The 72,089-nt window shown below is 42.9% G+C and overlaps 2 protein-coding genes and 3 long non-coding RNA genes across 11 annotated transcripts; 1 reads left to right on the top strand and 4 right to left on the bottom strand.

The window, feature by feature from the left end:
- The first annotated feature begins 1,129 nt into the window (after nt 1-1,129).
- LOC127318513 (uncharacterized) lies at nt 1,130-2,615 on the top strand. Its single transcript, XR_007861912.1, has 3 exons — nt 1,130-1,352; nt 1,452-1,662; nt 2,336-2,615. It is a non-coding gene; the product is annotated as an uncharacterized lncRNA (long non-coding RNA).
- A 17,515-nt stretch (nt 2,616-20,130) lies between these two features.
- On the bottom strand, nt 20,131-23,711 carry LOC127318490 (uncharacterized). The gene is made up of 3 exons (XR_007861900.2): nt 22,936-23,711; nt 22,329-22,466; nt 20,131-21,646 (listed from the first exon to the last, which is right to left on the bottom strand). It is a non-coding gene; the product is annotated as an uncharacterized lncRNA (long non-coding RNA).
- Nucleotides 23,712-35,309: 11,598 nt separating this feature from the next.
- Nucleotides 35,310-52,216, bottom strand: LOC127318555 (uncharacterized). The gene is made up of 5 exons (XM_051349033.1): nt 52,033-52,216; nt 51,768-51,938; nt 45,707-45,760; nt 36,716-36,865; nt 35,310-35,725 (listed from the first exon to the last, which is right to left on the bottom strand). The coding sequence occupies exons 1-5, from the start codon at nt 52,204-52,206 to the stop codon at nt 35,372-35,374; spliced, it is 903 nt and encodes a 300-aa protein (XP_051204993.1). The 5' UTR covers nt 52,207-52,216; the 3' UTR covers nt 35,310-35,371.
- LOC127318558 (uncharacterized) lies at nt 38,350-39,140 on the bottom strand. Its single transcript, XR_007861930.2, has 3 exons — nt 39,001-39,140; nt 38,648-38,693; nt 38,350-38,566 (listed from the first exon to the last, which is right to left on the bottom strand). It is a non-coding gene; the product is annotated as an uncharacterized lncRNA (long non-coding RNA).
- LOC127318556 (uncharacterized) lies at nt 41,694-45,126 on the bottom strand. 7 transcript variants are annotated; one of them, XM_051349036.1, is made up of 10 exons: nt 44,492-45,125; nt 44,179-44,364; nt 44,092-44,106; nt 43,931-43,977; nt 43,783-43,834; nt 43,144-43,212; nt 42,837-42,937; nt 42,573-42,754; nt 41,809-41,946; nt 41,694-41,725 (listed from the first exon to the last, which is right to left on the bottom strand). In XM_051349036.1, the coding sequence occupies exons 2-8, from the start codon at nt 44,221-44,223 to the stop codon at nt 42,682-42,684; spliced, it is 402 nt and encodes a 133-aa protein (XP_051204996.1). In that variant the 5' UTR covers nt 44,224-44,364; nt 44,492-45,125; the 3' UTR covers nt 41,694-41,725; nt 41,809-41,946; nt 42,573-42,681. The 7 variants fall into 7 exon arrangements, with proteins under 7 accessions (XP_051204996.1, XP_051204994.1, XP_051204995.1 ...); XM_051349034.1 differs by having other exon boundaries at nt 44,092-44,157; nt 44,273-44,380; nt 44,492-45,124; XM_051349035.1 differs by having other exon boundaries at nt 43,144-43,197; nt 44,092-44,157; nt 44,273-44,380; nt 44,492-45,124.
- Nucleotides 52,217-72,089: the final 19,873 nt, after the last annotated feature.

The raw sequence follows: 72,089 nt of genomic DNA, 5'->3' as shown, positions 1-72,089 counted from the left end.
GTTCTACATGCTTAGATTTTTGGCTAAATCTTACACTAAGATGTTGTATCTATTGCTGATCTATGTCCTCTAGTATGTAGCACCATTAACCTCTACTATGTAGCATTTTTTACCTATAGTGTGTGGCCATTTTTTTTACCTTCATGCATGTGTATTTTGGGTCAAACTTTTGTTCAATAGAGATGAGCTTGTGCCCTTATCTCATATGTCCCTCGGCTCTGTTCGTCTATTTCACAGGTGCTAGTGGCTCTGGTTCGGCGAGACCACGGAAGAGGCGAGGGGTTCCGACTCTTGAGGATGAGATTGTTGAACAAGATGAAGTGTTACCCCGTGCCACTACTGCTTGTGGTTCTTCTTTGGCAAATAAAAAGAAAGGGAAACAGGCTATTGAGTCTTATGGCGGCGTCCGCCTTCATGCATACATGGCTATTCGCACCGCTAACCCCTATTTGGGACCTCGGTCTTCTCGCACCCGCAACCGCCACTTATACACCGAGGTTCAAGAGCGCATATGTCACATCCCAAAATCTTCCAAATTTTGGAATGTGAAATAAAAATAAAATGTAAGCTTGGTTGGTTGTCTTGATTTAAAATTTACAATGAAATAAAAAAAATTGGTGTTACTTAAAACTATTTTCCAAAAATGGAGTTTTCAAAAAAAGATGCATTGCATTCATAAGCATCATGGCACCTTTGCATTCCTTAGGAAAAATTTGAGCGAAATTCAAATTTATAAAGAAACCTTAAACCCGAAGAAACACGAATAAAACCATATAGACCTATGTACCAAATTCAAATTTTTCAAAATGATTTAAAAGTGATTCCAAAATATTCTTTATTGAATAAGGAATCCGCTGATATTTTATTTGTATTTTTTTAACTTGGTTTGAGTCACTTTTGATCAAATTGGGTTTTCAAATTAATTTCCAAGTACTAAAACAGGAAAAAGAAAAGAGAATTGGTAAAAAAAGGAAGCTTACGGGGCTTGACCAGGCAAACTCTAAACAACCCAGCCAAGACTCACGCGAAGCACGGCCGCATTGGCAATCGACGAACAGCAGCGTCTGCGTTTCTCTTTTCTTTCCTTTGCTAACGAGTGGGCCCCAGTGCCACATCAGTTCATCTTCAAGCCCAGGCACGAAGGGTCGGACAACGCACAGGCAGTTTCCATGTGTTTACTCCCAAATTGATTCCGGACGTTTTAAGCCACCATTTAATGCACCGTTTGTTGCTACTTAAGCTCCACACCCTCCTCTTCATTTCCCCTCAAACCACACAGACCGAGAGCCTCCAGGCTGCTCGAATTTGGCATCGCAACTCCGCGGTACTGCCGCAGTATATCGTCGAATTCGGTGAGCTCAGTCCACGGTTTGATCTCTAGTTTCTTCCAAACTTCATATTTCTTCCTTGCGCACGTTTCAGACTTTGTTTCGTGATTTTTGGTGCACCAGAGCAACGTCTCCGTTCTCTTCTGTGAGGACGTTCGCGGCGGCGAGCGATTTCGAGAGAACCAGTGCACACGACGTCCGCGAATTCACCATCGAGTTCGTCTTGTCGAGCCGACAGCGTTCGTCTGTTTCACCATCGTTAGAGATTAACGGAATCTCGACATCGTCAACCAGCCAGACTGTCAACCACTACGGCCACGAACGCCATTCCTGTGTGAGCTGCTGCTCTTTTGTTTATTTTTTTTTTTCCTTCTTCATTTCTTTGAAACCACAGGATCTAGATCCTAAGGCTGATGCTGGATGACTTAAACGAAGGGTATCGTCGAATAGAATCATGCCACATGTCATACATGTTCTAAATTTCGGATATTTTGGACAGAGAAACTTAGAAACTCGTAAAAATCATATCTTTAGTTTGGTTTATCCAAATTTAGCAAACTTTGTGTCCGTGGATTCATACAAATGTGAAGAATACAGTAGACACATAATATTGCACTTTTGCATCATATTTTTGCACAGTTTTTGTAGAAACTCAAATAGAGTATTTTGGCTATATAAATAGTTCTACAAATTATTTTGGAGTAATTCCTTTTGCTATTAACAGATAATTGAACCCCCTGTACAGTAGCATTGAAAATAAAAATGTGACCTGTACATTTCGCTTGTAGTATTTGGTTAGTTGGGTTGTAGGTCTTTTCTGATGATAGGAAATATTTTTAATTATTATTTCAACACTAAAATTTTGCCATGGCATCATGCATATAGTTGAAACCAGAGAACATATTAAGTGTGTCGTTCATGTTTAATCCACATATTGCATCCATATTTTTATCTGTGATTGTATATGTGTTGCTATGTGTTTATAGAGTGAAAATATTTGTTTGTAGATTGTGGTTGTGCTGATTGCAACGAGTGTTTTTGCGAAGAGTGTACCAACTCCTCATCTCACCAAGGCAAGTGACACACCCTCACAAATGTCCTAGATTTTATTCATGCACCGTAGTGATTTTTGTAGTAAGTCTAGGGATATGCTTTGCTTTTGTAATCCCAGTAGTCTAGCTACCCCTATTTGACTTACTTTGTCGCCATTAAATTTAGTTGTAGCTCAGCTATGCTATAAAAGAGATTTTGTTAGCGAGTTATGGAAAAACAACTAAGTTTAATGAACTACCTAGGTGGAATTGGTATTGCTTGGTTTATGTTGAGTGGTTGCAACGGGGTCATGTCTATGAACCGCCGTGTGCATCGCACTTGTGGACGGCCACCCAGGAACAAAGAGATAATAGACAACCTTCCTCATTAGCTTACCGTACAACCACATGATATATGGGCTCTGGCTTGACGGAGTATGTTGTGTGAACCTGGGCCCTACGCGACATGATGATGTAGGGGAATGTAGGTTGGAGCGGGTCCGTAGAGGATGGTCTGGGTGATCGCTTCGGAAAAGTCTCGTCCTAGTCGACATATGTCCATTTGAGCAAAATGTGCATCATGGAAGAAGAACAGACTAGGTCATGTGGGTAAATTTGTACAACCTATGCAGAGTGTTAAAACTAAGTACTTAGCCGTGTCCCCGGTTACGGAAAATTTGAGCGAACTGACAAGGATCCTGTTCGAAAGTCTCCCCATCCCAACTTCTTAAATTAAAATTTTGATGGGTGAACAAGGGTAGGAGGAATTCACTGGTTTCCATCAGTGGTATTCCAGGTTCATTGATTTCTATCAATGGAACCGCCTAATTAGAAGGGAAGAAAATGATTTGACAATTGATTGGAGAAAACTGGCTTTACGCAAATCATACCTGAGCTCTACCAGCCAAATGTACACTTAAGTGTTAGGTTGCCATTTGAGTCCACCATAGTGTCATCTTGCCAATACATTCAAAGTATTGACCATTAGTGGCTGTAACTTTTCATGTTGCAGATGTTTTGAAAGACGAGTGAGTTACGATGATTAGGGTTACGAGTCTATCCTCGACATGCTCGCCTGTGGCACATGAAGATGAAGGACTCCATGCTGTCTAAGTTTGTTCGTTGTGAAACTCTGATGATATGCTAGCCTTGTGCTATGCAATTTGTAATCCTTTATGTAATTTCTGGATCATTCGATGTAATAAAGACCTTTGTTTCTTGGTATTACATCTTGTACTGTGTGTGCTAGCGATTGATCCAGGGACTAGCACAGATATGCACAGAGGTCGGCACCTTTAAAGGTGAGGTCGCTACAGCATATTCAATGAAGTCTATCCTCCCAAGGTGAAGGTCGTTGATCAACGGTATATCAACATTGACCATTTGAAGAAGGATGCCTACTTTCATGAAGCTCTTGGGATTTGCGAGGACTTTGGTTTGCTTCCCATTATGACTTTCCATTGCAACTATGATCCTTACCTTGTGACTCAGTTCTTTGCCATAGTCTATTTTCATGAGGATAAAGCTCGCTCCATTACTTGGATGACTCGTGATGAGGTACTCACTACCACTTGGAGCACCTTTGGATAGATTCTTGGCTATCCTATTCCGGAAAATTGTGAAGACGACTGTACTAGTGGTTCGAGGTTTCACGAGGAGTCTAATGCAAGCACCAAAGATGTTCTTGAGCCGCTCTATATGCCCGGTCGATGCAAGCTTGGATTCACTTCTGGTCTCCAACCCGTATATGATATTATGCTTCGCATCTACCATGAGACCGTTGCCGTCAGAGTAGGTAACGTTGATGAGATCCATTCTTTTGTCATTGACTTGATGCTTCAAACTCATCTCCAGAAGGGCAAAGGTGTGAAGATGGATGTCATGGATTGCCTGTGGAACCAGATTTTCCTGCGTATGGTGGAGAAGAGGTCTCCTTCCTTTGCTCCCTTCATCATGAAGCTTATTTCTGAGGTGTGGCGTCAGAAATTTGAGGGAGCTATTCTGGAACCATTTTCACCCTCACTGAGCATCGTCGCAAGAACATTCTTATCAAAGATCATGGACTCCTAGCTTCTACCTCAGCCTCTGCAGCTCCTTCTGCCTCAGCAGCTCCTTCTGCCATAGCAGCTCCTACAGCAGGTCCTGCAGATCCTTCCACTGCTCCTGCTTGCCGGTTTGATGGCTTTATTGCTCATATGGCCCTTGGGGGGCCTCCTGCTCACTCCACATATGATCCCATGCTCGAGCCCTCTTGGTACACCAAGCTCAAGATCAAGGTAAAGAAGACCTTCTGCCTCCAGCTGGATATTCAGGAGTGTATGTATGACGCCTATGTGGCAGAGAAGAAAGCTCGACGCCATCAGAAGAGCATCATGAGAAAGCTTGGTGTGGAAGTGTCTCCTCCAGGATCTGAAGAGAATATCCTTCCGAAGCCTCAGTGGATTTCTGCTCATAGCCAGTGGTCTGATGGCGAGGATGGACCCTCATATGATGTCGACACCGATATTGCCGGGGACTTCCTTGATGCCTAGGGACGATAGCATCGCTCTTCGACCTTTTTGGCATCTTGATGTCAAAGGGGGAGAAGAGTTCTATTAGGTTCGGGATTTGCATGGGAAGTCACAAGCTTGCGTTTTTCTTTGACTCTTTATGCTTGTGACTTATGGTTATCTATTGTTGAGAACTACTTATTATGCTTTATGAACCTTATCTATGTGTGTGAGACATAGGGGCTATCTATTTATGTATGAGACATTACCTATCTATCTATGGTAAAGACTAAGTGAACTTCATGTGGTATGATCTCTAAACTCAACACTTGTCTTTACTCACATATGCTTGTCTATTCAAATGCAAGTGATGAATTTATTTGCTTACTATGTATCTTTGCACTTGTTGGTGAATCGTATTTACTTGAGTATTTTGATCCTAGATTATGTGCCTCTTATTCAAATGTTAATTCTATTGGATGCACATGTCTAGGGGGAGCTTATTATATCGTCTTATGATCCTAGATTATGTGCTTCTTATTCAAATGTTAATTCTATTGGATGCACATGTCTAGGGGGAGCTTCTTATATTGTCGTATATCTTCTTTGCTGAAATACTCTCATCTTATGCAAATCTTATGTTGTGATCAAGAAACCAAAAAGGGGGAGATTGAAAGAACATATATCTTTTATATGTAGTTTTGGTGTTGATGACAATGATGATATATGAACATTTCGGTATATAAGATTTGTAGGTTATTATATTCTCTAGATGCCCAAAGCGTGAAGAGCGTGCAAGATATCGGAAGAGAAAAGAAAGAAAAGAAGAAAGGAAGAAATGAGAAGAAGAAGAGAAAAAGAAAGAGAGGAGAAAGAAAAGGAGGGGTCGGAGGCTTGGGCGGTACCGCCGGCCTGGCCACGGCCGGAGGCTCCGGCCTTGGTACCGCCCAAGGTACCGGTTGGCGCGGGGCGCCTCAGTACACTTGCCAGGGGAGTTGGAGCCCCGGCGGGACCTTGGCCGGTACCCCGGCCAGAGGCTCTGGCATCCCCCTTCGGCCCGGCTTCCTCCTGGCCACGTGGCCATCTCTCCTTCGCTCGCGCTGCACGTCTATGGCCGGTAGTACCGTCCCAACCTGGCCGGTACTACCGCTCAGCCCTCCAACGGCTGTTTTTCTCCAGGATATAAATACCCTTCTTCTCCAAGTGGTTTGGCAGCTCACTTCTTCCCCAAAATACAAAACACCATTGTTGAGCCACCAAGAACACCAAATTCATCGGATCTCCTCCCTCAACCAACCAAATCCCTTGTGCTTTGGAGAATCGAAGGAGAAGACCCCGATCTACATCTTCACCGAAGCAATTTGCATTTCCCCCTCATTTTGTTGAGGGCCCCCTTGCTAGTGTTCCTCTTTGGATCCCTAGTTGATTTGTGTTGATGTATTGTTGTTGATTGTTGTGTTGTTACAGATTTGGGAGCCTCCAATTTGGTTGTGGATGTGTGCCCCAAGAACCTTGTAAAGGCCCGGTTTCCGCCTCGAGGAAATCCCTTAGTGGAAGTGGGCCAGGCCTTCGTGGTGTTGCTCACAGGAGATCTGAGTGAAGCCTTCGTGGCTGTTGGTTTGGCTTTCGTAGCAACCACACTCCTCCAAACGTAGACGTACCTTCTTGCAAAGGAAGGGAACTATGGGAATCATCTCCGTGTCATCGCGTGCTCCACTCTCGGTTACCTCTATCCTATTCTATCTCCTATATATTGCGTAGCTATATCGTGCTTAGTTGTTAGTCTTATCATATAGGTAAATTCACTTAGTTGCATATCTAGAGAATTTACCTTTGTGTCAAACCTAAATTGAAAAAGAACTAAAAATTTGTTAGCACCTATTCACCCCCCCCCCCCTCTAGGTGCGGCATACGATCCTTTCAATTCCTGCCGGAGGAAGCGAGAGAGGACAGAGAGACGGCATGGGACGGCGAGCTACTCACAGCCAGCGGCCGTAGCGGCGCTGGCAAGACTCCAGCGTGGCATGTTCATATGCTGGAAGAGAGGGTCAAGGAGAAGAAGTTGACTTTGCCAATTTACAAATAAACCCCAATGATTAGAACATCTCAAAGATTAGTCTGTTTTGGTGTTATCCCTGCCAAGGAAGGTCTAACACTGGCACACCAGTCGCTTAGAGCGGATCAAATGGAATTAAACGGAGTGTTACACATAATTGGTAGTTTTTTCTGAAAGTGGTAGTTTTTTTTTCCGCAAAAGACTGGAAAAGTGGTAGTTTTTTTAAGCCTAGCCGCAATTGTTGTAGCAAAATGTAATTTTCTGTACATGCGGCCATACCTCCCGGGTAATATAGTTGTTATCGTCTATGCGCATACTCTATCCACCGAGAAATAAGGAATCGTCCCGTGATAACGACATAGAGATTTGTTAACGTAGTTCCTTGATTGCCAACTCTGCGGGGCATGACAACAGGCTCTCCTCTCCACTGATACCGTTGTACCGGCCGTTTTGGTCGCCGACACAAGCCGTCAATGAAAGTGCATGTAGCCCCTATGTGTGGTTTTGATTTTGGTAATTAATGACAATCCCTATGGACTAATGGTTGCATTAAGTTATATTTGTAGCAGTTGTTCATAGACAATGCTTGAACCATAAGTTGGCTTCAAGGTTGCAATAAGAAAAAATGAAGTGCAGGTTCAAGATAAGTCAACTCGAAGAGATCATATGCTTGAAGCTTGCCATTCATATGGTGTTCATGGATATGTGAAGATGCGCGAAAGAAGGAGCTCTCCTATAGTGGAGTTTGGGGGAGCAATCTGCAAGACCTCATCAAGCAAGCACAATCAAGAAAGGAGTTTCATCTTGTTGTGGTTAAGATCGCCATCATTAATCTCAAGTGGAATGCTCAAGTTTAAGATTTTCTCTTGATAGTGTTTCTTTCTTACTGGTCTTGTTGTTTAGTTGGAAGACTGGTTTATAGGATAGTGGCCATTCTATCAATAGGACTCTCGAGTGAGTAATTCGATCGTATCATTCGGAGAGAGCTCAAACCGTTGCATCCTTGCATCATCTTTCTTGGTTGTTATTTGGATCTTATCCTCGTGGTGTTTTAGACCTTGTGTTTATTTCCATGACAAGCTCTAGTTCATGAAAAACGTATTTCTTATCACTTGCTGCGTTTTCGATATCGGTGATTTTCTCGGTTTCTAGTATTGTAGCTTTGTGGTGTTCTTCCCATTGCATTTGGTGCATTGGTTTGACTTCTCCGCAGTGATATGTGGAGGTGAAAGTTCGTGAGATATTACCTTCGGGGGATTGTTCCCAGAGCTTGTTCCTCTTGGATCTTTGGACCCTAGACGTTTTAGTGGTCTTTGTGGTTTCTTGGGGACTCTAATTATGTTGTGAAGATTTTTCAAGGGCAGGATCTTTGTGGCGATTTATTGGAAGCCTTCAATTAAGTTATGGAGATAGCTCCATGCTTTGTGTGGATTCAATGACCACCCTTAAGGTTCCATATTGGATCGTGGACATTCCTCTTGGTGGGAATTCTCGAGGAGAATACAGTGAAGTATTTGTGGCGTTTGGAGTGCTTTGTCCTCCACACCGCTCCAACGAAGAGTAGCACTCGTAAAAGTATGAATTTTGGGATATATCGTTATCTCCGCGCCACCTCGGTTATTCCTATACCCAATCTATTTATTTATGTGCTTTACTTTGTGATAATCTTCATGCTTGAAGTTATATATCTTGCCGAACCAAGTTTGCTGTGATGTGACTAGGGCCCCTTCCCTCAATCCATCTACCATTACAGAAATTCATTCTATTTCCTTTCCCCACCACACATTTGCATGCCGCCTGTAACAAACTTTCAGCTTCACGTATATTTTGCGAAAAACTTTCAGCTTCACTTGGTAGAGAGAAACTCCGACCATGCCATGCCCAAGTAGGGGCATTCTCTCTCAAGCAATCTCCATCTCATCCGCAATGCAGGTTAAAAAAAATCTTAAGATTGTGTATACTCAATCCTCCCATACTTAATGGTTTGCCCACCTGCCACCATGCAACTAAACAATGTCCTCCGTTTGCATCTTTGGATCCATGCCATAAGAATGCCCTGCAGATTTTGTTGATGTATTCAATTACCCAAGGAGGAAGACCCATTGACAGCATATGGTACACAACAATTGCAGATAGCATTGCTTTCACAAGGATGAGCAACTTGAGTAATAACCTAGACGCAAGCTTTGTCCCCTAGGTAAACATAGCAATTCTTTTGAAACGCACAGCTAGCAAGATGATCATTGTCATGGACAAATAATTCGTTTTTGGCACTTTGAAGAGAGCTACTTCTATAAATCATTATGTATGTTCGGGCACAAAGATGAATTGACAGGTATGCACAGCATAGTGTGCATCTTATCTATGCATAAAAGGCTAAATGTCATAACAGACTTAAGTTAATACCTCAATGTTAAATAAATAGTGCATATTCAGACATTGTTCAGTTTAGTCAAGTTTATAGAAAATATATCAACACCTATAATACCAAAAATTATAAAATATGAAGTGGGGTATTCAAAATAAAGATACAATTTAACATTTTATTTTTGGATGGGTCTAATATTAATGATCAGCCATTATAGATGTGTTTATTTATCGGAAATTTAGTCAAACTAGGCAACACAAAACAATATGCTTTCAGTGTTGTAGCCAAAAAAAAAAGAAAAAAAAAGAATGCTGATTGCATGGAGCTGCCAGCGATTGGGAAGCGTAAATTATCAACTGTATATATATGGGCCTAGTAGGCTGAAAATTCTTCACTAGGCGAACCTTTCTCTACCTGCTCGGCCTGTCTTAAGCCTTACAAACCGGAAGTTGCTCGAGCGGGTACCCTGAAATTTCCTCAGAAAAATGGAACGTTTTTTTTTTTTTGGCGGACTAGAACAATTGAATGTTTTTAAAGCTTCATGTCTAAGAAACGAACTTGGCTGGATAAATTACAAACTCCAACGTCTTAAGTCTTCATGGTGAAGCGCTCTTGCAGCACAACTTGTGCAGATTAACCCCGAGAGTTCTTATCCTTTTTCAAAATGAATTGACTCCAATCGAGAGACTAATTTCAAGAAGGAAAAACACCGATCGAAAGATTAACGCCGGCACCGTCATACAAGTAACATAACCCCATTTAGTAGATCAAATTAACTCCATCCAAGAAACTCCAATGGAATTACTCTTTCCGACTAATGCACTTCAATTCATGTCACTCGCATTACCTCCTTACAGGGCTTCCACCGTATGCCTTATATAACACTCCAGCATTTCCATGGACCACGACATCTCCACACGCCCATTGCTCGATCCACATAGCAACACAACCCCAAAGTGTAGCTGACTCTGAGGGAACACGGCAATGGCCACCAAGTTCACGCTCGTCTCCATCACCCTCCTCCTTACAGTTACCACTCGTGCCCTGCCGTCGGCGGCCGTGGACGTCCATGCGCTGCCATTCCCGCTCCTTGGCGAGGCCACCGATGCCGCGGCCGACTGCTGGCAGGCGGTGGTGCAGGCGGAGAGCTGCGCCCCCGACATCCTCCGGTGGCTCACTGCCCCCGACATCCAAGTCAGCGCGGCCTGCTGCAGCGTGCTCCGGACGGCCGGCGACCGGTGCATCCACGAGCTCTTCCCCGCTTCTACGTTCGGCCAGCTCTACGCTCCCCTCGTCAGCAAAGCGTGCGGGGTCCCCAAAAAGGAAACCCCCAGCGGCCGCCAGTAGAAGCTAGGTCATCGATCTGCATGTGGCATGTCCATGGCTCCATGCATCCGCGCATCCCGGACTTCTGATTGGAAATAATTCAGGCTCTAGTTCAGAATAATTAGGGCTCGGAGATTCATCTTTTTTTCCTTTCATTTATTATTATAATCCTTTCTCGATGAAAAGTCGCAAAACAATAGGGACGATGCAAATGTTTAATGTTCAATAAAGAATCATTTACATTTGTTCCTTTGAGATGTACTAACTTGGATCGTGCATCTACACTACGGAAAAAACAATTCAACTTTGGAGCTTGGCTCGCATTAAAAAGGAGCGAGCTTTGTTCAAAAAAAAAAGGAGCGAGCTCAACTCAGTTAAAACTGGGTGTCAATCTACTAGTAGGTTGACTTGTTCTCGGCTTTGTTATAATAAAAGCTAATTGCCCGTGCATTACCATGGAGATACACACATTGCAGTGATTATGCACTAAATATGTCAAATCGCATCTTTAAAATATACAGATTTGGTGGCGAAATGGTTCGTCTACATCTATGTCTTTCTGCAAATTACTAGGACTAGTAAATTTGCCCGCGCGTTGCACAGGAAAAAGAAAACATGTGCCAGAGAGATTCACAAAGATATTATTATTTGTACAAAACAGACTACAAATAAACATTATTTTCAATAATACAAACTTAATGTGCTCTCCAAACACAGAATATGTAGGCTGCACAAACCAATACCTGAAGCAATCCACTATTGCCAACACAGTCGTGACAGCCACTGGAATATAACAATGTTTTACTCTCGGTGATACACCGAGCGAATGTTGTATAAATTCAGTTGTGTATCTAAATATATGTAAATTTAGATAAAGTAAAGGCATCTTTAATGCGAAGGGGAGAGAGTAAAATAATTTAACATTAGAGGCTGTTTTTGCCAGTAGCCCTTGTTATGTGCGTAGTCCATTTCGAGGAGCTCTTGTTATGTGTGTAATCCATATGTAAATCTTTTGCATGAACAAAATATTTATATGACTGGTTTAAGCATAACAAAAGGTTTGCATGCTTGCATAGACCGATATACACAAATTGTATTTTGTAGGTCCTTTACAAAAGGAGATGCCCACCAGCTGAAAGACATCCTTCAGCTCAGCTTTGCCTCTGGACGCTCATCCATTCTAAGATGAATTAAATTTGTCTATATTAATTCGTCATTCCAGTGCAAGAATAAATAGAACTAACTTACAGCAACACATGCGTGCCTGTCTAGATAATCTAACTCCAAGTAGAGCTGTCACAAGATCAAAAGAACATAACTAATAAAAACCGATAAAACCCAAGTTGATTATACACTCATGCCTGTCCGGATGCTGCTGGTCGCCGCGCTCAGTAGTCCCCACCTGCGGTCCTCCCAAATCTCTATAATCTCTACAATCTCTACAGCCCAACACTCATCCAAAGCTGGATGCGGAAGAGGCAAATCTTACCTGAAAAAATTAACTGAACAACCAAATCGCCTCCTTCTTGAGTATCATCTTATAATAAAAGCTAATTGCCCGTGCATTACCATGGAGATACAAACATTGCAGTGATTATGCACTAAATATGTCAAATACACATCTTGAAAATATACAGATTTGGTGGAGAAAGCATTCACTTACATCTATGTCTTTCTGCAAATTATTGGGATTTGTGAAGAAACCGTACATCTTCTTCCTGAGCTGGAAGACAACTGGAGTTGGACTTGGGATACTAAGAGCATCTTCACCCGCGTCTCCTAAAGCGTCTTCCAAACGGATTTGGGACGCGTCGGACAAAAAGTTGTTCCCAGCCGCGTGCCTCAAAGGCCCTTTCCGTCCGGCGCGGCCCAATACGGTGTCTGGCGCTCCGAGCCCATCCCCGCTACACAGGAGACGCTTCGGGCACGCCGGACACAACGAGAAGCGAGGCGAGGAGACGCGGGCCTAACGCGTCAGCGGTACTTCAAGTTTAAACCTAACCGTCGCCTACCTCGCAACGGAAGTTATTGGCGCGCAGTGACACTTGAACGAAGCGTCGCAACTTTGCCTAAATGGCGACAGAGGTGCAGCCGAGACGTCTCGTCAGTGCTGCATAGCCTCCACGCGTTGCCGGTGTTCGCACGCCACCGCGCGTTCCCGCACTTTCTTCCCGCCGCTTCTAGCCTCTTCCGGCGATATCTTCCCGCTCTTCTGGCGACGCTGGCGTCTATAAAAGGCCCTCCTAGCTCAATGACAGTCACCACAACTGCCGGTACCCCTTTCTCCGCCGCAAGCACAACCCTCGTCAGATAAGGGCATCTCCAGCGGCGCGACGCAAACGGTCACTGAGCGACCATTTTCGTCCGCCGTTACCGGAAATGCGTCTGGCACCACCTCCAGCGGGGCGACGCAAAGTGACCGGGCCGTCCGCGGAGACGCAAACCTGGCCCAAATATGCGTCTGGGATGCGTCTTTGCGGACGTTGCGCGGACGTGGAAAGTGTCCGCTCGCGTCCGGCGGATGTTTTGTCTGGCCCACCTAGCAGTGACGCATCGTCGATGCGTCTTCTCCGCCAGTACTGGTGCCGAGGCCATCGCTTCGGCAGTCTGCGGCCGCGTAAATGGCGATGCCTCGCGTGGCGCGCGGCCGTCGCCTACCTCTGTGCACGAAGTAATGGCTTTGCCACGCGTGCCGCGGCCGTCGCCCTGCCTCTGATCTATATAAACAGGGGCGCCAGCATCTCATCTCCTCCCCACAAAAACCCTAGCCACCGCACAACCTCCGCTGCCGCTCAAACTCCGCCACAGCCATCATGAGCAACGCCGGCCGCGGCCAGGCTACCGCGCCTCCACCTCCACCTACACCTACACCTTCCACTCCACCTTCCCCGGCCTCGAGCTCCGATGACGAGTTCGACTCCGACGACAGCACGGGCGATCTCCTCGACCCGGTCAGGGACGCCAAGGCTTTGGCTTGCGGCGCATGAAGTAGAGGAGGAGTTGGCGGGCCACGCAGCGTTGGACGCCCAGCTGGAACAACACAGGCTGGCGGCAGCCGCAGCCGCAGAGGTCTCCGACTCCGAGATATCTTGGTCTTCCGATGACCCTGATGCGCCTACGCCGGAGGAGAGGGCGGCGGAGCAGAGGGCTATCGTCGAGTCTTTCGAGATGCTCAAGGACGACGTCGCGAATGCGAGGCTGGAGCAGTGCCTGCAAGAGGACGCGGCGGCGCACCGGGCCATAGCAGCCGTACGGGAGGCGGCGGAGAAGCAGGCGATGGAGCGACGCAACGACGGTGCCGGCCCGTCCGGAAGCAAGTAGTCTAGTCTTCTAGATCTACATTGTATAATTTTTATGCATTTAAATGTACTACTTTTTATATTTTTAAATGAGTTGCAAATATAAAAATGGGTCGCCCTCGTGGACGCACACCCAAACGCAAATGGACAGTCAGACAAAATATGTCCGCGGGGCGACGCAAACGGATGCTCGCGACCACTTTTGGGCGTCTAAAATGCGTCGCCCCGTTGGAGAAGCCCTAAACACCACTGCGCAATGATGAACCGCCCCAGCGCCGGCCAGTTCCCTCCACCACCGTCTCCACCACCACCTCCACCTGAAGCACCGCATTTCGACATCGACCCGGAAGCTGCGGAGAACGAGGCGTGGGAGGAGGCGGTGCTGGCAGACACCATAGCGGTATTCGACGCTGCCACGGCGGAAGAGACAGGGTGGCGCCGGATGGAGGAGATGGCCGAGCGGTAGCATGGAGAGCGACATTGCCTGCACATGGAGCGGCATCTCCAGCACCATGAACGGATGGAGGTGATTGAGCAGCGGCGCAAATGGAGGCGCAAATGGAGGAGGAGGAGGACGAGGTGGAGGAGGAGGACGAGGCGGAGGACGAGGCGAAGGAGGAGGAGGATGATGACGACGACTTCGAGTGGTCCGATGACGACTTGCCACACCCGGACGAGGCGGCGGATCAGCAATGAGCGCTCGTCGAGTCCTTCAAGTCGGAGAAAAAACTCCAGAACGATGCCCGTGCCCGCGAAGACGCGCAGATTCGCTGCGCCGTCGAGTTCTCCCTCCAGGCGGCGCAACATGGGAGGGCAGGCGATGACGCGCTGCTGGAGCAGCGGCGTCTGGCCTCCACCCTACGTATGGAGAGGCGGCGCGCACAACAGGAGCTGCAGCGGAGGGGAGGCGACGATATGGCGGGCCGTTGAACGCACCGCCGGGCGACTAGTAGGCTAGGGTTAGATAAATCTAGCCGTTTTCATTCAAAATTGTAATATATAATTAAATTTGAATGAAAATCTTTATTTTCGTGCATTTTTATTTATTTGGGGTGCGTTTTTAGGGACGCGGCTAGGGAGCGACGTCCCCCAACACAGCATGAACAAAACGCGTTCCCCATATGCTCGATTCGGCACCATTTGGAGACGCTTTGGGGACGCGCCTAGAGATGCTGTAAAGAAACCTTCACCACGATGTTGTGTTGGACACAAACTGCTCAGACTAATGTGTAAGTCTGTAGATGACTAGTTTCCACCTGTCCTGGTCATGGACATGCTAATCTTGCTTACACGGGCTATGTTGAAGAGATAGGCTAGTTGTACTGTCTGCATAAGTGATATTTCTTATGTTCCGGCTGAAGGATCACAATCTTTAGACCTGGGGCCTTTGCAAGATCTAGGCTGCAGTGTAGCTGTGTTTGAGCATGTCTACCAATGTTCATAACTGGTCATAAAGGCACAACTTAGGCCGTCTGTGAACCAAGCCGTGTGAGAGCATGTCTAACAGGTCCCGTATATTTTCGCTCCTTAAAACGCGAGTAGAGCCTTGTATTCAGATTTTACCGGCCGAAAACTCGGACGAGCTAGAAGACCCCGTATCTCCACCCCGTAAAAAAGATACGGGTTCTGCTAGCTCGTCCGAGTTTTCGACCCCTCAAAACAGGGTTTTAGACAATAATTTGCACAATAATTTCAGATCAAACATAGCACATCCAAAATATGTGATGCATAATTCATAACTTTTAATATCACAACGCGATCATAGCCAATGTTCAAGCCACGGAAGTTCCCAAATGTGATCAACCATCAACGAGTCCATCGCCAGCGGCGCCACCACCCGCCGGAGACTCACCTTGAGCACTTGCAGCACGAGCTTCACGCGCAGCCTTCTTCCTCACAATGATTTTCGCCTTGGTCTCCTTCCACCACGCCACCTGATCCTCGTCCATGCCGTCGGTGCGCATCATCATGATTTCCCTCTCCTCGACCAAGAGCTCCTTCATGGCCTTGACTTCTTTGAGTGCGATCATCTTCAAGTCAAACTCGGTCTTCAACTTGGCATCTTCCCGCCTTGCTTCCACCTTTGCAAGCTTCACCTCCTCCTTCTTCTCGGTGATGAGGAGCTTGGTCTCCAATGTCTTCATCGTCAATGCCTCCTTGGACTTCATGAGTTAATCCAACTTCTCCCGGAAGCTAGCTGCTTCGCCTTCTGCCTTGACCCTCTCCTTGGCTTTCTTCTTGCCCTCGGACTTGCCGGCGTTTCTCGCACTCAATTCCTCCGCTTCATCATCCATGGTGAGAAGTGCCTCCTTCTTGCACTTTGGTTCATTGTCCCTCAACTTCCACTTAGGAAGATGTTGAAAAATGGAAAAGCAATGTTGAAATTGAAATTCCTTGTTCTTGGAGCCGGCCATGTACTTGTACCGGGCTTGAGCATACTTGGGTTGCACAACAATATTATGTGATGTTTGCACATGATCAACACATATGGATAGCAACAAACAAGGAAAACTTACATAGTCCTCCGGCACGCATCCACTAGGGGGTTGTCGGCCACTTGATCCATGGCAGCACTCCAGCGAGAACAAGCTGGTTTGATGATGTTCCATCGACTTTCAAGGGAGCGGTAGGATCTGTCGGCCATGCTCTTGGTGCGAGGCTTTAGCTGGTGTTAGAGATCCTCAATGCGCTGCTAATAGCGCTTTCCCCCTTGGTCCACTCCAGTGCACGCATCCATCCCCACCTTGCTCCAAGCACGGACCAAGATGGCATCTTCGATATCGTTGTATTTCGACATGCGTGGCTTCAGCGTCGACGAAGAACCGGCGGCAGCCGGATCAACCTCAATCACCTCCTCCTCCTCCTCATCACCCTCCTCCTCCTCCTCATCATCAATCTCTTCGACGTTGCACTCCCCCATCGAATGCATCGATGCCTGTGTCCAAATTCACCGCGGATTCGTTGAGCATGTCCATGTGCGATGTTGTGGTCTCAACATCGAACACCTTGTATACGTCCATGGTGGGTGGCGGCGGCGAGGGCGGCACATCGGACGGAACGGAGGGAGGAGGGGTCGTGGCCTTGGAGGGATGTGGAGGCGCGAGGCCGATGCGGCTGATTGCCTATGTCCTCACCTTGGCCAGCGCGAGGCCCCTCGGCCCGGCCGTCTTGGTCTTCATCCTACCCCCCTTCTTGGCAGCCGGTGGGTGATGGGGATACGCCCTAGGGGGCCCATCACCCAGCTCACTTGCCAGATGAACAGATCCTAGGATAGCTCCAGTCGGCGGGCGACTGGGCCAAGCGCCCTGGCGATTGAAGCCAGAGCGACTCGATATGCAGAAGGCCCACGAAGAAAGCGTAGTGGCCCAAGAGGTCTGATACTGATGACCCACAAGTATAGGAGATCGCAACAGTTTTCGCGGGAAGTAAAACCCAATTTATTGATTCGACACAAGGGGAGCCAAAGAATATTTGTAAGCCTTAACAGCGGAGTTGTCAATTCAGCTGCACCTGGAAACAGACTTGCTCGCAAGAATTTATCAGTAGCAACAGTTTTATAGCAGTAGCAGTAGTGAAATATCAGCATCAGTGTAACAAAGACATCAGTAGTGATTATAGTAAACAGCAGGTGAGAGAAATCATGTAACAATCAAGGTAGGGCAATTGCAGATAGTAATAAAACAGTATCCAAGTACTAAACAACCATAAGCATGTGTTCCATATATAGTCGTACGTGCTCGCAATGAGAAACTTGCACAACATCTTTTGTCCTACCAGCCGGTGGCAGCCGGGCCTCTAGGGAATCTACTTGGTAATTAAGGTACTCCTTTTAATAGAGCACCGGAGCAAAGCATTAACACTCCATGAACACATGTGATCCTCACATCACCGTCTTCCCCTCCGGTTGTCCCAATTTTTCTGTCACTTTGGGGTCTCGGGTTCCGGACAGCAACATGTGTATACAACTTGCAGGTAAGATCATAAAACAATGAATATCATCATGAAACAATAACATGTTCAGATCTGAGATCATGGCACTCGGGCCCTAGTGACAAGCATTAAGCATAACAAGTTGCAACAATATCATAAAAGTACCATCTACGGATACTAGGCACTATGCCCTAACAATCTTATGCTATTACATGACCAATCTCATCCAATCCCTACCACCCCCTTGAGCCTACAGCGGGGGAATTACTCACACATGGATGGGGGAAACATGGCTGGTCGATGGAGAGGCGTCGGTGGTGATGATGGAGATGATCTCCTCCAATTCCCCGTCCCGGTGGAGTGCCAGAACGGAGTTTCTGGTCCCGAGACGGAGTTTGGCGATGGCGGCGGTGTTCTGGATGGCTTCTGGCGATTTCGTCTAACCCCCCGTGCGTTTTTAGGTCGAAGCCCTTAAGTAGTCCAGAGGGGGGCACCTGGGGCTGCCCGAGGCGCCGCCACCATAGGCCGGCGCGGCCCAGGGGCCTGACGTGCCGCCTGGTGGGGTGGCCGCCTCGTGGCCCCCCTCCTTCTGGTCTTCTGGCTCCGTCAATAATATGTGAAAATAGGCCCATTTGAATTAATCCCGGGGATTTTCCCGAAAGTTGATTTTCTACACAAAAAATGAGACACCAAGGCAATTCTGCTGAAAACAACATTAGTCCGTGTTAGTTGTATCCAAAATGCACAAATTAGAGGCAAAACAATAGCAAAAGTATTCGGGAAAGTAGATACGTTTTGGACGTATCAACTCCCCCCAAGCTTAGCTTATTGCTTGTCCTCAAGCAATTCAGTTAACAACTGAGTGCGATAAAAGAACTTTCACGAACACATTTGTTCATATGATGTAAATATTCTCATGATATGGACAAGTACTTAGGCAATTCATAATAAGGTACATGCAAATAAAGTCATCTAATGGCTATGTCAATCATGAAAAAGGTACCAACAAATTAATAATAAGCATCATAAATCATGTCTATCAGCAGGATTGCAATGTTCATAAAAGGATATGATAAAGTGGTATCTCGCTTGCCCGTGTTTGTACAGCAAAACATAAATGCCCGGGCACCTTTGAAGTTCATGGAAAGACTGGAAGTAGAGATTATCAAAGATAAAAGCATCAAAGTTATACCACAGTTAATCACATTTTGGGACAAGCATATTATACTAAGAATGACAGTTGTGCTCTCAAGAAGGTGCTCAAAGAAAGGATGGTGACTCAATGTGAAAGTAAAAGATTGACCCTTCGCAGAGGGAAGCATGGATTAACATGCGCTAGAGCTTTTCGATTTTAAAACAGGAGCAAAATTATTTTGAGAGGTGTTTGTTGTTGTTGTTACAAACGTATTTTAGTTTCATTATGGATGACACTCCCCCCAACCTTTGCTTACACAAGCCATGGCTAACCGAATCCTCGGGTGTCTTCCAACATTCACATACCCTGGAGGAGTGTCTATTTGCAAATTAAGTTGCTTACTGATAAATCAGGGCAAAACATGTGAAGAGAATTATTGATGAAAGTTAATTAATTGGGGCTGGGAACCCCGTTGCCAGCTCTTTTTGCAAAATTATTGGATAAGCGGATGTGCCACTAGTCCATTGATGAAAGTCTGTCAGGAGTAAATGACAAGGTTGAAAGATAAACACCACATACTTCCTCATGAGCTATAAAACATCGACACAAATTGAGAAGTATTTTGAAGGTTTAAAGGTAGCACATGAGAATTTACTTGGAATAGTTTGAAATGCCATGCATAGGTATTTATGGTGGACACTTTGGAATAACTTGGTTTCAGGGGTTTGGAAGCATGAGCAGCATTCCCGCTCAGTACAAGTGAAGGCTAGCAATAGACTGGAAAGCGACAATCAAGAGAACAGTAACCGTCATAATCATGCTTGCGACAAAATAAATTAACGGAGGCATAAAAGTGATACAAAAACTCTAAGGCAAAGTAAATCATCGAGGCTTAATTGACTTTTGTTCAGTCATATGCATGCGTGAGCATGTGCCAAATCGATTCAAGTGAATTATTCAGAGGAGGATACCACAATGTCATACCTATTTATGAATAAAACAATGCAAGCAAATATCTATGACATGCTACTCATATTAATAAACTGGAGCTAAACATGAGAGATCATGAACTACTAGACTTTCTTAAATGACATATACCTCAAATGAACCAACTAAGCATGCTCACATGGATGAGTATATGTACAAGAATGAAAACAAATAGATTTCATACCAGCCTCTCACCACAGTCGAATTGTCGTAGATCGTCATTATTGCCTTTCACTTGTGTAGCTTGAATAATATGGAATGAAACCAAGCTCCAGCCACCGAAGACCACTGAACTCCATAATAAACTTTACAAAACCAAAGAAGAACAGCAAATATTTTTGGTGTTTTCGAATTAGAAACGAGAACAAAAGGAAACAAGCAAACAAAACAAAATCTTTTTGGATTTTCTTAGCAAACCAACGATAGCAAACAAAGCAAAAATAGGAACAAGAAACCAAAATAAACAAATGGTAAAGAGAAACAACAGAAATATTTTTGATCTTTTTGTGTTTTAGGAAAGAAACAAAGAAAAAATAAGAAAATGAAAACTAGAAGAGTCACATAAACACAAAGCAGCAGAAATTCGTCAAACTTGACAGCAATACAGTAATCAATTTTAAAGAAAATCTTCCACTGCTTAACTCGAAAAGTGCTTAACTAATGAAAGTTAGATAATAACCTGGGGAACATGCACAAAAATTGGCTTCGAAAAATAACGTTCTGGCTGTTTTCGGGAATTTCTTTTGGTATCAGTCCAGAATCTGTTTTCAAACAGCACTTCCCCAAATATCATCTCCCTCTTATTAGAAACCACCTTAATAAGCTAAACAAGTATGTACAAGTATCCGGCAATTGTAATATGCAATGAATGAGTGATACCGGCATACCTCCCCCCAGGTTTAGGTTTTTGGCCTAAGTGGAGATCAATCCCATGGTGCCCATGAAGTGGCACCTCCGTACGTAGTATGACGTACAAGGGTCCTGTTCTGGGTGTTAAAATTACTAGATGATACCCCGCGCGTTGCCGCGGGATTTCTTTAGTGATGTATTGAAGAAAGGTTATATACATTTTTCAATGTTTATGAAACATTTAATTAAAAGGAGATTATTTCATTATTTGGAAGTTGATAAAAAAAGTTACATGTGACGACCCGATGATTGAATTGGTAACTACTAATTTCCTTTTTTTTAAACTACTCAGCAGAAATGATAGCTGTCACTTGTCTCTTTCCTTCTATGATGTACTCCGTTGTGAAGAACTTATCTTTTTCAAGTATGTTTTTGATTTCAGCACGTGAAGGCTCCCCTTGATCACCCTCATGTAAAGTTATATGCAGTGGTCGTTTGATGTGCTTGAGTTCTTCTATTGCTTTAGTGTACATCTTGTTAGCTTCTCTTTGACGCTTTGGTGCCGATGGAATTACGGACGTGCCACACCTCATTGGCGTGATGCATATAGAGATTTGTACATGAAGATAGGAATTAGAAATATATATGTGTTAATATGAATGTATGGATGACTGAGGATTACCTGTTTTTTCCTCCTTGTTGCTCCATGTGCGAGGTGATGTGTGAAGCCTCCAGGTTGAAAGTTGTTTATGTATTTTGATATGGACGGATGAATTGGTATTGTTGGTGTTCTGTTATATAGAGGGATGTTGCGGTGGTTTAAATTTGGCCAAGTGTAAATACGGTACCTGAAAATAGAAGATTGACTAAGAATAGAATCAGGCATTTATTAAAAATTTAATGGTATATATTATGTTTGACAAAGAATTAAATAAGCCATTTATTGAAAATTAGTGAAAGAAAATCAAACCTTGATCCGCCTATACAAAATTCATGAAATCAGTGGAGAAAATAGTCAACGAAAAAAAAGAAAAATACATCTACGATCTACCTCGCTTGATGTTGTGTTTATTGTGATAAATAACATCCATTTTTCGGCATATCTTCGCTCTAATTGATGGTAAACTCATCTCGCTCAGACAGCTCCATTTTCTAATGTCAGGTACATAATCTATAATGATGTTTGTGCTATATCAAAGAATATGAATCAAAAAATCTTTTTAATTAACCATTATACACTACATGTGATGCACTGTAAGCAATTTCTATGGCTCAACCCAAATCTAAGAATATTAAAAGTTAATTGTGTTTGATAAAGTTGAGTGGAAACAACTAAAATAGCTGGATGGCTATTGGCAATGAATATAAGTAGCTACCAGAAGTAAAGTTGCAATGTAATTTTCTTTCTTTCTGCAGTGAAGACTGTAGCTATTGTAAATCCAAATCAGGTACTATTTTCATGTCTAAATTGACAGCTATTTATTTATATGCGCACAAAATTCTTCAAGGAGAGCAAGTTAATTTGCGTACCAAATGTGCTTTTTAAATGACAGCAGGCTGATGCAAGCACACATCATGACACCAGTGTTTGACCGCACCATTTGACACCAGGCTAAATATCAGCAATAGATGGAATCGAAACTCACGGGGGAAGATGTGATAAGAAATCTGAACGTAGCAAAAAAAAAAAGATTGAATCAAACAAAAGGTTCTGCAGTGAAAAAAATATGCAGCTTAGCATCTCAATAGAACAGCAGATGTACTAACGAATACATGCAAACATCTAAGAGCCCAAGATTAGGAATCAGCTAATACTACTAAGAAGCCCAACTCTATGATATAAATATGAGCATGAGAGACTGCCATCCAATAGAAAATTGGTAGCATATCACTCGACTGTATCAATTATGTGTTGATCGCCTGCAAAATAAACGTCAACTAAAGAGGGATGTTGTACATGGATTCTCAGGCTGTAAAAGAAATGAGGAGATTAGGTAGAAATGAGAGCTGCAGCTTCCCTGGACTGCAGTGTGAGTGATGTAACTCTCCACAAATGTCAAATAAGCATAAACAGAGGTGTCATTGCAAACTGAAGAACCACCTACAATGTTTTAATAGATCGCTTGAGTTCCCGTACCTAAAGGATTGGCCTAACAATTGTTAATCTGCGCATACCATCTTCACGGATTCCATTGTATTATACTCGTCAGTAGCAATCAAAACAATTTGTTTTGAAGCGGCATCCTTTTCAAGCAAAAAATCTGCAACCTTTAAAGAAAATTCAGCAAAGTTCAGTAATCATTGAGAAGTGGAAGCAATAAGAATTCGAGGACAGAAAATAGAACTGACCTGCAAACGAAAACTAAGCAGATGAAAACTGAACAACTGAGTTGCTTCGCTTTTGCTATTGCGTACCGTACTGCTCATTTTCAGTCATAAGAATTAACCGCACATTAGCATATACTGTAATAACCAACTCCTCCTTGAGTGCTCATTCTGATGCTATATTGCGTAAGGTTTCGGATATGGCAATCACTCTCTCCTTGCTTAGTTTATGTCCCTGCTTGATTTCTTCAAGTGTGTACAATACTTCAACTATAGCCAGAAATAATTTTTTTTTTTTTGAGAAACACAGTACAAACGCAGGCGCTCACATACACACGCATACACTCACCCCTATGAACGCACACACGCACACCCTACCCCTATGAGCACCTCCGGAAGACTGAGCCGGCGGATTGGATCTTGAAATTGACGAAGTCACCACAGGCGCCTCGCTGTCGACGGGAACGTCGCCTCCCACTTAATGAATATTCCGCCTTTATGAGACACACAGATGTCAAACCTGGGGTTTGAACTCTGGTGGGCTGGGGGTACAACCACCTTCCTAACCACCCAACCTCAGGTTGGTTCTCGTAGCCAGAAATAATTAACTCTACATGAAATCAGACATGTAGGTACACGTGTATCAGCTGAATGCCTGTTTTGAAATTATTTTCAGTCAGTACTGTCCATCCCTCGGTGTATCTATTCATATTTTTTTCAATGGGCTTACTTGTGTATGTATCCACAGCATGTTTATCTTTCTACTGATTGGACAGTATAATCCAAGGCAGGATATGCAGATTTTGGTTTATTTTGGATTATCTTTGCACTGATTGGACAGTATAATTCAAGGCAATATATGCAGATTTTGGTGTATTTTGGATAAATCATCACACATATGAGAGTTGTCAACTCTGAGCATGCTCATGTACGTCGTGAGGAGAGAGGCAGATAGATAGCTTTTATATATTCAACTATATCTCTACTATTGCATAATTTGTATCTTATTGACTGTACTATTTTAGCATATGCAGGCAAACTGACGCAATGTACGTCGTGAAGAGAGAGGCAGGTAGATGGCTTTTATATATTCAACCATACCTCTACTATTGCACAATTTGCATATTATTGGTTGTACTGTTTTAACATATGCAAGCAAACTGACGCAAGGTCTTAGTCTAGAAGTGTCATTTCTGCACTCAACATTTTTTTCATATTTGTAAATAAACTTACCCGGCGAAGAACTGAAGACGGACTTGTCTCCAGTCTAACACCATGTGCCGGAGTAAAATTGCTTTAAGCATCAATAGTGTACGCCTCTGAAAATTCTTTGCTTACATGCTTGGTGGAACCATTGCATCGAGAATCTCTCGTGCACCCCTGGTACCAAAATCAAACACACACAGAGAGGAATAAGAGCAGGTAACTATGTGTTTCATCAATGCATTTTTCTTGATACATCTGCTGAATATGGGAGCGGGAGGAAGTTTGCAACAAGCAAAACTGAAAATTCTCCATCGATAGTTGGCGGCTGATTTGGATGATATGTGTACCGCAGCAACGGCGGCGGGGTATCATCTTTTGGGAACAGATACATGTAAATTAAAAAGAAGCAACACAGAAGATTGGACGGACCATAACAAATGAATTGACGCTGAACAAATGTTAATTTTAAACGAAGAGGAGGAGGAGGTCATAGTAGGCGTACCAGTTGAAAAATGAAGTGTACACTGTGGATGATGACAGGTGTACAAATCAATCCGAAATCAATTATAAGAAAACCGTAGGGCCTGGGGTAGAAGCGGAAATCCGGAGGCGCGACAACTTCCGTAGGCGGAGATGAACCTGTAGATTGTTAATTTCGAGTGAGGGAATTAGGGATTCTAGAAAAGGAAGGAGAAGAATAATGGAGAGGGGTAGGTACCGGCGTTCGAGCAGCTTCCCGTGTTGGCTACAGCGGCTTAGTTTGGCCGGTTTGTCATGGGGGCGGACAGCACCATCGCGTGACTTTAAGAAGAAATTTTCCGAGCAGTTTCTATTGCCTTCAAGACAGATTTATTGTGTTTAATGCTAAGAGATTGGCATGAGAGCAAACCCGTGGGACTTGCGAGCGGTGGCGATTGAAGAAGCCGAACAGAGGAGGAGGAGTGCGAGCGGTGGCGATGGACGAAGAAGAACGGAGGCTGAGCAGTCGTGGGGGAGAGATCGATGGGGGAAGAGACCGATATATTTATTTTCATTTTAACTATTGAGTTCTGATTTGCAGTGTGGATGATGAACAGGCCGTGAAGTCAATCAATGGATATCAACATCCAGCGACCAGTCTGAGAAGCCAAGCAATCCCAAAAAATCCGAAATAAATCCCAAAAATTCTATAAATCCAAAGAAATCTGTAGGCATTGAGGTAGCAGTGGAAATCCGAATGGGCGACGAAAACCGTAGCCGGAGATCAACCTTCCAGATGTACTGAGTGATTTAAGGATTGTAGAAAAGGAGGAAGGAGGGTGGAGAGCGGGCAGTTACTGGCGTGGAAGCTACTGGCTGTGGTGGCGGCGCGAGCATATTAGCCTGATGGGTGTGGAGGCGGAGGACAGCATGCCTTCTTTCTAAGGTCGATAAAACGATGGTGGGGGATGAACTTCATACAGCAGTTTCTACTCTCTTAAAGGTTGGATATATTACATTGAATGGTCGAATTTATCAATCGGCCGCAGATTGGTTGGGAGGAGCAAGGTCGTGGGGGGAGGAGGAGGCGCTGGCAGAGGAAGATGAACAGGAGGAGGCTGTTTCTCTTTTTTTTAGGACGCATGTAAAGGGCAATGTAGCACAGGCCGATCGTGAGAGAGACTGTGCGGAAGGGAGAGATAACGTGCGGTGAGGGGTGAGGAAATTGGGGTGACGTGGCATCACGAGGGACCAGGAAAATGGGACTAGCTATTTAGAGATAGAAGATTATTACTAGGTAGAAAAAGATTTTCAAACCTCTAAAAAACTAAAGAACCTTGCAAAACAAGTAGTGCTACAGCAAGTAAAACAAGTGGAGGAAGAAAGAAATGTTGTTTAGCTCCTCTTTGCATATGAAATGTATTTGTTAACAAGGTTGATCAAGTCTTGCCACCAAATAAATTTTACATGACATAAGAAGAAATAAACCTCAAATCAATCATGTTACCTTGTATTGAATTGATATGGATCCAATCATAATATTTTGATATCCTTCTTTAGGTTCATATATAGGACAATCAATAACTCCCATTTTGAGAGTTCTCACATTAGAAATTGTATTGACTCCACATACTTTATCAATCCTCTTGGGAAAATAAACGGTATGCTCCTTGTCATCAACATTGAAAGTAACTTTTCCTTTATTGCAATCAATAACAGCCCCTGCAGTGTTAAGAAAAGGTCTCCCAAGAATAATAGATATATTATCATCTTCAGGCATTTCCAACACAACAAAATCAGTTAATATTAAGCAATTATTAGTAATTTGAACAGGAACATCCTCACATATACCAACAGGAATAGCAGTAGATTTATCAGCCATTTGCAAAGATATATCAGTCGGTATCAACTTATCTAAATAAAGTCTCTTGTAAAGAGAAAAATGCATAACACTAACACCTGCTCCCAAATCACATAGAGCAGTTCTAACATAATTATTCTTGATGGAACAAGGAATAGTCGGTATACCTGGGTCGCCCAGCTTCTTTGGAACTTTTCCATTGAAAGAGTAATTAGCAAGCATAGTGGAAATCTCCTCATTAGGAATTTTTCTTTTGTTAGAGACAATATCTTTCATATACTTTGAATAAGGAGGCAATTTAATAGCATCCGTCAAAGGGATTTGCAAGAACAAAGGTTTCATCCAATCACAAAATTTATTATAGTGTTCTTCTTCCTTTGATTTTAGTTTCTTAGCAGGAAAAGGCATTTGCTTTTGAACCCAAGGTTCTCTTCCATTACCATGTTTCTTAGCAATAAAATCTTCTTTAGTATACTTTTTATTTTTAGCATTCTTTTCAGGTTCATCTTCAACCTCTTCTTTATCAGAAGCATCATTCTTATCATTATCTTTATCATGTTCATTACCACTTTCAGTTTCAGCATCAGAAATTGAAATACTATTAGGATCATTAACAGACTCGGAGGATTCTACAACAGTTTTATGTTTCCTTTTCTTTTTCTTAGAAGGAGTACTAATTTCAGTTCATTGAGAATCTTGTTCAACTCTTTTGGGATGCCCCTCAGGATATAGAGGATCCTGAGTAGAAACACCGCCTCTAGTTGTTACTTCATAATCATGTTTTTCTTTAGAACTATTTTTTAACAAGTCATTTTGCACTTTAGTGAGTTGATCAATTTGAGTTTGAACCATATGAAAATGTTTAACAAGCATCTTAAGATCGTTGGAGGTTCTCTCCACAATATCATGTAATTTACTAATAGCTTGAGAATTTTCCATTAAATGATTCTCTACTCTCATATTAAAGTTATTTTGCTTAACAATATAATTATCAAACTCATCTAAGCATTGAGCAGGAGGTTTTGAATAAGGAATATCTTCCCTAGTAAAGCGTTGAAGAGAGTGTACCTCAATCATGGATGAAGGGGGAGTTATCTTACATAAATCTTCTATGAGAGGTAAATTCTTCACATCTTCAGATTTAATACCTTTCTCCTTAAGAGATTTCTTGGCTTACCTCATATCTTCATCATTTAGTTTAATCATACCACTCTTCTTCAATATTGGCATCGGGGTTGGTTCAGGTGTAGTCCAATCATCATGATTTCGGCCTATTCTAGCCAATAATTCTTCAGCTTCGTCTGCAGTTCTTTTCCTGAAAACACAACCAGCACAACTATCCAGGTATGCCCTAGACTCAATGGTTAGTCCACTATAAAATATATCAAGTAAATCATGCTTTTCCAGATCATGTTCAGGTCGAGCTCTGATAAGAGAACAAAACCTTGCCCAAGCTTCAGGCAATTTCTCTCCATCTTCCTGGTCAAAAGTATAAATTTTCTGCAAAGCAATATGTTGAGCACTAGCAGGAAAATATTTTCGAAAGAAAACATTAAGCAAACCACTTGGACTATCAATAGAATCAAGAGGCAAACTATTATACCAAGTTTCAGCATCATCCTTTAATGAGAAAGGAAAAAGTTTAGCAACAAAATAAGTACGCTTCTTGATATCATCAGAAAACAAGCTACTCAAAGTAGAAAGCTCATTCATGTGTTCTACAGCACTTTCTTTTTTAGTACCACAAAAAGGTGTTTTCTCAACAATAGATATATGAGATAAATCAAGAGAAAAATCATAATCCTTATCCTTAATGTTTATACGAGATGTGGCAAACTTAGGATCAGGAGACAGTTTATATCTAACAGTATGTTGTGCAAGAAGCTTTTTAATATTACTTGTACCAATAGTAGCATTACATTTATCAATAAAATCATCATCAAGTTCCACATAATCTTCATCAATATTATCAATAGAGTATTCAACAGACTCAGGTGAATTAACAGGTGTAACAGTATTTTCATTAGGAGTTTTAGTATTTTCAATTTGTCTAGACCTAGCAATTGTAGAATCTAGAAAAGATCCTAACGAACCACTGTCATCAAGCACAGCAGAAGCATCATTAAAATTATAAGAGGAATTTTCAGATTCAGCAGAAGTACCAGCATGTGAAGCTAGTGGTGGTGAAACAAGTTGACTTATCACACATGGTGAATCAAGAGCAGCAGAGGTACTCAGAGTTGTACCTTTTCTTGTAGTGGATGGTAATATGGCGACTTTAGGATCGCGAGATTTACCCATGATGGAGAATTTGCAGTGAACAATATCAATCCAAGTGAACTTGCAAATAAAGCTATGCTCCCCGGCAACGGCGCCAGAAAATAGTCTTGATGACCCACAAGTATAGGGGATCGCAACAGTCTTCACGGGAAGTAAAACCCAATTTATTGATTCGACACAAGGGGAGCCAAAGAATATTTGTAAGCCTTAACAGGGGAGTTATCAATTCAACTGCACCTGGAAACAGACTTGTTCGCAAGAATTTATCAGTAGCAACAGTTTTATAGCAGTAGCAGTAGTGAAATATCAGCAGCAGTGTAACAAAGATAGCAGTAGTGATTATAGTAAACAGCAGGATTAAAATACTGTAGGCACAGGGATGGATGAACGGGCGCTGCATGGATGAGAGAAATCATGTAACAATCAAGGTAGGGCAATTGCAGATAGTAATAAAACAGTATCCAAGTACTAAACAACCATAGGCATGTGTTCCATATATAGTCGTACGTGCTCGCAATGAGAAACTTGCACAACATCTTTTGTCCTACCAGCCGGTGGCAGCCGGGCCTTTAGGGAATCTACTTGGTAATTAAGGTACTCCTTTTAATAGAGCACCGGAGCAAAGCATTAACACTCCGTGAACACATGTGATCCTCACATCACCGCCTTCCCCTCCGGTTGTCCCAATTTCTGTCACTTTGGGGCCTCGGGTTCCGGACAGCAACATGTGTATACAACTTGCAGGTAAGATCATAAAACAATGAATATCATCATGAAACAATAACATGTTCAGATCTGAGATCATGACACTCGGGCCCTAGTGACAAGCATTAAGCATAACAAGTTGCAACAATATCATAAAAGTACCATCTACGGATACTAGGCACTATGCCCTAACAATCTTATGCTATTACATGACCAATCTCATCCAATCCCTACCATCCCTTTCAGCCTACAGCGGGGGAATTACTCACACATGGATGGGGAAAACATGGCTGGTCGATGGAGAGGCGTCGGTGGTGATGATGGCGATGATCTCCTCCAATTCCCCGTCCCGGCGGAGTGCCAGAACGGAGTTTCTGGTCCCGAGACGGAGTTTCGCAATGGCGGCGGTGTTCTGGATGGCTTCTGGCGATTTCGTCTAACCCCCCGTGCGTTTTTAGGTCGAAGCCCTTAAGTAGTCCAGAGGGGGGCACCTGGGGCTGCCCGAGGCGCCGCCACCATAGGCCGGCGCGTCCCAGGGGCCTGCCGCGCCGCCTGGTGGGGTGGCCGCCTCGTGGCCCCCCTCCTTCTGGTCTTCTGGCTCCGTCAATAATATGTGAAAATAGGCCCATTGGAATTAATCCCGGGGATTTTCCTGAAAGTTGAGTTTCTGCACAAAAACGAGACACCAGGGCAATTCTGCTGAAAACAGCGTTAGTCCGTGTTTTTTTTTTTGAGAAAAGATCAGGCTGTTCTTTATTATTCACCGGCCTCCAGAGCCAAAGCGTTCATTACAAAACTAGGGGGAGTACCCACCCAGGATTCACTAAACTTATTCCTACAGCCTGCCTTCGCTAAACGATGTGTAACCTCATTACAAGATCGACGAACATGAGTAATCAAGACATCCTCAAACTCGCCAAGCAGAGCCTTGATGTCCTCAACCAACGGGCCTTGAGCTGATCGATCTAGCTCTCCGCTTCTCAGTTTTGACATAGCACCCGCATAGTCCGATTCTAGTATAAGCTTCACCGAACCCATCTCCTTCGCTAGCATGACTGCTCGTCTACAAGCCAGGAGCTCCGAGCTCTCAGGGTCACTCACATGGGGGAAAAATGGCTCGCTCCAGCCAAAGCAACCCGCGGGTGGCGTTAGTCCGTGTTAGTTGTATCCAAAATGCATAAATTAGAGGCAAAACAATAGCAAAAGTGTTCGGGAAAGTAGATACGTTTTGGACGTATCAGATACCTGTAAACCCTAGGTGGCTGCATATATAAAGCCACCAGGGGTACCTCCTTGAGGACAGATTACCTCAGATTAGATACAATCTTCCCCTCCGCCTCCGGCGGCTACCACAAAGCAAGTCGCCTAACGCTGGCGACACTATGATCATAGTGATTTATAGCAGGACGTAGCGATCCTCCACCGAGGGGACGTGAACCTGGGTACATCGTGTGCCAAACTCGTTTCCGGATTCTCCAACGCTGCCTTGCTCCACACCTCTCATGTGCTACCCCGTAGCATCTGCCGTGATCAAAACATCGACAGTGGCGCCCACCGTGGGGCAAGCGGCGCTTGGAGCGGTGATCCGGGCGGGATCACTCGAGTTCATCGTCAACAATCACGACGGGAGCTTTCACGTTCACGAGATCAGCTCTTTGTAGGAGAGTGCTGGATCTCGGCGCCGCGTCTCAATACGCCTGCGCGCACGTTCGGGAAAAGATCGGGACTTCATCTGCAGGAAAGCAGCCAAGGGCTGATTGGTTTCTTCTATTTCTGTTTATTAATCTATCGATTCTTCTCTCTCTTATTGATTCATACGTATGTATGTTTATTTGCTATGCATGTACTATTGAGCAATCAATTGTGCCTGAGTGGCATCGGCATATTCATTCAGATGGGCAACGATAATCAACATTGTAGGAATCTTCATGTTGCGGCTCTGTCTCCTCCTGCGTCTTCACCTCTTCAAGCTGAAGCTTTCGGTCTTCTTCTTGCAACTAAGTTAGCTGAATTGCTTCAGCTTCAAGAACCCCAATTCTATACTGATTGTCTAGTATTGGCATCAGCAGCAGCTACTGAAGACATTACCAAGGCGCCGGGGCATTGGTCTATTAGGCCACTTCTAGCAGAAATTCAGAGAAGCAACTCCTTCCAGGCTAGCAGAACACAACATATTCACAGGAGTTCTAATGTTAAAGCACACCATCAAGCAAGATTGGCGCTGAAAATTCAGTCTAGGAGTCTTCTCATCAGATGTTTATGCTCATCATCAAGTCTCTGTCCAACTAAGGACATTTCTGTATTCAACGTGGCTCCGTTCACGTTGCTGTCTGTAAAATGTGCTTAAAGTAATAAAATTCTGTTGTTCAAAAAACGAAAATTGTGCCTGAGTAGATGGCCGGAAACTTCAGCGACTCTCCGGACGGGGGCGGCACGATCAAGGCCGCATGCATATTATGCAGATCGGTTTTTCTGATCCTCGTTACCATCAAATCTATCTAGCCTGAAATTAATTATTTTGTATACAGTACTAACTGATTTGGCTTGATGCATAGATGCCGCTCACAATGTCGCCCGTAACTCAGGAAGCGATGCCAACACATCGACCTCGGCGCTCGCGTACGCTGTTGTGGACCCGCTGTCGCCGTACTCGTCCCGCGGGGAATCGGCGCGCACGGCGACTCGCCGGCCTGCCGCGTATTCGCCGTGCTTGGGGACCCACCCGTCACGGACTCAAATCATCATCGGCTCGTCATGATTGGCGACTCACCCGCCGCATATTCATCACGCTTGGGGACTCGCCGGCGCGGACTCGTCGCCACCGGCTTGCCATGCTCGGCGACTCGTTTTTCGAGGAATCACAACGTTCGGCGACTCGCCCGCCACGTCGACTCTGCCCATATTTGACAGCTAAGTTTATTTATATACGTACATGCTATAAGTCTAAAAACGTATACGCCTTGACGTTCGATCTCCAAAGCCGATCACGCAGTCGCACATAACTCTCTCAGGGACTAAATAAAAATAATTGGCATCGGTTTCAGTTTTGTCTGATGTTTATTCGCGTATGTCAAAGTAGTGAGGCTGAGTACCAAAAAGCCGATCTTGTCCCGGGGTTCAACGGCTGGCATCGCGTCCCTGTTACCCGGCAAGCGTTTGATGCTGGAGGTCTACCTACTCATGAAAAGATACACATAAACCTTTCATACTGCTAACTGGTCCATTTAACAATGCGTGTTATTAATCCACGAGTCGCATGTCGCCCGACCTCGCCATTCGCCACGCTCGGGGACTCGGTGCGCTACACACAGCGCCAGTCACCCGACCTCGTCACTCTCCACGCTCGGGGACTCGGCGCGCTACAGACAGCGCTCCTCGCTGGTCGCCCGACCTCGCCATTCGCCACGCTCGGGGACTCGGCGCGCTACAGACAGCGCTCCTCGCCGGTCGCCCGACCTCGCCACTCGCCACGCTCGGGGACTCGGCGCGCTACAGATAGCGCTACTCGCCGGTCGCCCGATCTCGCTATTCGTCACGCTCGGGGACTCGGCGTGCTACAAACAGCGCTCCTCGCCGGTTGCCCGGCCTCGCCATTCGCCATGCCTGGGGACTCAACGCGCTACAGACAGCGCTACTCGCAGGGCGCCCGACCTCGTCACCCGCCGCGCTCGGGGACTCGACGCGCTTTCGACAGCGCCACTCGCCGACCGGCTCTCACCGACTGGCTCACGCCAACTGGTTCACACCGACTGGTTCACGCCGATTGGCTCTCACCGACTGGTTCACGCCGATTGGCCTATGCCGACTGGCTCGTTTCGACTGCCTCCTGTTTCACGATTGTTTCCTCTGTTTCAGGAGCTCGTCGCCGATTCACCTCGACCCATCGCCAAGCCTCTTCGCGCCCTGCCTCAAGCCTGCGCCGAATCCACGACGCGCTCGGGGACTACTGATGGGGATACGCCATAGGGGGGCCATCACCCAGCTCACTCGCTAGATAAAGAGATCCTAGGATAGCTCCAGACGGCGGGCGACTGGGCCAAGCGCCCTGGCGACTGAAGCCAGAACGACTCGATCTGCAGAAGGCCCATGAGGAAAGCGTAGTGGCCCAAGAGGTTTGATACATGTAAACCCTAGGTGTCTGCATATATAAAGCCACCAGGGGTACCTCCTTGAGGACAGATTACCTCAGATTAGATACAATCTTCCCCTCCGCTTCCGGCGGCTACCACAAAGCAAGTCGCCTAACACTGGCGACAGTATGATCATAGTGATTTATAGCAGGACGTAGCGATCCTCCACGGAGGGGACGTGAACCTGGGTACATCGTGTGCCGACTCGTTTCCGGAATCTCCAACGCCGCCTTGCTCCATACTCTCATGTGCTACCCGTTGCATCTGCCGTGCTCAAAACCTCGACAGCGGGGCTTCGGCTGGCGAAGCTGAGGTCGGCAAAGCTGCGGCCGCCGCAGGTACTTCGAAGAATTGCTTCGGAATCCTCTTCCTCTTCAACGGGATGGTGGCGGAGATCATGGCCGACACGTCGCCGGCGTTCGGCGGACCTCCGACGGGGACATCAACCACCGCGGCCGAAGGAGGTGCACCGCCGGCGGTAGGCGGCCTTGCGGACGATCCATGGCAGCGGGATCCGGCCGGGAAGGGCGGGGCGGAGGAGATCGGGCGGCAGCGGCGGCGGTTGGCTTCAACGAAACCCTTCGCGCGCAGTGGAGGGGAGGATACCGGTTTCGCCCACTATCCCCGCTCCCACCCCGCACAAGTAGGGGGCGAAGACCCGCCCCGTAATCGAAACCAGCAAAAATCGGAGCGGGGGCCATTTTTACGGGGCGTGCTAGACGGCCGGGTAGAGCCGAAACCCGTATTCCGATGGTTATTATACGCGTTTGGCACTTTTAAGGAGTCTGTTAGACATGATCTGACATGGATGAGTCTGTTAGACATGATCTGACATGGATGTTCAAGCCGGAATATTCCACTCAGCCGCTAGAGGTATTCTTTGAGCCCTCTCATGTAATATGATTTGAAAGCGTGACCTTCTGCTACTCGATTAAGCGTGCATTAGGCGGAGGAATCACATATCGCGGATACCAGAAAAGAGAGTGAAGACAACAGTATCGTGGCATACAAGTCACATGCGCCTTACCAACAATATTGTGAGGAAAAAAACCTAGGCGGAAAGTCACATTGACGAAGCTTCTCTTGGATCCCGGGAGACAAAATCCATTAGTAAAATCCAATGCCGCCTCGTTAGTTCTAGTGTGACTTCGAACTATGTTCCGCTCACCGTGAGCATGTGGGGTAACACACTTAAGAGGATGGATCCACAAGGCTGGGCTATTCGCCTAACACCTAACAAAATCCATTAGTAAAATCCAATGCCGCCTCGTTAGTTCTAGTGTGACTAGGGTTTTAAGGATGAGACACCTAGGAGTGTTCCCCGGCTATTGAGGAGGCATCTAAGCATTACACTCATCACCTAGTCGTTTGGCAGCGGAACTAAGGTTAGCACCTCCCAGAGTCACCATCGATGTTTCTTGACTAACACGGATAACAAAGTTCAACGAAACATTCAAATCTTGTTATTTAGTCCAATATTTGAACAACATATAGAAGACCAACAGTTTATAATCACGTTGTTAAGATAACAAGCCTTAAGTCCTATGAAATAAATAATTTATTTTATTAATTTGTATTGTTTCGATTACATGTCTAGGATGACCCATTTAGTCTGTACAACCAGGCCCTCCATAGAAGAACCGTCCCGAATCAATACGGGAAAGCGAGTAGCAGTCTGGACGACTTTCATAATAGCGCAGATTTGTGTTGCCCATAAGATCATTACCATCGGCATCGATAAGCTTGATACTACTGACAGATGCAGCTGAACCGCTCGATGGAGCATTCCCGTTACCCATTGGAGGGCTTGGTGTTGGTTTCTCGTGAGATACATAGCCGCCAAGTCGAAGTTGCACTGGTTTATCTATCATTGCAGGAAGCAATGATTTTGGAAAATAACCAACTTTTTTGGGGGAACTATTTAGTCCATAATACACATTCCAATCTCCAGATGTTTTATCCTGCATGGATAAAATACAAGCACCGAAGGTTTTATATCTAAACATGCAACCGAAACTAAGTTTCAGTATTAGTGATTTTGATATATGCTCCAAAGAAATTTTCTCATGCACCATCCACGAACATAAAAATATGAATTTCTTGACGTCACATGTCGGTGCTCCCCATATTATGACCATATCACTTGTTCACATATTTTGACAAATGTTTAGGTTCCTAATTTTTTCAAAACTATTTATTTTTTGAAGTGCACTGGATGCATATAAATGTTAAATTTTACTTAGGAATAATTGCACACATATTTAAATAGTTAGTTATGAATAATATGTGCACATAATCAGAAGCATCTAAAAGTATTATTTTCATAATTCTCGGATTATTGTACTACGTTAATGTTAACTTGCTTGACTCCCACAAGTTCAGACATTGTGGACATGGTTTAACACCTTAATAACCACAATTTTTTAGGTAGAATAAATTATTTGGAATAATATGCAATGAACATCTAATTGGAAGACTTTGTGGTTGTTAAATTTTTCTATGTATGAATCTGTATGATGAATCCAAATCATTGATTTTTGGGGAATAAAATAGAGTAGCATACGATCTGCACAAAAACAACCACAATTAAGCAGCGAAGTAACAATTGAATTTTAATAGTTCTGCAATTATCAATTACATGCCGTCCCTTAACACGCACCACCAAATAATGTTGATCAAGATAAATCAGTGAATATGTATACTGGTGTACATAAGAACCGTCACAATATGAATCCATTTTGAATTTACATAATAATGTTTGCGTGAGTGAACATGTAATCGTGCATCTCCGTTTAAGTATTCAACTTGAACAATGCTATTAATGGATTGATCTAATGAAACATGAACTAAGTAATTCAAAAGAACCCCCTCTCAACATACAAAAGTAATTCAGAATTATTGTACGGAAGCTACAACAAAATATCTAGCATCTTCTAGACTTTATATTATACCTTGAATATCCTTACAGTGATGTATTGTTTATTTCCATTGATACTTGATACTGGATTAATTACATCCCCTGGAGTGATGCTCGATGATAGGTTTCGAAATCCATCACAAATCATGTTGAAGCAACCCGTAGGGGGAGACGACAAGTCACTCTGCCATTGTAATAACTAGATTTAGATGTGCGCCTTGGCGCACGACCCCGTGAAGCTCGTGCCAATGTTTATTTTATATAAAAAGATAAAAAAATAATTTCCATTATGATAATACATTTCTTACAAACAGCGAAAGAAACATCTATATGTTACTTATTATAACTTATAATACTCTTCTTGTAGGATCAATTCTGAATAATGAAAGGAAGAAAATGTTCGCCACAGAGACAACCAAAATTTTAGGTTTAATAGGTTTTCTCCATCAGTAATATGTAGCATTTTTATTCACCAGTTTATGGAACTGAAAATAATTTCATTGTATCTTATTAAATTATATGCCAAGCCGCTATTACTTGGATTATAATATTCCTCTTCATCTGCATATACTATTATTAGAAGGGTCTTTAATCATGTGTCTCTTCACATCCTCAGATGTGCCCACGAAAATTGGAGTATGTAGTTCAGCTAGGTGTTCAATGGTTGGCCTGCTTGGCAGTGCCTTAGATTCTGCAGAACTTGATAGCGAATTTATTCGATGTATAATCACTGCACTTTGCATTGTCAGGTTCTGGATATGGGGAACTATCAGAGTTACAGTGGATGCAAGAAAGGTATATTGAAGTTCATTTTCACATCCTTGATTAAATAAGGGGACTATCTACGTATAGCGGGTTTTAAATTGTTTATCGGTGAGGCGTATGTCTTCATTCTCTGGACAAGTGCTTAATATTATTTATCTTAACTATTTTGGTGTTAGATGGACAAGTCTGGAAAAGCATTTGGAGAATTAGAAAGAATTAATTCTTTTAGATCTACAACCAAGGTACACCTGTTGGTTAATTCATCTCACTTACAACCATGGTTTTAAAGGCACCAAGGCGTCCTAAGGCGAGGGGGGTGGCGCGAACGCTTAGGCAGACGCTTTGGACGCCTGAGGCAGACGTTTTTCTAAGGCGGAAGGGGAGCGCTTAGACCCTTAGGTGTTGCCTTTAAAACCATGTTTACAACGGTATTTCCTTTTCTTCGTGCAAGTATGTTATGGCCATGTTTCCTTTGTGCCACCGAAGCCCATGTTGCGACAATGTCCATGAGCAGCTTATGTACATGAGTGGTAATCTAATATATAATCTAGAACTTTGACCAACTCAATTAAGCGATTGAAAATCTAGTCAGATGAATTGTGCAATAATGGAAGAGTGAGCAATTTAATTAACAACATGAAAAGTAAAATAGATGTTGCAAAATCGGTATGATTATGTAATGCATCTAGTCCTCTTAGTTGCCACAGAAAAATCAACACTAACAAAAGGAAAACTCTCAATCGGAAGATGGAAGACGCATGTTTTTTTTCCAATGATACCAAGCCAAAAGTGATTCAACATGAGCACCTAGCCGTAGGATGGAAGGAAAATGTGCCAAAGTACTTATCATTGTGGAACTGGACTACTGGAGGCGATACATCAACTGCATCCCTGAAATTCAAATTTACAGAAACGTATAGGATATTTCACGTCAAAATGTATGTTCAGTTTACAATGAAAAACATTCGTAAGGAATTCTGGTTCAGTTACACATCATTACAGTCGACAACAATTTCTGCAAAGAAATGACAGCTACTCTAAAATAATTCACTATTTCTCGCAGAGCTAAAGTTAGATATGACTGCTTGGTGCCCTATATTTTTTTTCATTATCACTTGGCCTGCACAACCAAGAGCAGAACGCACGGCATCAAGAAATTGTGATGATACATACCAATAAGGAGCCAACAGCCAAGACATACCTGCATCGTGCTTGACTGCTTCACTGAAGGAAGGACTTTGATACCACTGTACAAAGAAAATGAGCAGAACACCTCATTACTCCCAATGTTTACAAAGAAAACGAGCAGAACGACTCATTCCACCCAATGTTTATGGCACCCTCGGCTACCAACATCATCCTCTCTCGCTGCTATTAGTATAGGATGATATAGCATGCTATTTTTCTCAAATGGACCATTATTCAGTCCAAACAGTCTCAGTAATCATTGAGCTACTAAGGGAGAAAATAACATTGGTATAATCAATATTTCTAATAACTATGAATAATAATGCCTATAGAGCTAAAATCTCTGAAGATCTAAGAGTAGAGTACCTGTCAGGTTGCTGAGTCACCTAAGCGGCTGAGTGAGACTAATATTTCACTTTTCAGCTTGAAGTGAAAACCACCCGCTTAACTGGACACTTGCAACTAATTCACACAACTGATTGGTGCGGTTAGATATCTCACTTGTAATTCACACAACTGATTGGTGCGGTTAGATATCTCACTTGTATTGCCTTTCTACTGAAACCCCAGCAATATGCGAGTTAACGTGCTCGAGTGGTACCTTCCAAATCTGCTAAAACCCCACTTACAGCATATGAGAGGTGGCAGTACACATGAACAACCAATATATAAGCCTTCAAAATTTGCATTTATCAATTTTTTCCACTGATCGAGAGATCGAGATGTACATGATCCATAAACTCCATCCTTTTGCTTGATTGAGATACACAAATGAGCTCCTAAAAATAGATGGCATGGTACTTCAGTCGTTTATGTATCTATACACGGTACTCGTATCAGCAATCATGCCTGAAAAATCATCAAATATATTATTAATTATGTATTGAAATTTTAGGCTACATAGAAGTATAAATAATTAGGAATATTATACCTTTTTCCAATTGGCATATTTGGAAGCACATTGGTAGGTCCTGAATAAACTATTTGATACTGAACAGCCTGGGAAACAACCTGTGTGAAAAGAGACATAATACATGAATAATGGGCGGGTTCTGAATCTGGATAGATGAGCTCAAGTGATAGGAAGATATAAAAGCAAAAAAGTAACATATTTTAACTAAATTTCAGAAAATAAATCTATTGAATAGAATGGATATTACAGACCTAAATATTTCTATCTTGCCCACTTGTCTTTTCATCAAAGATCATGTAGGCATAAATAAAAAGGAATCTGGACAAACAAAGATGAAAGATTAGGGGATTAAACCAAAATGGCGTAGTGGAAGAGACAGATCCATAGGAAAAAATGCGCACCTGCATTCAGGGTCCTCTTTTGCAAGGATCTGCAATGCACTAAATCCAGAAGGTTGAGCATGAATCAAATAGCAAACATCTAGAGAGAGAGAGGTTGATCTAGCTGCATAATATCAAAATCATCATTTAGAGCTTGTCGCAACATTTAAAAGAGGCAAACGTTTGTGCTGAATGAAATTAACTTCTTCAGCCTTTTACCTGGCAAATGTGATTCCCTGACCTGCTTCCCTTTTCTGAATGTAGTTCAGGAACAATTTCCGTACCTATCATTTGAATTGGTAATGTAAAAAATTAATTGGATTTACACGGGAGAAGAATATATGCCAATTGATGTAGCATAGTTTTTTAGGAAAGAGGCCTACCGCTTGGTCATAACAACCCCCTTTTTCAAATTTAGACGCTCTGCTTTCCTAACTGCCTCTCGGTCTGTCAGCGTCTCGTATCCATCAACTGATACAATCACTTCCATCAAAACCTGCAATGTCCTATGAAGGGTAAGAACACCATTTACATAAAAAAATTCGTCAACTTCGCTTAACCAATGCAGAACTAGAACAAAACTTAAATTATGCATAGTATGTTAAATGAAAGGCACCATAAAATACATCACCTTTGCAAACAACTAACTGCATATGTCAGCATGAGAAGCATCAACAACTTCTTGAGAAATGCAGAGAGGCACTTGGTATGCCACCAAAGCTTTCATTTCATCCTTGCTTAGGTGTCTGTCAGCTACAAACTACTGAAGCTTCTCTCTGTAAATGCCTGAAGTATGAAGTCGCATTAATACATGTTGATACTCACAATAGATAATGTAGACATATGCGGTAAATAAAATGGTGCAATAAAAGGAAAGTGTTAGCCTTCATGCATCTGGTTTGCAAGATAAGCATGCCTCTACCCACAAGGTAACACATGCTTAAAACTTCATCAAGTAAATAAGGAGATCGATGAGTGCAAGAAAATTCCAGGTGAGAGAACTTTGGTGATGCCAAAATAACATTCATAGCAAAATGATTCACAAAGAAAAACCGACATAAATGTAGAGGAGGAAGGAGGACTTCACCTTGGTATTGACCAAATGTGCCTCACTGACAGATGAGCGCAAGTGTCGCAAACCAGCACCTGCTCCTCGTCGCCAACCAGAGAAGTATTCCAAGCCTCGAACTCGTTTTTTTTTACTATATATTTGAATAAATTCCAATAATCTGAGTTAGTGGGGCATCATGAAGTAAATAAATTATCCGGCAAGATTTGTAGAGCTGATCGGGAATTTAATAATATAAATGTACACATAACCATATTTCAGGACAAATGTATAGATATAATTCAACATAAAACAAATTCATCTTCCTGACATGCTAATGACCTACATTGTTATATACTGATGAAGACATCTTCAGTACAGAAACTAAAGCTGAACTGCGATCTATCTGTCTAGTGCAACTGATCTGTTTTGTTCTACCTTTTGTTCATCTGAGTTAATTTTTTACGTTTTAGAATGTAGCAAGGCCCAAGACCACCAGTAGGTAACAAAACTGATAAAGCCACCAGTGGCTAACAGCTAAGAATCAGTGGTACCCCAAATTGTTAACTGTACTACTTACTCAACAATTGATACTAAAACGAGGTAAAACAAAAAAAAATAAAGGTGGCAATTTCCAAATTGAACTACATTAATTTTACTTAGATAACATAGAAAATGAGAGAATAGTGTATAGACTGTTAAATGAAAAAAGAGGTACCTTTGCTATTTAAGCATATAAAATCTGTAAGCCTGAAAGAGCAGAGACCATAGCATCAGTAATCTTAAGCTTCCATAGGTCCGGAATAGTGCCTTTGTGTAAAAGGGAAACTTACCATGTCCTTCAAAACTATGAAACCACAACACCTCAAAGTAGAAATAAAACTGCTCTGGATTTTGCCTCCGACAATGATGATAACCATAGTTCTCTGCTCCCAGACAGAACTCAACATACTTTGTCCAGAATGGGAAAGCTGTGAAATGACAAAGTATAATTCAGAAACGTCTTGGATTGTTCATGGATAATATGACTCTATATAACACAAAACAACATACTCTACCCAACTAACAGGAATTTGTCAATAATGTGCAAAAACACATATTTTGAATGATATCAAAACGGACAGAAGGGGGGAAAGGTAAAAAAGAATAAACATATATAGTTTGCGGTTTGGGGCAATGAGAGAATTTTGACATGTCCAAATACATAATGAATTGCTCGTCTACAATTCCTTTAGATTAGCCACGTCTAAAATTATGAATTGAAAAGGAAAATCAAGCAACTAAGTTGCTTCCATAAGGTTAGCTGGTAGACATACTGCAGCTTCATGACCAAGAGCTTGCAGTGAAGTTATGAATCAGATAGAAGTCATATAGTAGGACTGAAACCCAGCTATCTATTACCCTTCCTAGCCACTTTTTGAAAAAAAAGAGGTAGCTCTCCGGTTTTTGTTATGAGAAACTAAATAGTATGTGGTAATTTACTCCTACAAAAGAACAAGGAAAAGTAGACACACCTAGCGAACTGGAAATGACAGTACACAGTTTTTATTTATACTGAAAACCAAATAAGCTGCAATACTTGTAAGTTGTTCTGTACCTCTCCTCAGACTGAAAATGTTTGTAGGAAATGGACTTCTTCTCCTAGAAAAAATAGCTACTGGAATCCTCTTGCCAGAGATAATCGCTGCCGCCACCAAGCACCGGCCTCACGCCTGATCTCTACACGACAGGCCAGCTACTGCACAAGCTCCGACATCGGTGGCTGAACTCTGGCTCAGGCTGTTTTTGCAAGTGCAAGTGAACAGATGATCAACACCAGCATAGAATAGAGATTCTGGGGGTGGAACAAAACATCATCTACCTGGACACAGGGATCCCGTTGGCGAACCCCAAGAGACAAATTTTGTAGGGTACAATCCCTCCATTGCTGGATAAACCATCTGGCCACGGCTCCACTTGCATCTGAAGACGAGTGGTCATCAAGGAGATGGCATGAGCAGAAAGGAGACAACATTCAACCTAGATGAGCACTGATCAAAAGCAAATAAAACAGGTTACATAGTCAAAAGAAATAAACTCATGTTCACGTTTAGCACAGACCATAACATGAAAACTCATGATGAATTTTGACTATTCAATTAGAGATAGAGGGAGAGAGAGGCAATCACCATGTCCATCACAAACTCTTCCATTGAATTCTTCCTCTTATCATTTTCTCGAATCTGAAACATCATGTTCTGATAAATAATATTAGAAAATTGAAACCAGAGTCACAAAGAGGGTAAATCATAATATCCACATTGCCATGAATCAACATCTAAAACACTAATTATTAAATGATCATTATTGTTAACTCAACAGAGAATTGTAGTAAATCTGATGTGTGTAGTCCGAAACACAACAAACTGTATGTGTAAGTCTATCTTAGTGTCAACTCTTCCTACAAAGAAACATCTCCTGACACTCCTGTGGCTCGCTGGACTCGGTGTGGAAAATCATCATATTTTAGCACTGTCCTGACAATAGATAGGTGTCATTTGTTTACAGAATTCATCAACAAATATGTATTTATAAGACAAGCCATCAATAGAAGATACTTGGGAAAAGGCTTATGAAGCTATGCTGATCTGGAATATTCTCTTTAACTAAATCTTAGTAATAGAAGTAACAAACTCATTGTTGCTGGTGAGCTTATCTTCGTAACGAAAATACATGCAAATGCTTTTTGCAAGTTTGCTATAAAAAGTAATAAACTCCACCCCGATCTAACCTAGAAGTTAAATTGACACATCTTTCTAGCCTCTTACCAGCATTCTTCCTTTCTTCTGTAACTGATAGTGTTCCTTCACCATGTTATAGCTGCGCAGGTGAGCACATAGTTGTATAATGGAAAAATAGATTTATGTAATGTTTGTTGAGCTATGTGCAGATATCAGGGTTAGTGTTATAACTTACCGTGCTACATATGAAATCAGTGGAGCTGGAAAAATAAACACATGAACCTGAAATGTTATGAAACAATTGAATACCAACATAAACTAAAAAGCAACATATACTAACAAAAAGAAAGCTCAAAAAGGACCATATCATGGGAGGCAGCTGCCCTGACGTCCTACCTCTGGGCTCTTAATCTGTGAAAAGACCAAGGACAACCGTGAGACATATCCCAGAATAATGCTCAGCTGCAAGGTGAAAGAGATTACCATTAGTTTTGAATCCTTAGTGAAACGATGCACAATGTTCTCCATCGAGGCTTTTTATATAAGATCTTCATTTTCAATTCCATGAGAAAATTACCTTGCCATAGTTTGTTGCGAGAATTATCCATCGAGGCTGATTGATTCTCACAGAACAATCCCTAGGTAGCCTACCAATCACATGCCCCGCAACTGAAACAACCATGAACTGTGCTATCAATTAAGCAAAATAAAAAACAATATACATCACACATGAATTGGAAAGGGTATATAAAAACGTGAGGAGAGGGGGGAGAGGAAAAGGGGAGACCATGAGCACCTGATCCAGCGTTGACCAGTGAGGACGGATGTGCCGACGAGGTCGCCTACAAAGGTGGGGGCGGCGGTACCGGCGAGGTGGCCTGGCTGGTGGGGATGAAGGAGCCGGCCTCGGGCGCTGGGTGCAGGTCAGCTGCCGGAGGTGCCGTCGTTGTCGCCTTCCCAGACACCGCCACCGCCTCGCAGCTCGCTGGCAGACCCCGTCCTCGCCGCTAGCCGCCCACCACAGCCCCAACGCCTTCTTCCCCGGTCCATCTCCCTCGCAGACCCGCCAACCCGCGCCTTCAATCGAGCCGCCGCGGGGCAAACCGTAAGCGCTGGCGGCAAGACGAAGGCTCTCGCGCCGTGCAGCACCGCGCCCGTCGAGTCAGGGCCATGGAGCGGCAATAGATTGGTGAGGAGAGCTGTGGGCTGGTATTGGGAGCACGAATGAGGGAGGGGATTGGGGAGACAGCCGCGTGCGGGGATTGGGAGAGAGGCGGCTTGCTGTCTCGATGGAGAAGACCACGAGGCACACCCGACGGGGATGGGGCGCGGTCTGGGACCTTCGTCGTCGGCAGCAGCGAGGCCGCGACGGGAGGAGAAGGGAGAGGCGGCGGGCGGCGGGCGGCGGGCGGTGGGCGGCGGGCGGAGGGCGGAGGGCGGAGGGCGGCGCGACCGGAGGAGGCGGAGAGGCAGCGACACACGCGGGGACGGACGCCGGGCCGGAGCGGGCTTTCACACGACCCATGGATAAAAAGTGGGTTCGCGCGAGGGCCTAGTGAAAAATGGACGGACAAGATACACAGGTGGGGAGATCTGACGGTCTAGAAGCGCAAATCGCTGTGAAGCCCCCTATGGGAGGCATCATATACAACGTTAGATAGGGCCCATTAAAAAATTAGAAACTTGCTCACTTTTTAACCATGGCAAATGTTTTCTTATATGGACAACATAAACTTCAGAAATGTGAAATATGTCTAGGGATATAGGTTTACCATAAATATGGAATACAATTAAGTTAGTTTTAATTGTATATGTCGATGTTGAAATGCAAAAGTATACAAAATTAGATGACAATGAATTAAGTGTATGAATATCTAGGGACCATAGAGATCAGATCAAAGTGCATGGTTTTAAAAGATATCAACATATGAGATAGGCTACTATAGTTTCACATATTTAAGCACACGCCGTGAATAATATTCTTGCGTGAGTTTCCAATATAGAAACTTACCTCCCACCCTACGTAGAAGTGAGTTCGGGAATCTTTGTACAATCGTGGGTGAATCTGTAAAAATTTGAAATGATGTTACGGTTATTTCTACCTTAACCCAAATGATCCGTTTTCAATATATTGTGTTAATAATAGAATAAATCTTGGATGAATCCATATGAAATCTATTATATTTATATTATTATATAATAAAAGTAAAATAAGGGTGTTTTTTGAGCCACCAGGTTAATCCACATATGCTATAAAAATATAAACCGATGATATTAATTTGAACGTCCGGGATTAAAAAATGAAAGGTGTTATGTAAAACAATGTATCTGTACAAAAGTAGGCTTATGACACGTTGGTCATCGTCAAATCTTCAGTTCCGTTTGATAGGTTTATATTGAGAAAGGTACAAATTGTTAGACTATACGTGTGTATATTAGGATAGAGATAGACTAGGATTTGGTACCATCTTGTACTCCAAGTCTACCTCCCTCTATATATTAGGATTTTATGGATTGGACGTGGAAAATAAACTGATCAATTCCGTTCAGAGATAGAGTTATGTGTCTGCCTTACTAGCTAGGCCTCCCGTGATTTAAAAAGTAAACTAGACCTGCCGTAGGATAACCTGCATATCTGCAAGATCGGACTCCGTTTAAAACAAAAGATACGATCTTTGCCTTACTCTCTAGGTCTCCTGTAATCTCAAAAAACAAAAGCCTCCTGTAAGATAACTTGCATATATAAAATATTGGACTTGGCAGGATAACTTCAAAAGAAATTGTGTGGCTGCCTAGCTATCTAGAACGTGGTGCTTTCATGTAGGAAGATGTATTACTTCCTCCGTCCAACAAATAATGTCTCCACTTTATTTAAACTAGCACAAAAGCCCGTGCGTTGCTACGGGTTGATTTTACGATTCAACTACAGGTAATCTGGTGTCATTTGTATTTTGCACAGCGTCTAGTCCCTTCACTATCGCAGGTGACATCCTTTTCTTCCACCGCCACTATCGACAGACGGCGTGTTGATATTTCTTAAGTAAGTAAATATGCGGTGGTGTTGCTACGGTTTGGTTTTAATTAAGTAATAAATATTATTTAGGTTAAAATAATTTTATTATTGGATATAAGTTTATATTTGATGCGCTAACGGACTCACAACTATAGTGTAAATAATTAGTTTATTTTTATTGGTCCATGTCATCCTACCATGGGTTTTTGGCGGTTCTCGTTCCACCATAAAGAAATGGTGGTATTCATCTACATAGAGTGGCATGCATAGCAATGAAATTCTTTGGCGACACGGGATGCGGGTTCTAGCGCTGATAAACACCGAGGCACACATCTAATCGTCGCACTCGCGCTAGGTTGGCAGAAAATTTGGTAGAAATAAATACATTGGAAAGAGTGGGGTAGGTAGTGTTAACGCTGCGTCCCATTATAAACTGGTGCAGCCTATGTTTTGTGATAGTTGTGTGTGACGGGCACAAACAAACTGTTCAGAATGGTACACCGTCAATTTAAAATATTTACTAAATAAATGTATTTTCTTGGCAATTATTTTTAAACAAGAGTAGGCTGCGTTGGTATTTAACTTTTGGAATAATACCATTATAGATTTACCGCACAGGAGGTGTGATCCGTGTCATTAAAGATTGTCCTGAGTTTAGATTCTGGAGGTAACAAATCTTGTGTGAGAGGGAGTCATGTGCTTGGCTCCTCACGCGATCTGGATAGGACGCGATGCGGCAAAGAGCTGGAGGCCGACGCCCGCTCAACGCCGTGACTGGATCAACCTCACCAACACTTCTTCCCACTTCGTTCCTCTCTTCCCGCGGGGGTCAATTTCTGAGCTTTTTCCCACGTTTTCTCATCCTCTGCCTCTGTTTCTGTTTCCTTCCGATTCACTCTCGCCATACTTTGCCCCCTTTATCTGGCACTGCGTCCACCCACCACTTCTCTAATTGGATATTAGTATCGAGGCTTGTTGTTATCGCGAATTTTACGTATATAAACCAGCCAAACTAAGTACGATAAAGCGAGGTGGGACTATTTAGCATCAAATATCCACGCGTGCGTCAAGTTGAGACGAAGCTGCACGCGGGGCTTTTTCTCCTTTTAGTTTTGGCCCATACCAGGCTCACCAACGCAGTTAGACGAAGCTAGACGAGCAGCTTTTAATTTTGGCCCATACCAATCCCACGAAGGCAGCTAGGTGTCCATATGATTCGAGGCACCAGATCCTAGCGCCACGGACAAACAGCTGAACCGTTTTGTTTTACCGGTGGCATCACCGTTATTTTTATTAGAAAGTAGGACAAATTCAAAATGGACGAATTATTAGGTATTGTGCGTATTATGGATTTCGGTGGAAGGGTAATATGGTCCGAAAAAGTGTTGGACCAAGGAAACAATCCTCCCTTTATTATTAGGTATAGATTTAGATGTATCTATACATTAAATCATATCTTGATAAATTTAAATTTAGAAAAAGTTGAGATATGCTTTGTTGAATGAGGGAAGAGGATAAAAAGTATGAACTAACAAATATATATGTATATAGTTTAGTATACTTATATCTATGCATGTGGATGATTTTTATTTTACTTCGAGGCATTAAGGAACTAATATCTATGCATGTGGATGATTTTTATTTTATTTTGGGCCATTAAGGAATTAATTCATTCGAAAAACCATCGAAAGCACATCAGAGGCAATTGCACGTGCAATATGTCACAGATTATCGAAAAATAAGTCTATTTTAGGAAACTCGTATCTAAATGGTGCACAAAAACGGCAGTCTCATTCGCGATACAATTTACGACTACATTTTTAGTTTGAACGCAAAGCATAAATAGAAATACAAATATTTTGTAAACTCAGTTTAGTAAATCATTCTGCCGAAAGTTACTCGCACGATCGAGCTAAATAATGGAAGTAATTATTTATTAAGATGACCTAAAATAGAACAGTTTTAATGTGGCAAATGTTATATTTTAGACTTAAATAATAAGTTTTAATGAGCTATGTACGATTAACGTAAATGGATAATTTGAAGGAAAAAAGTACACGCTAGCTAGCTATAGGACGCGAGCTATGCATTTGTGCTAAAAATAATACATACATGATAACAACAGAGTCTAGAATAGATTAGAATCTTGGGGCTAGGGTTAAATAGACATTAGTGGGCACTATATTTCTATACTCTATTTGGCACGGTCTAATATCGAGGAAGAATACGGGTCGTACATGGATAGAATTCCACAACTTATTAGATCCCGAATGAAAACCATTTGGTCCGCGCTAGCTGCGCCCATAAAAAAAAGAAACTGTCGGCTCACGCTAATTGTGCTAAAAAATGCTAGCTCGGTTAAACATGATGGAAAAAATTTGATAGTAAAAATAATAACTACATATATGCATGACGTCAAGTATATTGATCATTGATGTATACCTATGTATTCATGGTTGACATTACAAAATATATACACCAGAAAACACATTTTTAATTTGAATATTTTCGAGGCACCAGGTTAATCCACATATGCTATAAAAATATAAACCGATGATATTATTTTTAACGTCTGAGATTAAAAAATGGAAGGTTTTACGTAAAACAATGTATGCGTACAAAAGTAGGATTATGACCCGTTGGCCATCGTCAAATCTTCAGTTCCGTTTGACAGGTTTATATCGAGAAAGGTACAAATCGGATTTTATGGATCGGATGTGGAAAATAAACTGATCAATTCCGTTCAGAGATAGAGTTGCGTGTCTGCCTTACTAGCTAGGCCTCCCGTGGTTTAAAAAGTAAACTAGACCTCCCGTAGGATAACCTGCATATCTACAAGATCGAGCTTCGTTTAAAACAAAAGATACCATCTCTGCCTTACTCTCTAGGTCTCATGTAATCTCAGAAAACAAAAGCCTCCTGTAAGATAACTTGCATATATAAAATATTGGACTTGGCAGGATAACTTCAAAAGAAATTGTGTGGCTGCCTAGCTATCTAGAACGTGGTGCTTCCATGTAGGAAAATGTATTACTTCATCCGTCCAACAAATATTGTCTCCACTTCATTTAAATTTAGATGTATCTATACACTAAATCATACGTAGATATATTTAAATTTAGAAAAAGTTGAGACATGTTTTGTTGAACGAGGGAAGAGGATAAAAAGTATGAACTAACAAATATATATGTATATAGTTTCGTATACTTATATCTATGCATGTGGATGATTTTTATTTTATTATTTCAAGGAATTAAGGAACTAATATCTATGCATGTGGATGATTTTTATTTTATTTTGAGGAATCAAGGAATTAATTCATTCGAAAAACCATCAGAGGCAATTGCACATGCAATATGTCATAGCTTATCGAAAAATAAGTCTATTTCAGGAAACTCATATCTAAACGGTGCACAAAATTGGCAGTCTCATTCACGATACAATTTACGACTACATTTTTTGTTTGAACGCAAAGCATAAATAGAAATACAAATATTTTGTAAACTCAATTTAGTAAATCATTCTACCGAAAGTTAATCGCGCGATCGAGCTAAATACTGGAAGTAATTATTTATTCAGATGACCTAAAATTGAAGAGTTTTAATGTGCAAATGTTATATTTTAGAATCTAATAAAAAATAATAAGCTATGTCCGGTTAAAGTAAATGGATAATTTGAAGGAAAAAATACACACTAGCTAGCTATAGGATGCGAGCTATGCATTTCTGCTAAAAAATAATATATACACGATAACAACAGAGTCTAGATAGATTACAATTTTGGGGCTAGGGTTAAATAGACATTAGTGGGCACCTATATTTCTATACTCTATTTGGCACGGTCTAATATCGAGGAAGAATACGGGTCGGAACTCCACAGCTTAATAGATCCGGACTTAAAATCATTTGGTCCTCCCTAGCTGCGCCCGTTAAAAGAAGAAATCGTCGGCTCACGCTAACTGTGCTAAAAAAAAATGCTAGCTAGGTTAAACATGATGGAAAAAAATTGATACGGTTTTCAGTATAAATAATAACTACCTATATGCATGACGTCAAGTATATTGATCATTGATGTATACCTATGTATTCATGGTGGAAATTACAAAATATATACACCAGAAAACACATTTTTAATTTGAGTACAAAACATGCAACGAGATACTGATGTTTGGAAAATATATTTTCTAAGATATTTTGCTGAAGGTTGCACATTCATGTATGGAAGAGTTGGAGACTTCTTCTCACTATATGAAAATTTCATGAATAGATCAATATCTTTAGGTAGCTATCAACTCCGAGACATTCTGATTTGCCGATGAATAGTTCTGCCTTGGAGAGGTTTGCAAATTTTCTAAAAAAATAACCATCGGTATATAAATGGGATATCAATATAAACAAACATATAAATTAAGCTCATGTTATTTTCTACTACTATTTATGTTTATTATTTTATTTGAAGCAAAATATTCATATACGAACTTTGCACAACTGGGTGTTGGAGTACATGTTCATATTTAGAATATGCCATAGTTTAGAAGAGTATCACGCATTTTAAATGGGTATAGAAAATGAGATAAAGAAAAGTTTATGGAAAGCAATAAAAAGATAAGTTATTTTATATTAATTGCATCATGAATAGATTGCTTTGTTTCTCTATTCAAAAAACTATTCCTCTCTCTAAAATAAATTGTACACATTAAAGGTGATACATTCAACATAGATGGTTTTTTCGAACAAATACTACAATGATGCCCTCGCATTTGCGAGGGCCATCTTGCTAGTTTTAATAATTTTACAACTTATACAAAAAAAATGTGTCATATTTGCAGTAATTCTAATCACAACCTACAGTTCTAGATTATTATTTGAATGTGTTACAACACATGCTCCGTATAGACATGAATCCGAAGATTTAAAAAGTGAACATCAAAGGGATTATTTGTGAGCCCCATATAGGGTGTACATAAGATCCAAAGTAAAATATATAAGTAAACTTATGTTGATTATAAAGTGAACTTCTCAAATGTATGTGAGACATTCTAATACTAAATGTTACTTACGTGCCATCCAATATGCATTCCTTCGATTGGAGATGACGATCCACCATCTCCGCTGGTAATCCAGATGCCACCCTCGCTTTGCTGGCCAGGTTGTAGACTGAGCCCATAAACATCTAGTGTAGCCTCTACACCGTAATACTCACTACTAGTAAATGTTAGATGATTGGTCACCTAAAAACAGAAAAGTGTTAGTGCTACAAATTGTACAAGAATGTCACTGACAGGCAAACTAATTAAGTAGATGAATAACACATGTATTACTCACATAAGAGTATGTAGAATTTTTCATTGATGCAGCCTTTGCAATTGGCTGGAGAAATTCGGGGCGAATTTCAGACGGTTGTGTCTCTAGGCAACCCACTAAACAAAAACATCCTCCTAGAATTACATTGCTGACAATGAAAGCATACAACACGGTTTCTTGTGTAGATTTCTCCATCTAGAGATGAATAGGAATCCGGTGGCATTTCTTCTATTGGACTCACCTTTTTAAATAGTGTGCTGAACCTTGGAGCATACCGGGAAGCGGTGGGAAAATATTAGAAAAGGATTAATAATTGCATTGATCACGCAACATCAATATAGAAATAAGGAATAATTAAGTATTAATATTAAAGAAAATCTTCAGATTAGGAAACTATTGATGTGTATCATTCAAAACTTGATCATATGCTAGGACTACAAAGGGGAATCTTCAATGAAAATTGGCAATTTATGAACAATTGTGCTAGGGCATAGAGAGGAAAGAGATAATCAATTTAATGGTGAACATTTAAGATTTTTTTGATACACGAAAATACACGGATGAGAGTAAATGATTCAGAAAAACAAAACTTTAGGATGGTCATAGTGAAGAGTAACTTAGACTACTTATAGAGGGAGTAACATAAATAATAACATCACACATCCCATGATGTTTTGGTGACATGGCATCATAATAAATAAATAAAAAGAGTGAGATGGTAACTAGTTATGTACCATAACATCACATGTTACTAGTTTATGTTACTATTTCCATAGTAGATAGTAACTCATATGTGGTACAATGCATTGTGTCATTTATTATGTTGTATGCTCATTTTATCTTAGGGTGTATGATGTTAGACTAGTCATATATAGTGGAGAGTAACATAGAGTAGTAACATGTGCATGTTACTACTCTATGTTACTATCTCCATAGTGGGTAGTAACATATGTGGGGTGTCATGCAAAGTTATATTTATTAGGTTGTTACTTATTTTGTCTTGAAATGTGTGATGTGATGATAACTGTAATGTCCCAGGTTTAGAGACGATCGAGGGGTAGATTTTAGAAAGGGATGTGCATTTCATCATAAATTACGGAAAAATTTCGCGCTTTTAAAACAAAACTGCATCGAAGGGGAACAGGTTTCTCTCTCGACATCCTACAGGGTTAGGGTTTCGAGAGTGCGATGAACTTGTTCTTACTTAACTAGATTAGGGTTTTGAGAAGAGGGATGAGATATTGCATTGCAATGTTAAGTTACATGATTGAATTAAAAGTTAAGTTGTATGATTGAATTCAAACCAAATTTGAATTTGAATTTCAAATTCAAACATTAAATAAATAACCATAATTCAATTATGAGGAAATTCATCTAGTCAAATATAAATAATATACATTATGAACAATACAAATAATAAGACAAGCTCATTAGAGAAAAACTTGAGCTTTATTGATTAACACACATTATACATTGTCTTTACAATATCCAGATATGAAATATAGAATATTACAACCCATTACAAGAATTGGAAAAATAGAAAAAGAAAAAGAAAGAAGATTACAACTTAATGAATTTCCTAAACTACAAGATAAGCTTCAGGAAATGCTTGTGCTTGATGACCTTGAACTTTATTTTGATCATCACTTTGAAACCTGCACATAATCACAACAAAAGAAAAGTTATGCAAGTGGCAAAGAAATGGGAATGGTGGATAATATCAAGTCTGCCGAGCTGATCCACTCTCACAGCCAAGTGCAGAGCATCAGCAGACACACACACACAGCCTGCTCACATGGCTATGTGCATGCAGCACACACACACACAGTGAGTCACCAAAGGGAAGGGTGGAGTCACGACCGAGAGAAAGAAGAGCCAACCATATAAAACCTTGCCACAAGTAAACCCTAGATCAGTCATCGACCAACCAGCAGGTAAGCCACCAAGAACACCAAGAACAAAGAAGAACAGGAAGAACAGCCAGAGCTGTTCAACCTGTCCAAAATCACCACAGGATCAAACCAAGATCACAAGCTCACAAGGAGGAGCAGGACAAGCATCAGATCATCACTGAAGCAAACCTCTACACCAACCCCATTTCTAGGAGCTGGAGTGAGGTATACACAAAGCATCATGAGCAAGCATCTGTCTTGCTCATAAATAAGCATATGCACCAATCACACACAAGCAAAAGGGTGTGATACCCTGTTTGTATCATCATCTGGCTACTAAGCCTTTTGGTGCAAGCAAATTAGAGAACAGTAAGAGGGAAATTACCCAAGGGAACATTGGCATGTCAACCAGATGACATACCAGAGAAATCCAACCTGGATTAATCCCTAACTAGCCATTCCAAATCATCTAGCACCTAAAGCCTAGCAAGCCATCAGACATTAGACAGATTATGTCTATTTTTGTTGTCAACATCAAAGATCACTGGAAATCCAACAAGGGATTAACCAGTAATGCATTCACCAACCACAGCAAGCCACAGAGAAGTGGAGCTACCCTTGGACAGCATCAAAAGACTGCCAGGGCTACCTCAAACCCAAAAGACCACACATCAAGCCACTGCATCATTACCCAGATGGGTTCAGAGTGAGCTAGGGTTCCCAACAATTTTTGGCATCCCTCTAGCTTCACTAAATCAATCTATATGATCATTACTGCTCAGCAGTTCACATCAATTATCCACTTAATCAACTAAGGCAACACAGATAAATGATATCAATAAGTAAATTATGAACCAGACACTTGCAAATGATCCAGTGGATCACTGCAAGCATCAGTAGCTGCTTGAGCAAGCACCATCACACACCCAACACAAGCCTGTGTGACACACACACATCACAGAATGAGCAGCAGTGAGGCACAGTCATAACACAGCAGCCTTTACAAGCAACTGATGATCATATGATCATCAGGAAACTTGCCAGGGCTTGACAGAGCATGCTAAAGCATGACAGAGCATGTTACAGCTCAGGCCAGCACCATTACATTGACAATATGAATTAAACAGCCACATCCCATAATGAATTGTTTCACAGTTAACCATATAAACAAGTTTATAATTGTATCCAGAAGCACATCAGCAAAGAAATGAAGTAGCTAGATAACAGACAAGCATAGTAAAGCCCTACCATGAGCAAGAGCTCAAGGTACAACACACACAGACACTGGCACTTGCAATAATGCAAGGATTCATCACAGAAATCAAGCCAGGGGCAGTTAGATGGATACAAAACAAGAGCACAGTACCAATAGCAAGCCCAGGATTAAGCTAGTTTAGCAGGAGCATCATAGAATGCCCATGAGCAAGTGCTCATGAGCCACAACAACACAGAAGGTAAGCACATATCCATAATCCAGAGGGAGGGGCACACCAGCATAGCACAGGCTAGAGCATGGGGAGTATAGCAACATAAGGAAAGCAAATAGAGCCTCAGCAGTAGCTAGCAACCATGGCCGCAGCAGAGAGCCAGCAACATGCACACAGCAAGCAAGCAAGCACAGCAACGGCGGCCATCAGAGCAGTAGCAACAGCACGGCAGGCCTCTCCACGAGGAGGGAAGCCATGGCCAGAGCTAGTGGAGGAGGAAGAAGAACAGGCATAGGAGAAAGAGAAAGGTGGCGCGCGTACCTGGGGCGAGCAGACATCAGGCGCAGCCATGGCGGCCACGGCGGTGCGCGCCGAGTGCACGGCAGCACCTGGCCACGCCAGGCCATGCTTCGACAAGCGCCGCAGCGCCCCGCACCACGGCGGCGAAGCCCACGGCGGCGCCATCACGCCAGAAGCGCTTGGAGCAGCGAGATCGCCGCGGATCCCGTAACCCTAGCCATGGCGAAGGGGTCGGGGACGAACGGGAGCAGCGCCTGCTCCAGATCGACGCGGAGGAGGAGGACCGGCATCACGAGGCGGTTCGTTTGCGCCCTATGGCGAGGGCCATGGCGGTCGGAGTTCGCCGGAATCGGCCAGCGACGACGAGGGCGACACAAGTCGCCAGAGCGATGGGGAATTAGGGTTCGTCGAAGCAGCGCAGTGGAGGAGAGAGTGAGCGACCGCACGGGTCGGTTGGACCCGTGCTGGTCTAACCCAACCCGCTGGGCTCCACTGACAGGTGGGCCCAGGGGCAATTGTGACATTTCACAAATTCATAAAATGCTAAAACTTTGAAAATCAATAGTAAATGTTTAATAGCTTTAAAAAAATAATTAAAAATATGAAAATTGGTCAGCATAAAATTCTCTATCTAAATAAAATATCAAAGAGAATTTTTGAAGACAACTAAGAATAAGTCTTAATTTGATGATTTAAATAATTATTTAAATCACACATATTATTTTCAATAATGAAAATAAGTCCATTAATGCAATTGGACTTTAAAAAAACACCTTGATAACATTTCAAGGTTGTAATTTACTTTAAACAGAGTATCTCCAAATCAATCTTAGTATCAACCTCTTACATAAAATAATAATGTCATCGGAAGGGGGGAACAAACCCTAAAACACGAATCATGCATAATTGCTTCTTTAACCATTGCCCTTATCGGACAATGATGCTATTTTTCAGAAACAGAGGACAAGGGTCAGTCCACACCTTCCAACTGCAGAACTTTGCAGTGTTCAGGCAAGTTCATCACTTGCTCATGTCATTTGTGTATTTCTATCAAATTACTTGCAAAGTACTATGGTTATCACTACTGCATAAAAACCAAAACCACTATTTTCATAACTATGAATATGACTAAGTGGTTGGCAATGGAACCATGGATTGTGTTGATATGGTGGAGGTTCCATTGCAAGGGTTTATATCCATCTAGGATTAAACAACAAATGTCTCCAGTGATTCTTGTGCCGTAATACCCGTGTTAACCATAAGATCCGGAGTGGGACGGAGTAGTCAAAAGTGTTTCCACCTCTCGTTCATCAACGGATGCGCTTTACCGTAGTACACTTGTAATCCAAGGGGGCAAGCGGTGAGGCTGGGGAGTCCTAAGTCCCCACGGCATTGTCCGTAGTACACTTGTCGCCCGAAGGAGCAAGCGGTGAGGCTGGGGAGTCCTAAGTCCCCACGGTATTGCGGTCTATGATGGGTTGCAGCTACCGGCGTAGGAATGTATGGTAGAGCCCTGCATTGACGTCGTGGTCGGGGTCCACCCTGAAATCTACGGGAATAATGGGACCGGCGTGGACCCAGGGTCGGGGCATGCAACAAAGGGTGGGTGTTCGAGGTAGCGGAGGAACATGATTGGCTAGACCTTATACCGGGCTTCACACCGAAGGAAGTGTGAACGGGAAAGCTGCCCGGTTGGCACCAAGGTTAAGATCTCTTATGGGTAAAGCAACACACCTCTGCAGAGTGTAAAGAACCGTGACCTGTCACTCCCTGTTCCGGGATATGGAACTGCGAACGCGGCCGGAAAGGAGCTCCATGAAGTTCTAGTAAACCGGTGAAGGCTGACGGACATAGCTCTTTGAAATAAAAGCAATCTCTTGAAGAAATGTTTATCAAAACCTGCATTGGTATTAGACCTTCTAGTCTAGTATCGTAGCTAGTGCATTAAACACCTCTTATCTATAATGAACTTGTTGAGTACGCTCGTACTCATCCCACTCTTAAATCCCTTGCTTAGATTGTCTGAATCGTCTGGAGGAGAACTACGACAACCCTGAAGGAGCCGAGATCATCGGCTACGAAGAACCAGACCTCTCTGGAGGTATTGAAGGCGTAGACTACCTCATAGTCTACGGAACCGGGGAGGCTTCCGGAGGAGATCAAGCCTAGAATCATCTAGTAGTAGTAGTCGAGTAGCCCGAACTCTTAATACTAGCTGCTCGAGAGAATAAATGTATAACTTGGTGAAACTTCTATATTGTAAGTTAAGTTGGGTTCGCCTCGAACCCAGGAGTATCTCTCTTAGGACCCAAGAGGAGCTCCGAGACAATATGTGTAATATGCTTGTAATAATAAATGAATGAGTTATGGACCTGCTATGTTCTGTTGTACTACTCTGAGGGATGTAATATTTGCGGAATGGTACTTCGTGAATGTTATATCAATGACTGGCATACTACAACATGCAGTGGTATGCATGGTCACCACAGTTGGTATCAGAGCAAAAGCTTTGACCTTAGGTTGGAACCTAGTAAATGGGACCAAACGTTAGGAGTCAAATAGGACTAGTAAAGAATTCTCTAAAAATATGGTGTATATTCAATTGAGAATACAACAATCATATCTTTTAGTGCGATAATTCTTTATTATCTCTATTATGATGCATTATTACTAATCTTATATTCTTTCTATTTCTACAGCCAACAATGGCAAGTTCACGTCCGGGGCGAAACGTGAAAGTGATGGATTCCACACTAAGTGAATATGAAGGAGGACTCGCAGATATTCTACGTGCCATGTTACTTAAATTTGGGTGTGATCCCCAGATCCAAGTAAAGAAATACATGTACTACGATGGTACAGTATTGGCCAAGTGTAGGGTAGGACTGCGACTTCCCGAATCTTTGGGAATGAGCGTAGTAATGCCAGCAGGTGAAGCCAGAACTATCAACACAGCCTACCATATAGCCGTTATGAGAGCCATAACCGATATTCGGGAGCATAAGACGAAAGAGCTTATGGGTTCCGAATTCACCCACATTCCTCATATGGAGGAGGAAGATGATCCCATGCTTAACCACTTCAAATATGCAAAACGCAAACCTGTAGAAGCTGCAAAATACATGGATAATAGCCGCAACTTACTATCATTGCTCTTTCAGTTGAACCATCATTTGACGGGAGCAATTGATACGATGCTAGAGGAGTTTACTGAACCCAAGGAGGAGACTAGGGGGAAAGAACCTATGGAGAATGTGGTGCACACACCAGTTTACTCAGCTGGTGACTACATTAGTATTGACCACCCTGATCGAGAAGCTACACCTGTTACACCTGGGAACTATTTTAATAGTTCCTATAGAGGATATGAGGGTGGAGAGGAATCCGGAAACAATCAGCGTTCCGTGACTCCTATAGAAAACTCCACAGGTTGGCGTTGGGGATCTGATACTGGAACTCATAGTACTTCAGTGTATTATGACGGGGAGATGAATGAGGACGCCACGACCCAGCACCCGAGTTATCCGTGGAATTGAAAAGAAGATGGAGGGTATCCTACACAGGTTGAGTCGGGTACAAATGTTGGAAATACCTATGGTGTAGCCACAGGGGAGTACACCCGATGGGTGGACTATGATGCACTGAATGACCAGTTCGTGAACACTGATTTCTCCCTAGGATCATCATCTGATTCTGACTACCAGCCAACGGGGAGACCTTATGTTCCAGGTTCTGTCAGGAGGACGACACGTTCGACCGGATGGAAGCCTGGGATGTACCGGGAGTGAAGCACGACTAGAGACCACCAAGGGAGGCGAGACTATAGTACACAAGTACCACGTGTATTATAGTATGTAATATTTGTAGAAATTTGTACATATACTTCAATAAGTGAGTTTGCATACTCACAACGTCACTGAGTATTGTAATAAGACCACTTAAGTATGTATATACATGGTATATGTTTTGTATGATTTGGATTTGCTTCTTGATTTCCATTGCGTGACTAGTTCTGTGCACAAAGTTGAGCTCAGAAAACTTGCGCATGGAGTAATTATGAGTATCATCTTGTGTTGCAGAACTAGGGGGTTATGTCGGGACCGGTAGGAGAGGAGACGGAAGCACAGCGCATGGAGCGCGAAGCGAAACAGAAGGAAGAGGCTGATGAAGCAGCCAGGAATCAGTTTCCACCACCACCACCACCCATGACGCAGCAGAATTTCATCCAGTATATGCAAATGATGGAAGAGAGACAACGGGTAACGTTGGAGCAGCAGAATAAATTCTTCCAGGAGCTGCTGCAACAGAACCGGGTGGAGAGACCCGAGAATCAGGGAGTCACCTTATCAGACTTCCAAAACACCAAGCCTATATCTTTCGCATACGCGCCTGAGCCAATGGACGCGGAAGACTGGCTTATGGACACTGAGCGAAAGCTCAATACTGTTGGTTGCAACGACCAGGAGAAGGTTCGTTATGCTACACACTTGTTGTGTGGACCTGCCGCATCATGGTGGGACAACATCGTAGCCGTTTATCCGGCTGGAAAATTGTTTACGTGGGAGGAGTTTGCGAGGAAGTTTAGGGAATCCAATGTCCCTGAGAGCATTGTGGAACTGAAGCGTCGAGAATTTGAAAGTCTCGAGCAGAAGGATAAGGCCATCCTGACTTATGTCAGGGAATTCTCAAAGCTGTCCCGGTATGCTGTTGATGAAGTCAACACCGAGGACAAGAAAAAGAAGAGGTTTTTAAGGGGGTTAAGTCCCCAGTTCAAGGTACAGCTCCGTATGATGAGAGCAACTGAGTTCCAAGAGTTGGTGGATGCAGCCATCACTCTTGAAGATGACTTTAAACAGCTGCAAGAGGAGATGAGGAAGAAGGCCAAGTTTGAGCCTAAGAGGTTTGTCAGTAACAAGCCTAATACCAGCTTGAGTTTCAAGCCAAGGTACAACAACAACAACAACTACTACTACTACTACGGTAGCAGGAAGAATCAAGCATTTCAGACTGCAAATCAAATAGTTTGCAGAAGCTGTGGACTCACAGGACATTTTGCCAAGGATTGCAAGAAACCAAGGATTATATGCTTTAGTTGTCGCCAGGAGGGGCACATGCTGAAGGACTGCCCCAAGAGAAATACCGGAGGAGGTCAGTCAGGAGGAGGAGCAAGCCGAGGAGGAAACACCGGAGGGAACTGGAAGAACAAGAAACCCTTCGGCAAGTTGAACTGCACCAGCTTGGAGGAGGTGGTTAACTCCGATCAGGCGGTGATAGGTACGCTCCAGATACTCACTCATCCTGGCAAAGTACTTTTTGATACTGGTGCAACTACATCATTCATTTCTTAGCAATTCATCATCAAACATGGGATTAGTTGCACTAAGTTAGATACACCCATAACTATACTTTCTGCGGGGGGAACGATAGTAGTAACCCATACCAAACAAAAACAAGTCATCATGATCAATAAGTGCGCGTTTGACGCAGACCTGTTCATTTTACCGATGAAGGACATTGATGTCATTCTTGGTATGAACTGGTTAGAAGCTAACGGAGAATTGATCGACTGTGTGAACAAGACAGTGTCTCTGAAAAGCCCCGATGGAAGTAGAATGATCTACCAAGGAGACAAGCATACACATATCGAAGTCGAGCTACAGCTGAACAGCATGAAGGAGGTGAAGTTGGAAGATATACCTGTAGTGAATGAATTCCAGGATGTGTTTCCTAAGGAATTACCTGGAATGCCACCAGATAGGGAGATAGAATTCACTATCGACCTAATTCCAGGCACAGCTCCGATTGCTAAAGCACCATATAAGATGGGGCCTAAGGAGTTGAAAGAACTTAAGGAGCAATTGGATGACTTGGAACAAAAAGGATTCATACAAGAAAGTGTTTCACCATGGGGATCACCTGTGATCTTCGTGGATAAAAGAGATGGTGGTAGAAGGATGTGCGGAGACTACATGAATTTGAACAATGTCACAATCAAGAACAAGTATCCACTTCCAAGAATACAAGATCTATTCGATCAAGTTAGAGGCGCGGGAGTCTTTTCCAAAATTGATCTAAGATCCGGTTATCACCAGATAAAGATCAAGAAGGAAGACGTTCCGAAAACTGCCTTTGTTTCAAGGTATGGACATCATGAATACCTTGTAGTGCCTTTTGGATTAACCAATGCCCCAGCAATTTTCATGAATCTCATGAATAAGATTTTTATGCCATATCTAGACAATTTTGTCATCGTATTCATTGATGATATCTTGATCTATTCCAAAGACAAAGCCGAACATGCTGAACATCTGAGGTTAGTGTTGCAAACACTAAGAGAACATCAACTCTATGCCAAATTCAGCAAGTGTGAATTTTGGCTGGATCAAGTGGAATTTCTTGGTCATGTCATTAGCAAAGATGGAATAGATGTTAACCCGAGCAAGGTAGCAGCAGTTCTAGAATGGGAAGCACCCAAGACTGTCAAGGAAATCCGAGGATTCCTAGGAATGGCAGGATATTATCGGAGATTCATTGAAGGATTCTCCAAGATAGCAGGACCAATGACGAAGCTGTTAAGAAAGAACACACCATTCGTGTGGTCAGAGGATTGTGAGAAGAGTTTTCAAACTCTGAAAGAGAAACTCACCACAGCACCGGTGTTAGCAGTTCCTGAAGTTGGCAAGGATTACACCGTGTACTGTGACGCATCCAAGCATGGATTGGGTTGCGTACTTATGCAAGATCGGAAAGTGATATCTTACGGATCGAGGCAACTCAGACCTCATGAAGTGAACTATCCAACACATGACTTGGAATTAGCAGCAGTTGTATTTGCACATAAAACATGGAGACATTTTCTCTATGGAGCCAAGTGTGAGCTCTATACGGATCACAAGAGTCTCAAATACTTCTTCACTCAAAAGGAACTCAATATGAGGCAGAAAACATGGCTTGAACTAATCAAGGATTATGACTTGACCATCAATTATACTCCAGGAAAGGCCAATGTTGTAGCAGATGCCTTGAGTAGGAAGAGCACCGGAGGAGTGGAACAAGAGTTATCACCGGAGTTGAGGAAGGAAATAAGTCAAGCCCAGATACAACTTTGGGAGAAAGAAGCTCATGAAGGACTATCGGCTTTACAAGTAGCCGATGAGCTAAATGTCAACCTGAAGAATGAGATAATGATGGGTCAGTTGGACGATCCATTCATCATGGAGGAGATGAGAAGGATAGATGAAGGAAGACCATCAGAATTTCACCGCGGAGAATCGGGATCATTATGGTTCCAGAAGAGAATTTGTGTTCCGGATATTGCTGAAATCAAGGAAGTAATACTCCGGGAAGCCCATCAAACACCATACTCCATTCATCCGGGAAGTACAAAGATGTACATGGATCTAAAGGAGCTATTCTGGTGGAACAACATGAAGAGAGAGATAGCACAATATGTGGCGGAATGCCATACCTGCCAAAGGGTGAAGGCTGAACACCAGAGTCCGGAAGGAAAGTTACAACCTTTACCCATTCCAGAATGGAAATGGGAGGAGATAGGAATGGATTTCATCACCGGACTACCCATGACCAATAAAAAGAAGGACATGATATGGGTAATCGTGGACCGGTTGACGAAAAGTGCACACTTCTTAGCGGTGAACCAACGAGATAAAGGAGAGAAACTCATCGATCTTTACATCAAAGAGATTGTGAGTAAACATGGAGTGCCCAAGAGGATCATGTCGGATCGAGGATCCGTGTTCACGTCAGCATTTTGGAAGCAACTACACGAAGCTTTAGGATCCAAGTTGGATTATAGTACCGCCTATCATCCCCAGACAGGTGGACAAACCGAGAGAACTAACCAGATCTTAGAGGATATGCTTAGGGCTTGTGCCCTAGACTTCGGAGGATCATGGGAGGAGCACCTGCCATTAGCAGAGTTTTCATACAATAACAGCTACCAAAGCAGCATCAAGATGGCACCGTTCGAAGCTCTGTATGGAAGGAAGTGTAGATCACCGATATGTTGGTATGAAGCCGGAGCAAGCAAAGAGTTCAACCCTGATTATGTCAAGGAAAAGCAACAAATAATTGACATTATCAGAGATAGGTTGAAGATAGCCCAAAGTCGGCAAAAGAGTTACGCAGATCAGAAAAGAAGAACATGGGAGCCACAAGTTGGAGACATGGTATATCTCAAGGTGAGCCCGATGAAAGGACTTCAGAGATTTGGAGTAAAGGGAAAATTAAGCCCTAGATACATCGGACCTTTCAAGATTCTGAGTCAAAACCGTGGGTTAGCCTTTGAATTGGAACTACCGGGAAGGTTATCTCAGGTTCACAACGTATTCCATGTGTCGCAACTCAGAAAGTGTTTAAAGACCCCAGATGAACCAGTATCACATGAAGAGCTCGAGTTACAACCAGACTTGACTTACATCGAGAAGCCAGCGAAGATTCTCGAGGAGAACTGGAAACAACTCAGGAATCGAGCTATAAAATATTGCAAGATACAATGGAAGCATCACCCCGAGAGGGAAGCCACCTGGGAAAAGGAGGAAGACCTGAGGAAAACATACCCCGAACTCTTCAGGTATTACAACCACAACTTCGGGATGAAGTTTTCTTTAAGGGGGAAAGGCTGTAATGTCCCAGGTTTAGAGACGATTGAGGGGTAGATTTTAGAAAGGGATGTGCATTTCATCATAAATTACGGGGAAATTTCGCGCTTTTAAAACAAAACTGCATCGAAGGGGAACAGGTTTCTCTCTCGACATCCTACAGGGTTAGGGTTTCGAGAGTGCGATGAACTTGTTCTTACTTAACTAGATTAGGGTTTTGAGAAGAGGGATGAGATATTGCATTGCAATGTTAAGTTACATGATTGAATTAAAAGTTAAGTTGTATGATTGAATTCAAACCAAATTTGAATTTGAATTTCAAATTCAAACATTAAATAAATAACCATAATTCAATTATGAGGAAATTCATCTAGTCAAATATAAATAATATATATTATGAACAATACAAATAATAAGACAAGCTCATTAGAGAAAAACTTGAGCTTTATTGATTAACACACATTATACATTGTCTTTACAATATCCGGATATGAAATATAGAATATTACAACCCATTACAAGAATTGGAAAAATAGAAAAAGAAAAAGAAAGAAGATTACAACTTAATGAATTTCCTAAACTACAAGATAAGCTTCAGGAAATGCTTGTGCTTGATGACCTTGAACTTTATTTTGATCATCACTTTGAAACCTGCACATAATCACAACAAAAGAAAAGTTATGCCAAGTGGCATAGCCACTTGGCAGGTTAGAAAGAAATGGGAATGGTGGATAATATCAAGTCTGCCGAGCTGATCCACTCTCACAGCCAAGTGCAGAGCATCAGCGGACACACACACAGCCTGCTCACATGGCTGTGTGCATGCAGCACACACACACACACAGTGAGTCACCAAAGGGAAGGGTGGAGCTGTCGACCAGAGAAAGAAGAGCCAACCATATAAAACCTTGCCACAGTAAACCCTAGATCAGTCATCGACCAACCAGCAGGGTAATCCACCAAGAACACCAAGAACAGCAAGAACAGGAATAACAACCAGAGCTGTTCAACCTGTCCAAAATCACCACAGGATCAAACCAAGATCACAAGCTCACAAGGAGGAGCAGGACAAGCATCAGATAATCACTGAAGCAAACCTCTACACCAACCCCATTTCTAGGAGCTGGAGTGAGGTATACACAAAGCATCATGAGCAAGCATCTGTCTTGCTCATAGATAAGCATATGCACCAATCACACACAAGCAAAAGGGTGTGATACCCTGTTTGTATCATCATCTGGCTATTAAGCCTTTTGGTGCAAGCAAATTAGAGAACAGTAAGAGGGAAATTACCCAAGGGAACATTGGCATGTCAACCAGATGACATACCAGAGAAATCCAACCTGGATTAATCCCTAACTAGCCATTCCAAATCATCTAGCACCTAAAGCCTAGCAAGCCATCAGACATTAGACAAATTATGTCTATTTTTGTTGTCAACATCAAAGATCACTGGAAATCCAACAAGGGATTAACCAGTAATGCATTCACCAACCACAGCAAGCCACAGAGAAGGGGAGCTACCCTTGGACAACATCAAAAGATTGTCAGGGCTACCTCAAACCCAAAAGTCCACACATCAAGCCACTGCATCATTACCCAGATGGGTTCAGAGTGAGCTAGGGTTCCCAACAATTTTTGGCATCCCTCTAGCTTCACTAAATCAATCTATATGATCATTACTGCTCAGCAGTTCACATCAATTATCCACTTAATCAACTAAGGCAACACAGATAAATGATATCAATAAGTAAATTATGAACCAGACACTTGCAAATGATCCAGTGGATCACTGCAAGCATCAGTAGCTGCTTGAGCAAGCACCATCACACACCCAACACAAGCCTGTGTGACACACACACATCATAGAATGAGCAGCAGTGAGGCACAGTCATAACACAGCAGCCTTTACAAGCAACTGATGATCATATGATCATCAGGAAACTTGCCAGGGCTTGACAGAGCATGCTAAAGCATGACAGAGCATGTTACAGCTCAGGCCAGCACCATTACATTGACAATATGAATTAAACAGCCACATCCCATAATGAATTGTTTCACAATTAACCATATAAACAAGTTTATAATTGTATCTAGAAGCACATCAGCAAAGAAATGAAGTAGCTAGATAACAGACAAGCATAGTAAAGCCCTACCATGAGCAAGAGCTCAAGGTACAACACACACAGACACTGGCACTTGCAATAATGCAAGGATTCATCACAGAAATCAAGCCAGGGGCAGTTAGATGGATACACAACAAGAGCACAGTACGAATAGCAAGCCCAGGATTAAGCTAGTTTTGCAGGAGCATCATAGAATGCCCATGAGCAAGTGCTCATGAGCCACAACAACACAGAAGGTAAGCACATATCCATAATCCAGAGGGAGGGGCACACCAGCATAGCACAGGCTAGAGCATGGGGAGTATAGCAACATAAGGAAAGCAAATAGAGCCTCGGTAGTAGCTAGCAACCATGGCCGCAGCAGAGAGCCAGCAACATGCACACAGCAAGCAAGCAAGCACAGCAACGGCACCCAGCAGAGCAGTAGCAACATCACGGCAGGCCTCTCCACGAGGAGGGAAGCCATGGCCAGAGCTAGTGGAGGAGGAAGAAGAACAGGCACATGAGAAAGAGAAAGGTGGCGCGCGTACCTGGGGCGAGCAGACATCAGGCGCAGCCATGGCGGCCACGGCGGCGCGCGCCGAGTGCACGGCAGCACCTGGCCAGGCCAGGCCATGCTCTGACAAGCGCCGCAGCGCCCCGCACCACGGCGGTGAAGCCCACGGCGGCGCCATCACGCCAGAAGCGCTTGGAGCAGCGAGATCGCCGCGGATTCCGTAACCCTAGCCATGGCGAAGGGGTCGGGGACGAACGGGAGCAGCGCCTGCTCCAGATCGACGCGGAGGAGGAGGACCGGCATCACGAGGCGGTTCGTTTGCGCCCCATGGCGAGGGCCATGGCGGTCGGAGTTCGCCGGAATCGGCCGGCGACGACGAGGGCGACACAAGTCGCTAGAGCGATGGGGAATTAGGGTTCGTCGAAGCGGCGCAGTGGAGGAGAGAGTGAGCGACCGCACGGGTCGGTTGGACCCGTGCTGGTCTAACCCAACCCGCTGGGCTCCACTGACAGGTGGGCCCAGGGGCAATTGTGACATTTCACACATTCATAAAATGCAAAAACTTTGAAAATCAATAGTAAATGTTTAATAGCTCTAAAAAAAAAATTAAAAATATGAAAATTGGTCAGCATAAAATTCTCTATCTAAATTAAATATCAAAGAGAATTTTTGAAGACAACTAAGAATAAGTCTTAATTTGATGATTTAAATAATTATTTAAATCACACATATTATTTTCAATAATGAAAATAAGTCCATTAATGCAATTGGACCTTAAAAAAACACCTTGATAACATTTCAAGGTTGTAATTTACTTTAAACAGAGTATCTCCAAATCAATCTTAGTATCAACCTCTTACATAAAATAATAATGTCATCGGAAGGGGGGAACAAACCCTAAAACACGAATCATGCATAATTGCTTCTTTAACCATTGCCCTTATCGGACAATGATGCTATTTTTCAGAAACAGAGGACAAGTGTCAACACCCGGATTTTTAAGTCTGGATGCCTATTATGTCATACATCGCAATCCCAGGAAATTGTTGTTGTTGCGAGGCATAATAGTTAAGTATCACAGTCATCATTCATTACAAACCATAATGTCTTACAAAGTGGAATCACATGATCCATATTACACGAATAGTTGATCTAATGATCAACGAACAAACACCAGTTCATAGCGGAAGCGTAAGATACAAGGACTCTCTAGTCCACATGCCAACGCTTGACGTTAGAAGCTCCTAGTTGTGGTAGACGTCCTGCTGATCGTCATCCTCGCACTGCTGCTCGGCTTCATATTCTGGCCATTTGAATAGCCAGGGACAAAGCCTTGAGTACTTTAAGTACTCGCAATCTAATACTAAAGTAAGTACTAGCATTACTATTGAGAGTGTTCTAAGCTCTAAGCTTATTTGCATAAAGCCAATTTTAGTTGATAAACCTTTTTGTAAACAACTCCTCATGTGCTAACTAACTCAAGTGGGAACATTAGTGTCATTCCCACAACTCTGTTGTGATTCAAAACTCAAAATCACCGTTCCAGTTCAAGTTCAAAAACACCAGTCACATAGATGTAAATTCTGATGACGGAAACAGTATGGCCTTTCCAATTGTCCATATCCGCGGACGCGGCTATTCGAATAGTTCTACACTCTGCAGAGGTTGCACACTTGTGCCACAACATTTGATTACATCCGTCAGGGATAAAACCCCAAATAATCGTAACTCAGTACGCGGATCATCAACCGTTAACCTTTCACTTACACACCCTAGTATAGGCACCTCTCCCCATGAGCTTGGCCTCCCGGTGAAAACCAACTGTTAACCCGGGAATCGCACAGGCTTGGCCGTACAATTCACCTCAATTCACATCATTTCTCAACAACGGAGGCAGCCTCAAGCGTAACCCCTATGACGTGTGTTCAGAGGGAACCCATACTAAGACACATAAATTTCCAGCTAAGCCTTACCCATAATCAGGTATTGTGGGGGTACTCAAAAAATTGGAATGGTATCGCATCCAACTCAATCATCAGTTTTTAGCAAAAATCACCAAGTCAATTTCATGTCATATTCACCTTCAAAATCTTTCAATGGAAATGACTCATCATTCCAAGGTTTTCACCATCATCATTTCATAAACACATGTTCCCATCTAGAGTAGTCATTTTTAATTTAGCACTAGCACTAGGTATGAGGGGTGCTAAGTACTTGCTTTGCTTCTAGGCTAAGTTTGATACTCTTGTACTAACTCAATACTAACCAGGTAAATCATGAATCAAAAAGTACTTTGATAAAACAAAGGTAAATAAAGCTTGTAAAGTAAAACTGGGAAATAGGATCATAAGCATAAAGTAAATGGGGTAATGCCTTGCTCATGGTGAGCTTTGCACTTTGCAAGAGTATTATCTTGCCTTGGTTGGGGAATTGGTCAAAGTGGTCTTCTTCTCCTTGGAAGTAGACCTCCTCCTCCTCCTGGTACTCCTCGGTACTAGCGTCTAAAATACGAATACGGAGTACACAATCATCACACCAAACTAATTTACTAACTAGGCACACTCATGAGCTACACACTTTAAACTAGCATCATTCACTAATATTGAGTTGGTGGGTTGGTTCTTCTTATCATTTAAGAAAAATAATTTCCTCTCATACTAATCTTAATTGTTACTTTGAATTATTCAGAGAAATAATTTCCTCTCATTATCTTATTAAGATTTAATTTCTCTTATGCATAATATGTGACCTAGGTTGACCCAAGTCAACCTCTTCACACTTATCATTTTGAGAAAATGATTTAAATGAGGTGAGCACCTCATACTATTTAGTTTTAGCATAGCAAGAATTTAATATCACCAACAATTCCTATGAGACCTAATTGACCAGAGTCTCTACTTCATTTGGAATTGGTGGTGACAAGATTTAAATGAGAGAAACTCTCTCATAAGATTTCTTAATAGTTATGGACAATATCTTTGACTAGAAATAGCCATAAAGTCATTTAAATCAACTAAGCCATGATCATTCAAAGTAGGCATGGCATATTTTTGTAGAAACAATTAGTATAAGTGAAATGTGAATTATTGGAGGTGGAATTAACTGAAAAGCATTTATGGTTGATTTTTAGGAATTATTCTAAGGCAGAAAAGTCCCTGCTTGTTTATTTTGTCACTTTAATTCTACAATAGATCTAGGGTTCTATCCAGTGGCATTGTGTAGATAATTTCCTAAGGTTTCCAAAAATATAAAGTTTGTAAAATTTGGCCGAGTAGATTTGTCCCTATTGAATTTTAAACTTGGCATCAGATTGCATATTTCATCTATTCTGGAAAATTTGAATTTGAACAGGTGGGCTCGCGCGGGAAACTAGCTGGGCTGCAGAGAGAAAAAGGATTTGGGCCGGCCCACTTCACGTCCAGCGCGAGCAGGCCATCTGACTGCAGGTCCCACGCGTCAGCGGGTCATAACGACCAAAGCGGTACGCGCAGGTCTGCGCCGTAGGATTAGGCGAGGATCGGACGGTTGGGGAGCGTCGTCGTCGATGGCGAGAAGGGAACTCACTGCGACGACGGTAGGGGGTCGGCGAGCTCGTCGGAGCTCCGGCGGTCGTCGGCGATGTGCGCAGGGACGTTGTCGACGACGGTGAAGCAGATGGAAGCAGCGGCGTCGCCTGAGGTGGCCTCCTGCTCCGGCGAACTCCGTGTACTGGCGGCGGCGGCGAGCTTGCAATTGGGACAGTGGGGTGGCTAATCGATTCAATTGAGAGGTCGAGGAGAGCTGTGGTGAGGAGGGGAAGCGAGTGGTGTGCTCGGATTGAGAGGAGGAGTCCCCCTTTTATAGTTGCGGGAGGTGGCTGTGGCGCTCGGCTAGGGTCGCCGGCGTCGTCGTCGGTCCAGGGCTGCGAAGAGGCAAGGGATGGGCTGGTCTGGTTGCTGGTGTCCTGGCGAGGCTGACGCGCGTGCTGGCGGTGAAGACGAGGGTCTACAGCGGCGGTGAGCTTGACGGGAGCGCGCAGGTCATGGCGGACGGTCGTGGACGCGGTCGTCGTCTGCGGCGTTCCCGCGGGCTAGTGGGCGTGTCCAGGCGATGCAGGGTGAGGTGAGGCATCGACTGGCGGTGAGAGAGGGAGCAGAGGTGACGCGAGGGCGCGGGACGGCTGACGCTCTGGCGCGTCCAGGGCTGGCGTCATGCGCGCTCTGGCGCGTGCATGGGCATGCCTGGGCGTGTCTGGGCACGTCGATGCCCGCGTGTGCATGCGTCGTGGTGAGCAAGGGAATGCACGGGCTGGCTCAGGAGAGTACGGAGAACGTCCAGGACATGGTGGAGCAAGTTGGAGGTGAGAGGTGAGGGAGATGGCACGATGGTGGCATGCCATGCCACGGCATGGCATGGTCTGGCCAAGTTGAGCCTCTCCGATCTTTGGGCAAGTGGTGGAGGTGATGCACTGAGGTGAGAGGAGGGTCCAGTGGTGCAGAGAGGGCAGGGTTGGACCAAGTCCAAGGTAAAAATTTCAGTATGGGCTCTTGTTTCACCCCTGCCTGCAAGGTGTTTGTTAAAATGGCCGAAAGAAAAATAATTTTGAAATTTGCAAATCTTTTTGGTGAGCTGTAAACATATTTCAAAAGGAGTAGAATGGTGGTGGTTTGGTTCAATTTGGAGTTGTTTTGCAAAATCCCAAAATGCATATGATCTTCCATATGTGAGTTTGTTCCAACTTTGCTTGATTCTCATTTGAATTTGATAAGGAATTTGGGGTGGTGGTTTTGGGCAAAGTTGAAGTGCTTGATGTTATCTTGGATGAGGTGAAAAGGGTTGACAAAGTGTAGAAGTGAAAAGTTAAAAACCAGGGGCTCAAAGTGGGCATCAGGTAAAAAATGGCACATATGACAATAATCATATGTGAGCTCAATTTTGATTCAAAAATTATTTGAATTGAGTTTGATTGATTCCAAAAGTGTTAAAAGGTGTTTAGTATCCATTTACAACTAATGGTGCAAACCACTTTGGTCTAGATTAAAGATTTGCAAAAATGGCATAGGCCATATGTGAGTGTGAAGTTGATTTTTAGAATTTCTTTTCTATTTTATTTTTATTTGACTTTGGATGATCAAGTGATCATTGCTAGGGTTTTAGAATGAGAGTAACACATAAACAAGCATCATGGCAAAAGCACACTCAAAAAAATTAATAAGGTGAGCTATATGCATAGTCCT

Source organism: Lolium perenne, chromosome 7 (genome assembly GCF_019359855.2).
Source record: "Lolium perenne isolate Kyuss_39 chromosome 7, Kyuss_2.0, whole genome shotgun sequence".
Classification (NCBI taxonomy): Eukaryota; Viridiplantae; Streptophyta; class Magnoliopsida; order Poales; family Poaceae; genus Lolium; species Lolium perenne.
The sequence above is the reverse complement of the archived record's forward strand: the minus strand, read 5'-3'. Positions and strand labels throughout refer to the sequence as shown.

Coding starts and splice junctions, on each gene's coding strand:
- LOC127318556 (XM_051349034.1), bottom strand. CDS start 44,377: ATGGTTGTTTCAGTTGCGGGGCATGTGATTGGTAGGCTACCTAGGGAT. Junction 43,835..43,930: donor CTGATTTCATATGTAGCACG/GTAAGTTATAAC, acceptor TCACCTGCGCAG/CTATAACATGGTGAAGGAAC. Junction 42,938..43,143: donor AAGAGTTTGTGATGGACATG/GTGATTGCCTCT, acceptor ACTCGTCTTCAG/ATGCAAGTGGAGCCGTGGCC.
- LOC127318555 (XM_051349033.1), bottom strand. CDS start 52,206: ATGGAGAAATCTACACAAGAAACCGTGTTGTATGCTTTCATTGTCAGC. Junction 51,939..52,032: donor AAAATTCTACATACTCTTAT/GTGAGTAATACA, acceptor TTCTGTTTTTAG/GTGACCAATCATCTAACATT. Junction 36,866..45,706: donor ACTTCTACGTAGGGTGGGAG/GTAAGTTTCTAT, acceptor TTACAATGGCAG/AGTGACTTGTCGTCTCCCCC.